Raw genomic sequence first — 72089 nt, 5'->3', positions numbered from 1 at the left:
TATGCCCAAAATGCATGGGGCCTCTGGGCCAGTCACAATGGGGTGTTTCTTCCACTCATTCCCAGTCAGGCTCACATCCCCACTTTCTCTTGCCCCACGTTGGGCGCCAAAAAAACTGTATTTGTCTTAGTTTAGGGCAAATTAGGAAGGAAAACTCCAAATGGGGATTTCCCCAGGGAAATGCCCCTCCCCACTAACTGGTCCGGGAAAAGAAAAAAAATTCCTTAGAGAGAAGTGGAAAAAGCTGTTTATTTAACAGAAATTGAGTAATATTAAATAATAAAACCTCTTGCTGTTCGATGGGATGGCAAGTCTAGGAAGAAAAGTCCTTTTCATGTGGTGTAGCTCGGCTCGCTCAGGTTCTTATCAGTCCCTCCGGCGCTGGAAAGTGCCGAGGCCCAGGCCCCGGTGGGCCACAGGCGTGAGCTCCCAGGGTTTGGCTGGGTGTTCAGTCCAGAGCAGGTTTGAACAGATCCAAGAAAATTGGGAAAAAAACAAACAAAGGTCTAGGGAACTCCTCTGCCTCAGCTAGCTAAAACTAACTAAAATCCAGAGAGAAGCTCTGTCCCGCTGTCTGTCCGTGCTGCAGACACCACAGTCCAGGAGCGGGATGTGTGGGAGTGATGTTTTTCCTTAACACAAACTGCGCGTTTCTTCTTCCCCCTCTCTTGCTCTCAAAGCCAGTCTTAAAGGTGCAGAACTTAATATATAACATAAACCAGACGATTGGGGATACCAGTATCATAAAGTCACCCCAGGACACCTAGCCAGGGTCAGACCCAGTTTAGTGACCCACATAGGGAATGGAGATCTGCTAGAGTTTTAGGATTGCTAATAATATCCAATATTTGTGGAACAACAGTCCGTGCAGTAATTTCCAGGCCCAGGTATTTCCAAGGTGGCATCATTTGAGCCTTGTCTTCCTGCAATTGGAATCCAGCAGAGGTTAAAACATTAACCACTAGGCCAAGGGTGTCTTGCAGCATGTTGTTATTGGGACAGCACACTAAGACGTCATCCATATAATGCAAAATGATGGCATCTCTTTTTTCTGCACGCACTGAGGACAGCAAAGACCCCACATACCACTGGCAGATGAAGGGGCTCACTTTCATCCCCTGAGGTAATACTGTCCAGTGGTACCGTTTCATTGAAGCTTCTCGGTTAATTGTGGGAATGGAAAAGGCAAACCTTGGTGCCTCAGCTGGGTGCAGGGGAATTTAGGAAAAACAGTCTTTAATACCCAGCACTGCTAATAGCCAATTTTGTGGTAACATAGTTGGGGATGGCATACCTGGTTGAAGAGACCCCATGTCCTCTATTTTTTTGTTTATTTCTCTCAAATCCTGAAGGAGATGCCACTTATCCTTCCCTGTTTTTTTTATTACAAATACCAGGGAATTCCAAGGGCTGGTTGTTTCTACTATGTGTCCCTTGGCCAATTCTTCTTCTACCAATTTTTCTAGCGCCCCGAGTTTCTGTTTGCTGAGAGGCCACTGGTTCACCCAAATTAGATTATTATCTAACCAAGATAGCTTTTGGACAGGACGCTCTACAGTGGCCTCCATCAAAAATCCTGAGGTGTCTCAGGAATTGTTAATTTTACTCCCCACTGGGACATGGTGTCTCTTCCCCACAGGGGCCACTTGTAGTCAATAACAAAAGGTCAGACACTAGCTATCCTACCTTCCGGACCTTCAATCTGAACGATATCTTTAGTGATTTTTGCCAGTTTCATCCTTGCAATACCCTGTATTTTTCCTGCCACGGGTTGCAGTTCCCAATGTGAGGGCCACACCTTTTCAGGTATGATAGTCACATCTGCCCCAGTATCAATTAACCCTTCTACATGGACATGTTCTGATTTATGTGTTAAGTTACACCCCATAATGGGTTTGTCTTCACCCACCACTTCTGCTCAGTAGACTCCTGGTGCTTTGTCATCTACTGGGACCTCTGATGAAACAGGGATCACCTGGGCTATTATCTGCCCTTTGTCTACATAGAAGGGTGGTTGAGGACATCTTGTCAAGAGAGTGAGGTGTGTTAGGTCTCCCTTAATTGCCATGGGAGCCACCTCAATCTCTATTGGTGTGTGTGCTGTGTCTCCAATAACAAAATACCTACTATCCAGTCCAGCCAGGTCTTGTGAATTATCCTGCAAGTCCACTCCAACGACAGTCCAACGATCAGATCTGAAACAAAAAGCTTTAGCAGTTACAAGTCTGAATCACTTTTGCGGTTGCCAGACCTTATTAGGCAAACGTTCCTCACAATTATATTTCTGCAGTCTCCCACCCTGCTCCCTTTCCTCCCCTTTTCCCATTAAAACAGCGTCTTTTTCCTGTTTCAGGTCTGTCATTTTTATGTCTCTGCACTTGACAGAAAAGCGCTTTGACTTCAGTTTTTTTTTATTTGCCACAGCTTCTTTCTGGTGCTTCCCTTGTTGCTGGGTTTGAGGACAGTTCCTTGCAAAATGTCCTGGCCTCTTGCACTGGAAACAGATGATGTGCTGCAGCTGTTCAGGTGACATCTGTGGCTTGTTCATTCCTGGTGTCAACACTGCCACTGTCCTTGCGTTGCCTGATTTCTTGTCGTGTACACTGTACAAATCTGCTTTCTGGGCACACGCTTCAGTCATATCTGCTATGGTGGGTGGAGGGTTAATAGGTAGACTCAGAATTACTCTACGACAAGCCTCGTTGGCATTCCTTTGGGCCATTTCTTTAAGCAGTTCCGTCTGGGCCACTGGTTCCTTAACTTGTCTCTATCTGTAGCCTAAGACGATCTACATAATGTAAGAAACTCTCAGATGGGAGCTGGTTATTATTTACATAACTGACTTGAATATCAACTGTTGGTAATTGGTTAAAAATGTTTTCAGCCACATCACAAACTTTATCTACAATAAACTTTGTTAATACTCTCACTTGATCAGCAGGATTAATCCACTTTCCCTCCCCACATAAATGTTCTAAAGTGATTTCATTGTTCTCTGTATCATGTGCATTTTGATTACTTTGAGTTCAGCTAGGAACTTTGTTAAAGATTTCTTCCATAATCTTTCCCAAAGATCATATTCAGAGGGAGTTAGCAGACACCAAAATAATCTTTAATATCTGCAGGAATTAAATCCTGTGATTTCAATGTAGTTCTTATTATTCCCCTCAAGACCTCGCTATCACGACCAAAATCATTCTTAATTTTACAAATATCCTTGATTACTTGATAATTGAAAGGTTGACGTTGTACTCGCATTGCTCCTCTGCTGCTATTCTATATTACAGGAGCTGCTGTTAGCATAACTTCATCTTCTCCAGGGCTGGTATTCCTTGGGTTTCTCTGCCTGCCCCCCCCCACGCTGGGCTCTGGGGGCCCTATTCCCTCCCCAGACCTGGGGAGAGGCACAGCTCCTCCCCTGCAGGAGCTGGGTGAGGGCCTGCACTCCCCAACGCCAAGCCCCCAGGGGGCTCTGTTCCCTCACCGTGCCTGTGGAGAGACTCAGCCCCACCCCCGCAGGAGCCGGGAGAGGGCCCGCACCCCCCCATGCCTGGCCCCGGGGGGCTGCTCCCCCCTACGCCGGGCCCTGGAGGCTCGCACCTCCCCCCCCCCCCCTCCGGGGGGCAGGGCCCGGACACCCCTCCCCCTGCCCCTCTGCAGGAGCAAGGGGTGTAACTCTCTCTCTCCCTGCCCCTCCTCCCTGGGGGACAGGGGGTGGAGGGATAGGGGATAGGGTTACAGCCTTGGGGGGCAGGGTCATAGGGTGGGGCCAAGCAGGGCTGGGGGGTAGTGCAGGGAATGTCAGGGGGAACAAAGGGATTTTGATAAGGGTTATTTGTGGGAGCCAGTGGGTGGAAGGGATTATGGGTAGGAGAAAGGGGATACACAGGGGAATTCACCATGTGGCCAGGTAACACGTGGCCAGTGCCATTTTGGCTCTCAGCCATGTGGGGCTAGCAAGGTACATTTTCTTTAACACTGGGAAAAGAAGGGTATAGAGAGGGAGCCTTGATAGCTTATAAAGCAGAACTGGGTGGCTGAGAGAGACACACGGGACTAGTACTTGTATTGTTTGTCCCGGGTATTTCTTCCAGTGGAGGAGCAGAGGTTTTGGGAGAAAAGTTAGGAGAATTAGGTGGGTACTGCCGTGCCTGTTTGTCTTTCGTTTTTATTTCTCTGTTAACCAATTCTTTTCTAATTAAAAGAAAAACCGGGGGGAATTTCAGAGCCAATTTGTCTCCTCCTTCTATTTTTAAGGTTAATAAATTTCCAATTTCATCCCAGGCAGTTACTGAGTCTAATTTCAACAATTCGATCTGTTCACTTTGCTGAGTCAAATATGATACAAACTGTTTTAACTTATTTTTTGAAATTTTTACATTTGTGGTTTTTAAGAAATCCTGTATTTTTTGTGTATGACTCCTTTCTTGTGTGGAGAGCTGGGATCCCATTGTGGAGGTCACTGCAGCTGTGCACCCAATCTGTCTATTTTCCTTACCGCAGAAAACAAACTGGCACCCCAAGGGTTACAATTAAACTCACACTGGTACAGGCAGCAGGGAGACCAGTGCTAGCATATCATCTGCTTCCAGTGCAACAGGCCAGGACACTTCACCAGAGACTGTCCTCAAAGCCGACACCAAAAGAAACACCAAAAAGAAGCAGTAGTCAACCAACAAAAAAACTGGGAATAGAATGCAGCTCCGCCCAGCGCAAGGATATAAATGCAGCGGGCTCTAGAATGAAAAAAGGTTCTATTTTAATTGAAAAGGGGGAGAAAGGGAAGCGGGGTGTGGGACTGTGGAAAAATAATTGTGGGGAACACGTGTCTAACAAAGTTTGGCAGCCTCAAAAGTGATCCAGACTTGTAACTGCTGAAGCTTTTCTTTTCAGATCTACTCATTGGAAAGTCATTGGAGTGGACCTGCAGGACAATTCAGAAGATATGGCAGGACTAGATAGTAGGTATTTTGTTATTTGGGACACAGCACACACACCCATGGAGATTGAGGTGGCTCCCATGACAATTAAGGGAAACCTAACACACCTCACTCTCTTGGCACGTTGTTCTCAGCCTCCCTTCTATTTGACCAAGGGGCAAATCATAGCCGAGGTGATCCCTGTTTCATCAGAGGTCCCATAGATGACAAAACACCAGGAGTCTCCTGGGCAGAAGTGGTTGGCGAGGATAAACCCATCATGGGAAGCAACCTAACCCACGGATCAGATCATCTCCATGTGGAAGGGTTGATTGACATGGGGGCAGATGTGACTATCGTACCTAAAAGGGTGTGGTCTTCACATTGGGACTTGCAACCCGTGGCGGGCAAAATAGAAGGTGTTGGAGGGGTAAAACTGGAAAAAGTCTCTAAGAGCATTGTTCAGATCGAGGGCCCGGATGGAAGACTGGTTAGTGTCCATCCATTTCTCACTGACTACAAGTGCCCCCTGTGTGGGAGAGACACCATGTCCCAGTGGGGAGTCAAACTAACCATCCCTGAGACCGCCCAGGATTTTTAGAAGCAGCCACTGTTAAGTGTCCTACCCAAAAGTTAATCTGGCTGGATGATAATCCAGTCTGGGTAAATCAGTGGCCACTCAATAAAGAAAAGCTCAGGGCGCTCAAAGAGCTTGTGGAGGAACAGTTAGCCAAAGGCCACATAGAGGAAACAACCAGCCCTTGGAATTCCCTGGTCTTTGTAATAAAGAAGCCAGGACAGTATAAGTGGTACCTCCTTCAGGATTTGAGAGAAATAAACAAAGCAATTGAGGACATGGGGTCACTCCAACCAGGGATGCCGTCTCCAACAATGCTCCCACAAAATTGGCAATTGGCGGTCCTAGACATCAAAGACTTTTTCTTCCAAATTCTCCTACACCCAGCAGATGCACCACGGTTTGCTTTCTTGGTCCCCACGGTCAACCGTGAAGCCCCAATGAAATAGTACCACTAGAAAGTTTTGCCTCAGAGGATAAAATGCAGCCCTTCTATCTGCCAGTGGTATGTAGCTTCATTGTTGTCCCCTGTATGTGCTGAAAAAAGAGAAGCCATCATCTTACACTACATGGATGATGTGCCAGTGTGCTGCCCCAATGACACTATACTGCAACACATGTAACTTTTCTCTAAAAAATTCTTTTTCTCTGATTCTGCTGCACTACTTCTGTATTTTTCTTTTTCTTCCTGGATTTCTCAGTCTCCTTTGGGCTGAATTCTTTTGGGATCCTCCCTCATGGGGAGCCCTGATTATCTCAGTTATTTAGGTTTGAAGAAAACTCCCAAGCTCATTAGAATCTTGTTTCTCGTGTTTATTAGAAGGTCATTACAAAACTTGGAAGGTCTCTCCAGACTAGCTGCACAAGCTTAATTCTTTGCAATCTGGCACATTTCTTTCTTCTGATGGTACAACAAAGCCTTGTGGCTCACTTTGTGTCTGAAAGAACAAAATGGCCTTGAACAAAACCATTCTTTTATCATTATACTTACTCTTACCCAATTAACAATAGACACGTATATTATTTTTCTTAATGACCCAGTGACCCATCATCTGTATGCTGCACTGCAGCATTTTCTAACCAATCACTTACTATTACCCAAAAACCTCTAGAAGAATATGAAGAAGAAAGAAGGACAAGAGACAACACCCTAAATCCTCCATCTTTTCTTCTGCTTTCTAAACTAACTTTTTCACCCAGTGACTTAAGAAAACGCTCTAATCTGCACACTTACACTTTTAGCTTTTTCTAACTTTAACTGTTGTTTTCATGTATCACCATGAAAACATGCTCATGAATTTCATGTTATATGAAATTCAATGTTTTTCTGGATCTTAGAGTTAAGTATCAGAAACAAGGGCACACACTCTGTATCCCAGACTCCAACAACACACACTTGACCTAGTGGTTAAAGTTTTAACCTCTGCTGGATTCCAACTGCTAGAGGACGAAGTTCATAAGATGCCATCTTGGAAATACCTGGGCCTGAAGATCACCACGCGAACTGTTTTCCTGCAGAAATTGGAATTCATTAGTAATCTCAAGACCCTAGTGGATCTCCATTCCCTGTGCGGGTCTTTGAACTGGGTCAGACCTTGCCTAGGTCTCAGCAATGAGGACCTAGGCCCCCTGCTGAATTTATTGAAAGGGGAGAGAGAACTGCTTTCTCCCAGGGAACTGACTCCAGAGGCAAAAATCACAATTGAAAAAGCACAGAGGGCTTTAACAGAAAGACTGGAGCACCACTATAAGCCTGAGCTGCCTTTCAAATTCATCATCCTGGAGAAACTACCACACTTACATGGGTTGATATTCCAATGGGCTGAAGGGCAGAGAGATTCACTCTTAATCATAGAGTGGGTCTTCCTCTCCCACCAACGACCCAAAACCATCACCAAGCCACAAGAGCTGATGGCTCAGCTGATCCAAAAGGCCAGGGTAAGGCTGAGGGAACCAGCTGGTTCTGACTGTGTGTATTCACCTCTCAGTCAAACTTACTGAGGAGGGAAAGCACTCTCCTGAGAACCTGACCAAGGAGATGTTTGAGCACCTGCTGCAGAGTAATGCTAACCTCCAGTTAGCTCTGGTCAGCTACAGTGGACAAATATCAGTCCATGCACCATTGCACAAATTGTTTCAAGAGGAATTCTACCTCATTCCTAGCAAGAAAAAGAGCTGTAGGCCGCTCAAAGCTCTTAGAGTGTTCACTGATGAATCCGGGGCATCCCTCAAGTCGGTGATTGTGGCCCTGAAAACTCAGCTTCTGAGTTTGCTAACATAGTTTTCTAAAGACTTTCCCAGGACAGTAACTGTAAACATAGATATGTGTACATTCTTTCTGTTACACGTCTTGTAATGGGCACCTCTCATGGCCAGTGCAGTGAGAAAGTGTTATCCTGACCATCCAATCCCTGGCCATGGTAGGAAGCCTATAAATCCTGGGAGGAAAAATAAACTGCTCTTTTCTGCACCACACCTCAACCTGTGTCCACATGATCTATTGATCTTCAGCGGTAACATCTGGTGACCTCGCCATGTCTTGCACGTGTGTTACAGAGTACTGTCTAGCCTGTGGCTATGGATGGTTTTGGGCTTTCTCTTACGGAGGGCCTGGTTTTGGAGATATGGCATGCGGTGTCTGATCAAAGGGGGATTGATGTTTCGTATGCTGACTTTCAGCGATTGTGTGAGTATGGCAGAATAGAGGGGTTTTTCCCTGTGGTTGAAGCGATTTTTTCGCAGTCAGCTTGGGATGCTTTAGGTGATTCCCTGATCGAGTCTCTCCTGGTCGCTTATGAGCCCCGGTTGCTCCGGCTGCTGGGGATCTGGCAAAGGTGCGGCTTTCTGAGGTCGGGTCCCGAGGTCAGCTCCCCCGGGATTGCCGGGGCCCCCAGCAGGTTGAACGGGGGCTCAGCGGACCTGGGGGGTGTAACGCCGCCTCGGCCCGCGCCCCGGCGGTGGAAGCCCGGGGCGGGGTCGCCTCTTTCGTGTGCCCTCCCGGCACAGACCCATCGGGGGGTGCTTGAATGGGGGGCCGCGCCGGCCCTGGGGGATGCCTCAGGGCCTGTCCCGTGTCCCTGCTGCGGCTGGGCCGTGCCTTGCCCCGCGGTGGGGGACGGGCCGGGCCCGGGCCCCACGTCGGCAGCCACGCACGCTGTTCCCCTGCAGGAGCAGCCGGCACCGCTTCTTGGACCTTTCGCCCCTGAAGAAACGCTGTTAGGGGCGGTTCTCAGCGCTGCCCCCCCCACTACGGATTCGTGGGGCATGGGGGCGGGTTCTGCGAGTGCTGCAGACGCCGGGCCGGGTTCTGCCGACCCCACGCTGCCGGTTTTTCCCCCTGCGAGCCCGGGCTGTTCCCTGGCAGCGGAGGAGGACAATGCCGTGGCTTCGCAGGCTGTGCCTGTACCGGCGCCTCGGTCCTTCCCGGCGCTGGAGGCGGGCTGTGCCGAACTGCTTCCAAACCCCCCGCCTCGGGTTCCCAGGCATCAGCCGAGCCTGCAGCTGGAGCCGGCCCTCCCCCGTCGCCTCCTGTGGCTGTGGCAGACCAAGGTCCTGAGGTGTTTACCACTGGCTCGGGTGGTGCTACCGCGGGGGAGAAGCCGGTGGCCTTGACGGGCCAGGGGTCCCAGGCTGCTGGAGCCTCTTCGGCTGGCTTCTGGACCTTGTCCTCTTGTCAGATGACTGTGCAGCTGAGTGTATCAGGCATTCCATGTGCTTCCGAATGCTTTGATCCGGTGGGTGAGGGCTTGAGAGCTTTTCTTGTGGCGTGGTTGAATGTCACTGCCCAAGGCACCATTGTTCACCTAGGAGACGTTGATTCGGATTTCCTGGGGTGCATTTCTGCATTGGGTTCCACACTCCTGCCTCCTGTTCCTATCCTTGTGGGATCTGGATTTGCTCACCTTGTGCCTTTTGAGTTTTATGTTTGCAGAGCTGAGACCCAGCTGCGGGGAGATGGTGGCTTCGGGTTGCCTGGACCTCCCTGGGTTCACGGACTGCTGTTCTGACAGCCAGGGATCATCCTGAACGGGTCTGCACCCAGTCCATCCTTGGTGAGATGCTGTCAGAGATTGGCTTCTGTGGGTTTTGACACTGGCGTGGACATCACGATTGTCAGATTTGCTGATGGGCCTTGGACTCAATGCTGACACATTCAACACAAAGAAGAACTTGAGACTGACTCTTTGTTCAGTGTTTTCTGTTGTCTTCTCTCATGATAGACTAGACACCCTCCGTGACTTGATGCAAGAACAGTTGGATCACAGTGATCTGGAGTTTCAACCAGTCCCTGGGACATTCCTATTTTCTGTATCAAGATGAAGTCTGGGAAATGGAGGTTATTGCAAGACCTCCAGAAAGTTACTGCTATGATGGAAAGCATGGGGATGTTGCAGGCTAGCATGCCTTCACCTGCCATGCTTAATGCTGATTGGCCAGTCCTCATTGTGGATCTGAAGGACTGTTTTTTTACGATTCCTTTGCATCCCGATGACAGACCGAAATTTGTCTTTCTGGTGCCAGCTATCATTAATGCTGAGCCCACATAGAGATATCAATGGAGATTTTGCCATAAGGCTTGTGAAAATTTGCTGGCATTTGCCGATGATATGGAGTTTGGAAGCAGTTTCCTGCTGCTCGTCTCTACAACCTCCCTGAAATTATTTGAGGGTCAAAATGATTTTGGGACAAACAGTCCTGCATTTGGAGGTGCAATTATTTTTTTGCATTCAGTGCAGACACTGCATGAATGGTGTCCAGATATTAATGGACTTTCACATGGTTGTGTCCTTATATGGGACTGACCACGACAGAACTGTCTCCCTTGTTTGGTCGATTAAAGGGGGACTCTGATTTTAAAGTCACCTCTGACACTGACCCCAGAGGCACAGTAGATGCTGGAGGAGGTTCTGCGAGCAGTTTCTGCTCATCAAGTTTATTACATTAATCTTTCCATTGATGTCGCTGTTTTGTTTTTTGGTTTTTTTTTTAGAGAGTCATGAGGCTGGATCAGCCCAATTGATAGAATTACAGACTGCTGTCATAGCATTTCATAGGTTTTCCCAGGCACCTTGCAATTTAGCCATGGATTCTGCCTCTGTGACCAAATTGAGAGCCATCCACAAGCAGGTGTTGATGTTGGACATTAGTTTCATTTATTTTTGGGGGGGTTTTTGTTGTTTTCTGGGTTTTTTTGTTTGTTTGGTTGTTTTTTTTTGTAATAACGAAAGGGTGAGATATCACCCTGAAATTACAGCCTTCTGATTGTATGGAGTATTGTATTTTCCTGTTATTTATATTTTTGGTTGTTTATAATGTTGTTAGTTTCTTTGTTCATTTTTCTTTTTCTTTTCTTTTTGTTAAACCAAAAAGGGTGAGATGTCGCCCTGAAAACTCAGCTTCTGAGTTTGCTAACTGTCTTAGTTTAGGGCAAATTAGGAAGGAAAACTCCAAACAGAACTTAATATATAACATAAACCAGACGATTGGGGATACCAGTATCATAAAGTCACCCCAGGACACTAACATAGTTTTCTAAAGACTTTCCCAGGACAGTAACTGTAAACATAGATATGTGTACATTCTTTCTGTTACACGTCTTGTAATGGGCATCTCTCATGGCCAGTGCAGTGAGAAAGTGTTATCCTGACCATCCAATCCCTGGCCATGGTAGGAAGCCTATAAATCCTGGGAGGAAAAATAAACTCTGCTCTTTTCTGCACCACACCTCAACCTGTGTCCGCGTGATCAGTTGATCTTCAGCGGTAACAGGTGATGACTTGGAGAGATTCCCAGACTCAGCATTGGGAAGCTGATGTTGAATTAGTGGAGGGGTCACCCCAGGTAGCCGAAATGACTGCGGCTGTGTTAGCCTTTGAGTAGTTTTCAGAGCCAATCAATTTGGTTACCGACAGCCTACGTAGCAGGGGTGGCGTCCAGAGCAGAGCAGGCAGTTCTCAAGGACATTGAGAACGAGCATTGTAAGAGATACTTCGGGGTGTGGACGGTCCAGGACATGGCAGAGACCTCTATAGTCGAGTTCGATGTTAGTAGTTTATTTCAGGGCGTGGGAGAGAGAGCCTTGCTAGGAGCCAGCAGATGAAGCTCAAAGCAGGCTCAGAGAGAACAATACAAAAGGGGGTAGAAGATGAATGCATGATTTCAAGACTTAAGATTGCTAATAAAGAGTAACAGAACAGAAGTGAGAGAGCCGGAAAAAGAGGATAAAGAAGAGCAGAAAGAGCAGGAAAAAGAGAAGGAAGAATAGAAGCAAGAGGAAGCAAGAGAATGAGCTCTCCTTTACAATTACTTATATAACCTATACATTTGAATATTCTATTCCTTTACTAACCAATCTTTGTAAGTATACTAATACAGTAACATTTGTGTGCGACCTATAGAAATCGCTGCTTTTGCATATTTTTACTTATCTCAGGGGTACTTCGGACTTTTCCTTATAAGGCTGGGAAGAAGGGTCTCAGCTAAGTTTTATCGGGGGAAAGAATGTGTTCTGGCATACCAGACCGGTTTCTTTGAATTATTCTAACCTTGCTTTCATTTGTATTTCTTCCTTAGCCTTTCTGGCTAAGGAGTCATATTTATAATTCCTTTCTAATTCTACCTTCCCAACAGAGCATCTCTTTAGGATGCTCTCAAAACTTATTTATTTAGTTTCAGCTCAAGAACATCCTTTCTATGTGATGCATGTGAGGTCACATACTGAGTTGCCAGGCGAAATCACAGAATGGAACATCAAAGCTGATTTCCTTGCCATCCCAGCCAAAAAGGTACGTCTTCCAGATGTATTCCAGCAGGCTAAGCTGAGCCACCAGCAATACCATCAAAATGTGCCAGGACTGATCTGTCAGTTCCAGCTGACACAGGGTCAGGCTAAGGCCATTGTGGCCACCTGTCCCAGTTGCCAGCTCCAGGTTGTGCCATCGCTGGGTATCAGGGTCAACCCCCAAGGCCTTGAGAGCTGCGAAGTGTGGCAGACAGACATCACTCAGTCCCAGTTTTGGTTGCCTTAAGTATGTACGTGTGAGCATTGACACATACTCAGGGGCAGTGTATGCCTCTGCTCATGCAGGAGAAAAAGCTATACATGCCAAACAACACTTGGTACAAGCCTTTTCAGTGCTGGGGATCCCTAGGGAAATTAAAACTGATAATGGCCCAGCATATAAATCCAAGAAGTTCCTAGAATTTGTTCAGCATTGATGGGTGGAACACAAAACTGGCATCCCCTACTCCCCCACAAGTCAATGTGTGATTGAAGGCACCCACCAGACGCTCAAACAAGTCCTAGCCAGGCAGGGCAGTGGGACAGTGTGGATTTCACCACAGCTAAAGCTTTGCAAAGCCATGTTTACCATCAATTATCTGAATTGTTCTTTTGAAAACAAGTCCCCAGGAGGCGCAGCATTTTAACAGTGGCGATCAATTTAAGTTGTCACAGCGCCTACCAGTCTTAATCAGGGACCCAGTAACCTGGCAGACCAAAGGCCCCTATGAACTTGTCACCGGGAGGCGTGGCTATGTGTGTGTGTCCACCCCTACAGGCCCCCAATGGATACCTCAGAAGCAGGTAAAGCCTTTTGTTCCCAAAAAGCCAGCCCCAGCAGAAGGAGATGGAAAACAAGTGTCAGTTCCTTCCAAAAGAAGACGCCACTGGAAAGAGCAAGAGGAAACCTTCCTAGCCTGTTGATAATATTTTATATATTAGTAAAGGCCTGTCTGCACAAACCAGCCTTTGGAATAAGTCGTGATATTGAAGGCTAAAGTCCTTGAAACCTTCCTGCAGAAGAGAGAGTAAAGCAAAACAATATCCTTGTGTATAGGCGAAAAAATGTAAACCTGTGTGTGTTAGCCAATAGTAACCTGCTTAGCCCGCGGACACTGTTGAACCCTATAAAAGGTGTGCTAAAGATAGAAATAAACGGCATTCACCTTTACTTCTGTGAAGAGTTGTGAATAGCTGGCGGTCTCTCAATATCTGGAGCTTCGAACGGAACCCTGCGGGCAGGGGTGCTTCAACGGGTCCACACACGGTAGGACGAGGCCTTGGACCGAGGTTGGTGGAGCAGATCTGAGCGCAGATAGACACTACCGGATAGGCGACCTGAGCCCGGTGGGATGTGGAAAAAGGAGTCAGGTCGCTGGGGGAGTATTGAGAGACCGCCAGCTTATTCACCAGTCTTCACAGAAGTAAATGTGAACACCATTTATTTCTATCTTTAGCACACCTTTTATAGGGTTCAACAGGGTCCGTGGGCTAAGCAAATTATCATTGGCTAATACACACAGGTTTACATTTTTTCTCCTGTACACAAGGATATTGTTTTACTTTACTCTCTCTTCTGCAGGAAGGTTTCAAGGACTTTAGCCTTCAATATCACGACTTATTCCAAAGGCTGGTTTGTGCAGACAGGCCTTTACTAATAAGCAAACCCACGTGGCCTTTTTTTCTCCCACCCCCCCAACCGGTTCGGGAAGAGATTTCTCTGAGAGAAGTGGAAAAAAACCTGTTTATTTAACAGGCACAGCACTACCCAGCACAAAAATGAACGATATCAAATTACAAAACCTCTCGCCCTTCAGAAGAGATGACAAACTTCAGAGGGTCTCTTTCCTGTGGGTGTTCGCTCTGTTATCAGTCCCTCTGGTGCTGGAAAATGCCGCTGCCCAGGCTGGGCTCCCGGTAGTCCACGGGTGCAAGCTCCCGGTGCTCTCCCGAGTCCCCAGTCCAGATCAGGTTTGATTCGTTTCAGAAAAAGGGAAAGAAAACAGTCCAGGAAGACCTCTCTGCTTCGGCTAGTTGGAAAGCCAAGGCGATCTGTGTCTTGTTGTCTGTCTGTGCTGTAGTCAAAACTCCCGATGCGGGGGGAGCAAGTACAGTCTCTGATAACAGACTCGGTGCTTCTTTTCCACTCACTTTTACCCTTAGATGAAATTTTAAGAATACAAAACCTGTGTCTGGGTTAGGTGGACGAATGGGTATACAATTTAACATCATAATCAACCCAGGACAATTTGTTAGTTAACTTTGTGAGGTTTTTTTTTCTTTCACTCCGTTTCTCCTCTCTGCGAGAGTATGTGGAGGATGTGAAGAAAGATAAGAGCAGCAGAGAGCAGCAGCAGAGAGCAGCAGCAGAGCAGGCAGTCCAGCCCCCCCGCTCCCTCTCTAAGAAAAAACACTGGGATAGTTTGTTAAAAAGTCATGATTCACTGGTTTTTTAAAATGTTTTTATCTACCCTTTCAGAGTTAATTTTGTGTTTTAAGTAATTATGCGTTTATGCAGTTGCAATTTTTAGAATTTTACTAGAGAAATTATTGTGATTCTTTGAAAGATTAAAAAAAAAGGGGGTGTTTAAGGTGAATATTAACAGAAGTTGCCTTGCAATAATTAGTTTTAGAACCCAAGGTTAAAATATTGTGTGATTTACAGCTTCTAAGAAAACCTTCCAATTAATGTTATCTACAGAAGAGATTTGTGGTTTAAAAAATAATTTGTTAAGAAAACTTGACTGTACAAGACAAAGTCAAGTTAGAGCATATATTACCTATTTGATTGTTTTCTCCACAATTTTAATAAGGTAATTTCAGTGTGAGTTCTTTTGTTATATAAAACACATATAACTGCATATATACCAATTTGGATTTTAGATTTTAGTTTAAAAATTGGACTTGATGTTCCTGAAAAGTGCTACAAAAGCTGAATGGCAACTTGCCAAATCCTGTGTTGTTGTGGTTTTTCTCTAGAAAAACTGCACTTTAAAATCCTAACCAATTTGAGCATATACTAGGCAAATTTCTGTTATGAATAAGTATTTTTAGTAACATTTGCAGTTATTGTGAGTTATTCTCAAAGCTAGATGACATAGAATTGTGATGTATTTGTTACATTTTTATAATATTTTTAGTGAATCCATGTTATTTTTATATTGTGTTTAAAAGGTATATATCAAACTTTTAGTTGCTTTTTGTAGTAACAGAATAAGATTAAGTTATGTTTTTATTTAATATAGATTAAGTGTTAATAGAATTAAGAAAAGTCAAGTTTTATTATGTTTAAGCTTGAATGTTTTGAAGTTTTATAACTTGGATATTCTTTTAAAGTTTTGTTATTTCCTTTTGTTATAATTAATTTTTACCAGGTTTAAGTATTGTTTAATTTAAATGGTTTCATGTTTTATTGGAGACACTTGTTTAAACTGCAAAGTATAGTTATTTTCCTAGAGAGATAAAGATGACAACAACTGACACAGCTGTGACAGAATGCTGATGAACACCTGCTTCTGGATAGAAGTGAATGCAGTCTGTGACACCCTTGGTTTCATCAAGAGTTCTATTGTTTGTTGCAATCTCTGCAGTTTTTGTTTTTTATTGCTTTATTATTTTTCAGTGTTTCCAGAATTTCAAGGAAATGTACCATTGCTGAGGATCAGCTGCCATGGGAGAGGCTTCAGATTAAACCAACTGCTGAATGGTTTATTTGGACTGGTACCTAACGCTTCTGATCACTTGCTTTGTACAAATGCATTTTAACAGTTTGCTGTGCTGTAAGCATCTCATAGCTGCTATTATTAAGAACCTTGTTGTAGAAATATGTTAAGAGGCATCTTTCCAGTTTAAAGCCTAAGGCCGTGGCCAAGCCTTGACTTTACCTGGACGGAATGTTTGCCAAGAGATCCAGATGTTTTCTGTACCAAATCAGTATTTGAGGCACTTTTTGACTTTGCAGTTTGACCCTATTAATATGACAGCTGGATCAATTTTGAAGTGGGCTTGGCAAATCATTTCCGGAGGTGGTTATCCAATCCTTCACTGATTTTTTTTGTTTCTGTTTGTTTGCAAACTATGGGATGCTAGTGCAGTGTTTTAGTAATTAATAGCAGCTTTATATTACAAATGTTATTAATAATGTTTATGATTTAATTGATTTTAACTGGTATAGGTTCTTATTAATTGTGTATATGGTTTTGTGTTAATGTTGATGTGTATAACAGAAGTACATCTCATTTTTATTTTTTTTAAGAAAACGGGGGAAATTGATGCCTTAAAAGCATTTAATTAGTGTAATTCATTAACTTCAAGGAGAGAAGTCTCTGTGTTTTGTTGGCAGGTTCAAAAAGGTCACCTGTTCATCTGACCAGACTGTCTGCCTCTGAACACATGAGATCCAGTGAACAGAGAAGTCATCACACAGCCTTGGTATGCCAGACATGGATCAGAAGTGGACCTGTCAGGACACAGTTGTGACTGAACACTACACAGAGAGTTCCCAACAGAAATTTTATGTTGTTATTATGATGTTGTGTCTCTACCAATTTTTTTCAGTTATCTTCTGTTTTAAGATTTAAAAAGATGTGAAGAACAACCTGAACATCGATGCCCTCAGTCACCGATCAGCTGCCAGCTGACATCACGGGAGCAGTGAACGTTCCAAGACTGAATCGTGTTAAATCATAGTCTGTTTGTGAGAGAAATTCTGTAGAAGATCTAAGAAAAGTGTAGAGACTCCATCTAATTGTATATAAAGCAAATTGTAGTTGTGTGTTTACCCTTTCAGCAAATTGCTTTCACGCTTAGACTACATATATACCAGAGCATGTGTGTTAAAAGTAGTTAGATAATAGTTTAAGATAAAGAGTTTAGCCTGTGTAGTAATTGTTATATTAGTATAAAGTATAAGCATTCCCCCCCTTCAAGAGCTAGTGTAAGCATCTTTCAAAGTTCATTTAACATTAAATTTTTAGCTGTGAGTTTGCAAGTATGGTGTCATTTACATGGAACCAACTGCTTATAGTAATTGTGCTGTGTATAGTCCCAGTCAACTGTATGCTAACATCCAAAAGCGACAGAACATATGGGTCACTCTATCACACTTGACAGGCCTAAAATCAATTTGCCTGAGCTTAGCCACACCTGGAGATCCTTTTCGCACTTGTCTCATGAGAGTCCCTGAATGGGATCCTCAAGCATTTAAAGGTTTAGTTAGTAATGAGACTCGACTGAATCGATTGGCAATGTTGCAAGAGTGCAGTTGCACTGTTAGATTCACATTAAGACAACTTGAAGCCTGCTGGCAAGCGAAAATTATCCAAGTTCTTAGTGTTACTCTAGGGCCCCCAGAAGAATTGGACTTGTTAGGCTCCACCAATACCTCAGGTGGATGGATAATGTTTGAACCCCCAACAAAAAGTCATTCCAAAGAAGTAATGCAGCACTAGGCTGCAGTCAACCCTATAGTTGATCTCGTTAGTCACACTGAATGTAAAGCTTTTTATTCACAGTGCAATCTCACAGGACAATTACCAAAGCGATTACCTAGTTCCATATTCCTAATCTGTGGAGATAGAGCATGGAATGGGATTCCTGCTAGTCCACATAGAAGACCCTGTTATCTTGGGAAGCTTACTTTGTTTCCATCCAAGCTTACACCAATTGCTGAATATAACTGATAAAATAAAAAATATCAAACAGTCAAAGTGAAGCCTGAATGAATTAAAGCTTAGCAACTCTAAAAAGGCTCGCTTGTTAGACTAAGAAAGAATTGAACTTAACATCCACGATGTTAAGTGAACTTTCAGCCGATGTGAGTAGTGTACGTCTTGCATTATTACAAAATCAAGCTGCAATTGACTTTCTGCTCTTATCACAAGGACATGGTTGTGAGGAGTTTGAAAGCATGTGCTGCTTGAATCTTACTGATCATTCAGTTTCCATACATGGGCAACTACAGCAGCTACAGGATGGGTTACATGCCCTGAAAGAAGATAGTGACCCCATTGGAAGTTAGTTCACCAGCTGAGGTATCACTGGATGGTTGAGGTCTCTTGTGTTAGAAGGGGGACGGACTTTACTTATAGTGTTAATTGGGATGGCAGTTTTAAGTTGTATGTTATTTTGTCTTTATAAAAGTTTAGAATGAGTCGCATCCAAAGCCTGGTTTGTGCAAAAAGAGAAAGGGGGAATTGTTGATATATTTTATATATTAGTAAAGGCCTGTCTGCACAAACCAGCCTTTGGAATAAGTCGTGATATTGAAGTCTAAAGTCCTTGAAACCTTCCTGCAGAAGAGAGAGTAAAGTAAAACAATATCCTTGTGTATAGGAGAAAAAATGTAAACCTGTGTGTGTTAGCCAATAGTAACTTGCTTAGCCCGCGGACCCTGTAGAACCCTATAAAAGGTGTGCTAAAGATAGAAATAAACGGCGTTCACGTTTCCTTCTGTGAAGACTGGTGAATAGCTGGTGGACTCTCAATACTAGCCTCTGGTTACTCTGTGACCCACACACCCTGACTGTGAACATGCTTTGAAAATGTTTTTTTCTTTTCTTTTAGAGAAAACCTACCTCCCACTCAAACCCATGATAAGCCCTACCCCAGCTGTCATCCTGATCGCACTGAGCAGTCTGACAGCAGCCTGGGTCATCCCTCAGCCACGCCAGAATATCTGGGTGACCCTGGCCCAGACACTCCAGCAAGACAATGTCTGCTTGTCCACTGCAGAGCAAAAGACCCTATGTCCACCTGCCTGGTAGGGATCCCACTGCAGGCTAGAGACTTTCCAGCCAGCTTTGACACTCCCAAGCCTAACACAGTTCTCAAATCACACAGCGTCCGGCCACGTGAAAGCCATAGGTGGTGGGCTGTAGTGGCTAAGAGCCCTGTGGAAGTGTTTACCATAACTGCCCAAAGCAGATAAGGAACCCCAAGAATTAGAGTTATTGGGTTCTTCCCCAGCAGGTTATTGTGTCCACTTCACTTACAACTCGCTGTCAGATACTAAACTCTATAACCACATATTACCATATCAAGAAGAATTCACAGCCAAAAAATGGTGTGGTATTCTAAGTCAGGTTACAGCAGACGATCCTCTCTGCTCACATCCAAGAAGCCTGTCTAGAAGTTTATTTCTGATTTGCGGGGATAGAGCACGGGCAGGGATCCCAGCTCAGCTTTGAGGAGGGCCGTGTACCATAGGGCCATTGTCCCTGTGTCATGGTTTTAAAGCATTAGCTAAAAAAACACTAGAAAACATACTCATTTCTTGCTGTAAGATATGGATTAGAACAAGAGCAAAACAGGTTTAAAACTTAAAAGGAATAAAGAAAGTTTATTAACAAAACTACAAGAATAAGAAACCAGAATAAAACTTCCAGAAACCTTTTTTTCCATTACTCAACCATTCTCTTTGTTCACATGAAAACATAGAGACAAAAAAACCTGGTGTTTAAAACAGTCTCAACTTTGCTGTAGTCTTTTCATCAGTCTTTGTAGAGAAAAAGAATTCTCTTCTGTCAATCTATGGAGTTTATCACAAGAAAACCATTTTCTCATGGCTTTCTATTTCTCTGATGCCAGCCGCCCGGAAAACTGTCATCGGTCTTTTCCTCCCATTTTACACCACTCTGAGGTGTGTTTTTAGGTCATGATTCAAGGGGTGTCATTTTAAGGATGAGTTATTCAAAGGCAAAAAGTTCTCTTCATCTGTCTTTGTGATCATCTCTGGAAACAGAAGTTTCCTCTTTGCCTCTTAAGGGCCACAAATCTTCAACAACTATCACTTCTCTTTTTCTGTTCCAGCATCTCATAGTATCACAACTACTTCACTATTTGTTTACATTCACACTTTGAAATACTCCATTCCCCCCAAAATACTCTATCATGAATTAAAGGATTTTTTTTCAGAACACTACTGTCCATCTCCATAGTTTTAACAAAAGAATATTTCAGCTTATTAAAGCATCTCCTTATTTCTCTCCCCCATCTGAAGCTTAATTCCTTTCTTCACTGGCTTTGATAGTTTATGTTGTCTCTTTACATTTTGATCACTCTCGCTCTTCCCCTATCTCTGGAAAAAAGGATTAATTTGCAAGTCTCATATGGGTAGTGAAAGGGTTAAAATTTTGCCCAGACCTTGTGGATGGTCCTGTGATCTCTGCCAGGGCAGAGGCTGGAACTGTCTGCCATGGAAGATTTTTCATGGCTGCTCTGGGGGAGTGTGGCTACTGTCTCAGCATGCTGCAGGTTAATGGCTTTCCCTCCCCTTACTCAGCAGTCTCTGGTGAAACTCAGCAGCGGCAGAAACTGCAGCCAAGCCAGGGACCAGTCTGGCCCGGCAGGCCCACTGTAAAAGGCCCAGTGAGCCCTCCGAGAAGGGGCTCCTCACACTTTACAGTCTCTCTCCTCCTTGGGACCTGCAGAGCCCCAGCCAGCCCCACTCCCCCCCACGGCCTAGTCCGGCCTGGAGGTGAGGAGGCTGAACCAGAGCCCTGTTACCTCTTCAAAAGCTGGAAACCAAAGAGAGCAAGAAATTCCCGGGCTTAGGTCTTAAGGTTCTGTTCACAGGTTGATGTCACTTTTCAATGGTCAAAACTACTGTCAATTCTCAGAAATGGCCAGTTATTGACCAGGAGAAAAACTCCCATCAGCTTCCAGCAGCCTTAACTTCTTTAGGTGTTTCCCTTTGTTTCTTAAATGCCAATCCATCACACCCTGTTAGCACCCAACCAAACCCAAATTACTAAATGGATTTGGAAAGACAATTTGACCCACAAAGTCCACAAAAAAAGTGCTGATATTTTGGACCCAAACTGTGATTCTTAAATTTTTCATTGGGCAAAATCATAAAAAATTGCTGCAGCCGTATTTTTTCCATGGGTTGCAGCTGCCAAAGCACTAGGTGAGTTAGGACACCAAGAGTGCTGGGTGGTCAAACATCCATCTCCCTCCTAGAAGACGAGATCACCAGGCAGGCTACGCTCCAGAACCGGGCAGCCATAGATTTCCTTCTGCTGCTGCGTGGGCATGAATGCCAGGAATTTGGAGGCCTTTGTTGCCTAAACCTGACCTCGAAAGCTCCCAGCGTTCACGTAGCCCTCCAAGAGATGAAGAACTTGATTGGACAAGTGAAGCAAAAATCTGAAGACTGGTTTAGTGAACTGTTCAAAGGCTGGGGACTCACAGGGTGGTGGACTTCGATAGTTAAAAGAATCCTGTTGTTTTTTGTTGTTTTGTTCCTGATAGTTCTAGCATTCGGAATTATTTGTTGCTTGATTTTAAAAGCCCTCAGCAGTTTAATCCCCACTACCTCAGAAGTCAACCACATAGAACTAGTGGACCGAAAACAACCTAACCGGCCTGCCAATCACGAGTGGTGGACAAACTCGTGTTCTGTATCAAAATAAGCCCAAAGCTCTTCTTTTAATTTTATATAATTAAAAAGGGTGAAGTGTTGCATTGTATTTTCCTGGGGCTCCCCCTCTGATCTGTAAGATGTTAGTTCCTTCCTGGTCACCCCTCATCTTTGATTCTTCCTTATTGGCTGTAACCTGTTCTTCCCTCCCCCTCTCCCTCAGTTTAAAAAGCAGCACAGGATATGATTTTCTTTCCTGCCCTGGACAACTTCTGATTAAAAGCAGGGACTCTGTCCCACCAGGAGAGAGCCTCCTTGTCTGTATCTCTAGTCCTTGCTATAAACTCCCCCCCCTCTGGGCTGCATCTGGGCAGATGCAGTCTCAGGCGGGCTGAGGGATTGTAAAATAGCAGATGAAGGACAGGCTTTGCTTCACAAACCCCCTTGGGCAGTCAGTCCTGGTGCCCCTGCAGGACTCAGCAGAACAGATAGCTGGAACAGCAGGAATGAGTAGGAATCCTAGGCTGGTGGATGAGAAGAGAGATGTATCAGCAGCTCCACGGTGGTGGCTGTCACTGCCGCACGTCCCAGTAGGATAGGAGTTGCAAGGCCCACAAATGAAGAAGAAAGAAGAAGCAGCAGCAGCTCATTCTAGGTGATGGCAAATTCCCTTCTCCCAGCCTCAACAGCTCCCAGCAAAAGTTCTGCTCTAAAGCTGAAGAGACCAGCCAGCTCCCAGCTGCTCCCGCTCTCCCTTTTTCCTGCCCCTCTTCCCCCCTGGGCCCAGCCAAACTCTTTGTGTTTCTCAAGTACCCACTAAGTACCAGCAGTCAGATTTTCTCTGCCATTAAAGGGTAAAAATTCCATAGGTGAGACAGAACAAAAGGAAGGACACCTAACTCCCAACACTAGGAAACAAATGTTATGATTAGTGCTATTTTTAGCTACATCTGAAAAGGTATATATACTGAGCCCTTGTAATCAATAAACTACTTCTTTCATGGAAGCAAGTAAGTCCCATCTCTTCAGTCGCCATCAAGAAGACATGCTAACAAAATGAAGTCATTGGGAAAATTCCACTTTTGAAATTAAAAATTAACTTACACTTAATACAAATTATGTACAAGATTAGAAAAACACTGACAGGATGGCCAGGGTATCAGACCTAGCCAGCATGGGTTTAGGAGGGGTAAGTCATGTTTGATCAACCTGATCTCCTTTTATGAGCAGGTGACCAGCCTGGTGGATGCAAGTAAGGCTATGGATGTTGTCTATTTGCACTTCAGCATGGCCTTTGACACTGTCTCCCACAGCAGACTCCTGGTAAAACTGGCAGCCCATGGCTTGGACAGGAGCACTCTTTGCTGGGTTAAGAACTGGCTGGATGGCCTGGCCCAGAGAGTGATGGTGAACAGTACTGCATCCAGCTGGTGGCCCGTGACTAGTGGTCTTCCTCAGGGGTCTGTGCTGGGGCCATGTCGCTCTATTAGGAACGGTGAGATTGAACGACACAGACTCTCCAGGAGTCAATCAGGAGAATTTCTCTTAGTTTATTACTTCAGGTCTCTTTATAGACCGATACATGGAAAGTACAGAAAGGAAACTCTTATTGGTTAGCAAACTACTACATCACCATCATTGGTCAGTGGGGCACACACCCCTCGACCTTCTCCTGCAAAGAAAACAAGGGACAGAAAAACAACACCTGCAAGGCTGTTTTCTGTCTCTGAGGATTGTTTTGAATCCTCCCCATGAATTTCCCAGGCCACCTTCTCAGGCAAGACTGAGAGGCTATGTGGCCTGCAGTTTCACAAGCTCTCTGTTTCAGAGTTAGCATCCACAGGGCCAGTCCTGTTTAATATCTTCACTGATGATCCAGATGAGGGGATTGAGTTTGTCATTAGCAAATTTGCAGATGGCACTAAGCTGGGAGCATGTGTCGATCTGTTGGAAGGTAGGAGGGCTTTGCAGAGAGACTTGGAATGGTTGGATAGATGGGCCGAATCCAATAACATGAAGTTTAACAAGTCCAAGTACCGAGTCCTGCACTTTGGCCACAGTAACCCCCTGCAACATTATAGACTGGGAATGGTGTGGCTGGACAGTACCCAGGCAGAAATGGATCTGGGGGTACTGGTTGACAACTGACTGGACATAAGCCAGCAGTGTGCTCTGGTGGCCAAGAAGGCCAATGGCATCCTGGCCTGTATCAGGAATACTGTGGCCAGCAGGACCAGGGAGGTCATTCTTCCCCTGTACTTGGCACTGGTGAGGTCGCACCTTGACTACTGTGTCTAGTTCTGGGCCCCTCAGTTTAGGAAGGCTGTTCAGATGCTTGAATGTATCCAGAGGAAAGCAACAAGGATGGTGGAAGGGCCTGGAATACAAGCTGTATGAGGAATGACTGAGGGAGCTGTGGTTGTTTAGCCTGGAGAAAAAGGAGACTCAAGGGTGACCTTATCACTCTCTACAACTACCTGGAAAGTGGTTGTAGTGAGATGGGAATTGGTCTCTTTTTCCAGGCAGCAACTGACAGAACAAGAGGACATAGTCTTAAGCTGCACCAAGGGAAATTTAGGCTGGATATTAGGAAATTTTTTTTATGGAAAGGGTGATAAAGTGCTGGAATGGTCTGTCTGGGGAGGTGGTGGAGTCACCATGCCTGGATGTGTTTAAAAAAAGTTTGGATGTGGCACTCAGTGCCATGGATTAGTTGGGGTGTTAGGGCATGGGTTGGATTAGATGACTTTAAAGGTCTTTTCCAACCTTGTGATTCTATAATCCTGTGATTCTGTGAACAGATCCTGAAACATTTTCAGATGTATTATGACTGAGCAAGGAAGTGGGGGAGTAACCCAGTGTCCTGGGGTGAGTGTGATGTTAAATTGTATCCCCATTCATCCACCTAGCCCAGAAATAGGTTTTGTATTCTTAAAATTCCATCTAAGAGTAAAAGTGAGTGGAAAAGAAGCACCGAGTCTGTTATCAGAGACTACTTGCTCCCCCCGCATCCCCGGATGGGATTTTGACTACAGCACAGACAGACAACAAGGGACAGATTGCCTTGGCTTTCCAGCTAGCCCGAGCAGAGAGGTCTTCCTGGACTGTTTTCTTTCCCTTTTTTATGGAACTAATCGAACCTGCTCTGGACTGGGGACTTGGGGAAGCACCGGGAGCTTACACCCGTGGACTACTGGCAGCCCAGCCTGGGCAGCGGCATTTTCCAGCGCCAGAGAGATTGAAAACAGAGCGAACACCCACAGGAAAGAGACCCTCTGAAGTTTGTCATCTCTTCAGAGCGGCGAGAGGTTTTGTAATTTGATATTGTTCATTCTTGTGCTGGGTAGTGCTGTGCCTGTTAAATAAACAGGTTTTTTTCCACTTCTCTCAGAGAAATCTCTTCCTGAACCGGTTGGGGGGTGGGAGAAAGGGGCCATGTGGGTTTGCTTCCCTGGGGGGAGGGCCCCATTGGAAGTTTTCTCCCAAATTTGCCCTAAATCAGGACACCCAGTAACAACCCTTCAAAAACACTAACGCATGCCTGTGATATGGACAATATGCACATGATATCAGTATGCATAGCAACATAATGCTGTAGATAACATTAATTGGAAGGTTTTCCTAGAAGCTGTAAATCACACCATGTTTTAACCTTAAGTTCTAAAACCAATTATTGCAAGGCAACTTCTGTTAAACACTTTTAACACTTTTTCTCTCGCTTCTTTTTTTTTTTTTTGACTTTCAAAGAACTACAATAATTTCTCCAGTAAAACTCTAAAAACTGCAATTGCATAAACTCATAATTACTTAAAACACAAACTTAACTCTAAAAGGGTATATAAAAATATTTTGAAAACCCAATAAATCATGACTTTTTAACAAACTGGGTATTATCCCGGTGCTTTTTCTTAGCGAGGGAGCAGGGGGGTGGACTGCCCGCTCTGCTGCTGCTGCAGCTGCTGTTATCTTTCTTCGTCATCCCCCACATACTCTAGCAGAGAGGAAAAGCGGAGAGAAAGAAAAAAAAACCTCACAAAGTTAACTTTAACAAACGCAGTTTTTTCTCTCAATCTCTCTTGTTGTTCGCCGATATAGGAAAAAAGGGCACGATTTTACAAAAGCAGGCGATGTTACACGAAAAGTCTCTCACGGCCAGGTGCTAACAGAGGCGATCATTGCAGCTTATCAGTGTGGCTTTGGAACTTTTGCACTGCTTCTACTCCGGGGTGCCTTTGTTCTCTGCGCCCACCTCAGTGCTTTCCCATGTCCCCCTGGTTCGGGTGGAAACTAGTCTAAATTTGGCTTCTTTTCTTCCAGGGTAGTAAAGATGGAACTTAAATAAGATTGTAATGTTAAAAGTGACTCCAAAAATGAAGCAAATATTTCTGGATGTATCACATCCTGCCATAACTGAACAGATTCTGTTCGTTGTTTCAGCGTTCGCTGTGGAACTTTTTTTTCATTATTTTCTTCTCTCTGATTCTCCCTCCCTCTCTCCATGGGCAGCATAGATAGGAGATAGCTTGCCCAGCAGTGGGAGGTAAAGGCATCTGCCGCTGTGACGCAGGTAGAATTACAGGGCTCACAGCCTCAGCATATCTCGCTTTTCTGTTTTTTAAGGTATTAATTACAATCTGTCAAGTTCGACTGAGAGACACAGTGTCCTTACTCTTTTTCGTGATTGCCGTTTCCCATATCAGAGCCCTAAAAACCGTCCGTTCCTTCACTGCAAAGAGCAGTGGTGGCACTGAGGGGTTTACGAGGGACGATGTCTGCGGGACTTGGGAATTGCAGTCCCATGGTGGAATCAAATCGTCATAGGGTCCCTTACGCACTGGAGCAGCAACCATATGAGGGACAGGAATATTTTCGTTGCTCTGATCACAGTCATTTTCACTCCCTGGCTGCTTGTTACTCGACTTTTCAGCTGCTTTTCCTTCCGCGGCAGCGTAAATTCTCTTCACAGCTGCTTTGATCTCAGCCTCTGCACTCAACTGCTCTATCATTAATCTAACTTGACGATACATTTGCACTAGAGCTTTAGCTTCTTTTGAGCCAGACTGTACAGCTAGCCACAAGTCTTCTCCCACCCTTTTCCAGGCGGCATTAGTAAAAACATCGGCAGGCTCAGTGATTAATTTCTGCCGCTTTGCCCAAAATAATAAATCTGTCAGAAGCTTATGATCTAATGGAGTCCCTGCTTTCTGACTCATCCGGAGCAAGGCTTCTATTGTAGCTTTCTCTACGGCTGATACAGCATTGCCCATGCCACCAATTTCCAGCTCAAAGGCTGCCGACTCACCGGTTTTGTGGCCACACGCGTCTCTCTCGGACGCCCGGTCGCAACCGCCGTGGGATTCTTCTTCTTTTCAGCCTTAGATTATGCCAGACTCTTCACGCCCGGGACCAAAGCTCATCACGTCAGGGTCACCAGATGTTAAGTCTAATCTTAAGGCAGGAATCAGACAGCACACCAATGTGATGTGGAACTGAGACCTTTATTTTTTGTTCTTGCAATACTTATATAGTTTTTGCCAAGCATCTAAAAATAGAATACAAACTTATAGCTCTAGTTTATAACACTGTTTTCATTCTTCTCTAAACACGTTACTATCTTTATCTTAAAGCAAATTACTAGATGCTTGCAGAACTTTGTTTGATCCTTGCTCTTGCTCAACGAGCAGGAATACTTATCACCTTGTTTTCTTTGGCAGTCTACTGTTAGGGTCAGCATGCTCTGTAAAGAGGCTGTAAGTTAAGCACACCTGCAAAAGCCTCAACATTATGCTGCTCCTTTTCAGGTGCAAGGATCAGTTGTGTGCTGTATTGCATTTAGAAACTTAGTGTATTCCTGGGACTTGCCCTCTGATCTGTAGTGTGTTAGCTCCTTCCCCCCCACTCCTCCACTTTAGTTGTTTCCGATTGGTTGTAACCTGTTTTCCCTTCCCCCTCTCCCTCTGTTCAAAAGACAGCGCGGGATCAGATTCTCTCTCTTTTCTGTCCTGGACGACTTCTGATTAAAAGCTGGGACCCAGTCCCGGCAGGAGAGAGCCTCCTTGTCTGTATCTCTAATCCTCGCTATAACCCCCCCCCCTTGGACTGCGGCAAGGAGGACTGCCTCCCGGGGGTGCAAGGGGGATTTAAATAGCAATTGGTGTCCATTGTATGGGCTTTCCGGAGCCCATACGTGCGGCTGGAGATCCACAGGTCGATCTCGCTAGCCTTGGACCTATCAATTACCTTGGAGCTGTGAGCTGCTTTTTGCACAGTTTAAAGCTCACAAGGGAAAGACCGCAGCTTTCTAAGCCCTGAGAAAGTCGGTCTCAGGACATAGAGGACTTCTTACACCGCCCGAGGCACCCGGGGACACAAGAAGCGGTGAGTGCCCCGACTGGCGGGATCTGGGGCGAGCGCGCGGGCAGCGCCGCATTGGCGGACAGCGGCTAGGCCGGGGCCAAAGCGGCAGAGCGGCAAGGAGTGCGCGGGCAACGCTGCGCGGCACAGGCTGGCGGCAGCCGCGGGGCAAGCAGCCGGAGTGGCGGGCATGCGCCCGGGGCAGCCCAGCGGAGCGGCGGCCCGAGGCACGGGCGCCCCTTGAAGAGTTAACCATAGCAGCAGGGGGACAAGTCTTTCCCCTGCTTCCCCCTTCACCACCTAATTCACCTCTGCATGACTGTGGCGGGTATTCAAATGTAGATTGCGGGTATTAACATACAGAAAGTTTGCGCTGCTTTGAAGAAGAAGAGAGTAGGCAGCAGCAGAGAGAATTAGCTGAGCTCAGAGCTTTGATAGATCAATAAATGAGGGAAAGAGAAAAAAACAGCTTGCTGGTGATAGCGGAAAGGAAAAAGAATGAGGGATCAGAATGAGGTCAGATTATCACAGTAGCGATTCTCAGGACCGTAAGGGCTGTGAGGAACACAGATCCCAGTTTTCCGAAGGTGATAGCCCCAATAAGAGGTCTGTCTGCCCTGTAAGTCTGGAGGATGAAGCAGTTTGGCAGGCAGAGAGGAGAAAACAGAGAGAGTGAGAAGCTAAAAGGGAGAAAGTGTGGCAGGACCTAGATTAGGATTGGTATCGTGGTATGCGAAGAATGTCCGATCCCTCGACTCGACCATCAGAAGCGTATGCATCAGCGGAAGGAGGAGAGAACCCTGGGGAAGTTTCCGCAGGTGGTCTGCGTCCGATGATTGGTGGTGGCAGGGAATTATACAGGAAGCCCTGATTGAGGATGAGTTTATTCCACAAGCGTTGCCAGTAATCTCTGTCCCCGGTAACCCGAACCAACAGCAGTGGGTAGGACTGGATTGGAAGCTCATCAGAGAGGGGCGAAAAGCTGTAATGCAATATCAGCTAACTAATCCTTATGTACAGACCTTGCTGGACCACATTTTTACTAGAGGTTTATTGGCTCCATTTTATTGTAAAAAGTTGGCAGACACCTTTTTAAAACCCACACAGAGACTGCTGTGGCAAGCAGACTGGGAAAGATGGGTAGACGCTGCCGTGGTTGAAAACCTCGGGCTCCCTCAAGGGGATCTGCAGTAGCTTGCCACCCCTGACATGCTATTGGGGAGAGGGCCTTTTGCAGATCCACAAACTCAAGCATGGTTACATGCAGCAATTTTGCAGCAGTCACAGAAGCTAGCACAGGAAGCATTCCACTCTGTTCCAGATATGGGACTTCCGTCACAATCCTATAAAACTATTAAGCAAGAAGCAAAGGAGACTTTCATGAGTTTTCTAGATCATCTTAGAGGTGCAATTGATTGAGTTCCGGGAAAGTCCCCAGAGGTAAAAACCACATTAGTTATGCAGCTGTCATTAGAGAATACAAATCCCACCTGTAAGAGAACCTTGCATACTTGCCACATACTACCACTTTAGTAGATATGATAGAAGTTTTTCCAGGGTTGGAACTCCCAAAGAAAAAGCCATTAACCTAGCGGAAGTGATGGCAGGTGCCCTTAAACCACTGGTTCAACAAGGAAAATGTAGTTCTGGTCCAAAGTATTTTAACCGCAGTAAAACTGGACACTTTAAAGCTCAGTGCTGAGTTAAAGCCACAAAGCCAACAGCGACATCTACTGGTTTCTTAGGAAACTGCAGCAGATGTGACAAGTTTGGGCACCGGGCCAGCAAGTGCAGGTTGAGACACAAAAAAGATGGAACACCGTTGAGAAACGAGAAAGGCCAAAAGGGGGACAAGCCATGACACAAATGTTCCCTCACAACCAGGTAGCTGTCTGGACATCCTCAACTCAGCAACAGCAGGCAGCACAGAAGTAGACCTGGAAATCGGAATAGAAATAACCCTGAAGAACACCGATGTACAGGTCATTCCATCAACAGCACACAGACCCTTGGGGCATGGGCTTAGTGCCCTACTGATAGGGAAATCATCCACATCAAAGCAAGGCATTTTTGTTTTGCCCGGATTGATTGATGCAGATTATTTAGGCAGTATTGGGATAATGGTGCAAACATTGAGATCACCCATCCACATTCCAAAAGGCACCCAAATAGAACAGCTGATACCCTTTAAAGCCAGGGTTCCTAGACAAGGGATCATGCATAGAGGAGATGGTGGTTTTGGGTCAATGGGAACCCCTCAGCTGATGTTTATGTTGCCATTATCAGGAGCAAAACCAACTAAACCTATTACTTTTCAGCACCCCGATGGAGGAACCCTAACAACAAAAGCTGCCTTGCTGGATATGGGTTGAGATGTCACCATTGTTCCCTCGTTTGCATGGCCTGTTACATGGCCTCTGAATACACTGGGAACACCTGTTATGGGGGTGGGAGGCATGCAATTGATTTGAGTTAGTAAAACACTTTTGACAGCATGGGTTAATGAGGAAGCACATGTTTGTGCCCAGGTGAAACTTTATGTGATAAATACCACAATTTGGCTACTAGGGCGACATAAACTGGGCCAGATGGGTTTTCTGCCTCACCAATGAGGGGTTTTAGCGGCAGTCATTGAGGAGCGGCCAATTCTAAAATTAAAATGGTTAACAGAAACCAATATAGGTTGATCAATGTGATGGATTGGCATTTAAGAAAAAAAAAAAGTAAGAGACACGGAAGTTAAGGCTGCTAGAGGCTGATGGGAGTTCTTTCTCCTGGCCAATAACTGGCCATTTCTGAGAACTGACTGTTACCGCTGAAGATGAATAGATCACACGGATACAGGTTGAGGTGTGGTGAAAGAAAAAGCGCAGAGTTTATTTTTCCTCCCAGGATTTATAGGCTTCCGACCACGGCCAGGGATTGGATGGTCAGGATAACACTTTCTCACTGCACTGGCCATGAGAGATGCCCAGCACAAGACATGTAACAGAAAGAATGTACACATATCTATGTTTACAGTCACTGTCCTGGGAAAGTCCTTAGAAAACTGTTAGCAAGCTCAGAAGCTGAGTTTTCAGGGCGACATCTCACCCTTTTTGGTTTAACAAAAATAAAAGAAAAAAGAAAAATTAACAAAGAAGCTAGCAACATTATAAACAATCATAAGGATAAATAATAGGAAAATACAATACTCCATACAATCAGAAGGCTATAATTTCAGGCTGATATCTAACCCTTTCGTTATTACAAAAAAAACCCAAAAAAAATCAGAAAAACAACAAAACTCAAAAATAAATGACACAGTTGTCCAGCATCAACACCTGCTTGTGGATGGGCCATCGGGGTGAGCACGCACATCATCTACATCTGAGTCCTCATCTGTTGGCCCACCCATCCGATCACTTCCAATTTGGTCACGGCCTCCAGCCCGCTCGCCGGTCGAATACTGCCTCTGCGGTTGTAGGTCAGGACGAACCCACTTCACAGGTACCCAGCGTACCCCAGTATCTGTGGATACACAAGCATACCCTCGCCCCGAAGCAATGAGGTCATAGGGACCCTCCCACTGTTTTGTGACCAGATTCCTCACTCTAACCTTTGCCTGAGGCTGAGGCGTCTCATCCGAAGCCCGCAAAGAAAGGTGATGGTTCTCAATTTGGTCAAGCAGGCAGAATCCATGGCCAGATTGAAAGGTGCCTGGGAAAACTTATGAAATGCTATGACAGCAGTCTGTAATTCTATCAATTGGGCTGATCCAGCCTCATGACTCTCTAAAAAAAAAACCAAAAAACAAAACAGCGACATCAATGGAAAGATTAATGTAATAAACTTGATGAGCAGAAACTGCTCGCAGAACCTCCTCCAGCATCTACTATGCCTGTGGGGGCAGTGTCAGAGGTGACTTTAAATCAGAGTCCCCCTTTAATAGAACAAACAAGGGAGACAGTTGTGTCGTGGTCAGTCCCATATAGGGGCACAACCATGTAAAAGTCCATTAATATTTGGACATCATTCATGCAGTGTCTGCACTGAATGCAAAAAAAATAATTGCACCTCCAAATGCAGGACTGTCCCAAAATTATTTGACCCTCAAATAATTTCAAGGAGGTTGTTTCTGGAGTCACTTGCAGCTCCATATCATAGGCAAATGCCAGCAAATTTTCACAAGCCTTATGGCAAAATCTCCATTGATATTTCTGTGTGGGCTCAGTATTAATGATAGCTGGCACCAGAAAGGCAAATTTCGGTCTGTCATCGGGATGCAAAGGAATTGTAAAAAACAATCCTTCAGATCCACAATGAGGACTAGCTAATCAGCATTAAGCATGGCAGGTGAAGGCATGCTAGCCTGCAACATCCCCATGCTTCCCATCATAGCATGAACTTTCTGGAGGTATTATAGCAACCCCCATTTCCCAGACTTCTTCTTGATACAGAAAACAGGAATGTCCCAGGGACTGGTTGAAACTTCAGATCACTGTTATCCAACTGTTCTTGCATCAAGTCATGGAGGGAGACTAGTCTATCATGAGAGAAGACAACAGAATCTGCTGAACAAAGAGTCAGTCTCAAGTTCTTCTTTGCATAGAATGTGTCAGCATTGGGTCCAACGGTCACTCCGGGGCCCATCAGCAAACCTGACAATTGTGATGTCCACGCCAGTGTCAAGAACCCGCGGAAGCTAATCTCTGACAGCATCTCACCAAGGATAGACAGGGTGCAGACCTGTTCAGGATGATCCCTGGCTGTCAGAACAGCAGTCCAGTGACCCAGAGAGGTCCAGGCAACCCGAAGCCACCATCTCCCCGCAGCTGGGTCTCAGCTCTGCAAACATAAAACTCAAAAGGTACAAGGTGAGCAAATCCAGATCCCGCAGGGATAGGAACAGGAGGGGTGAGTGTGGAACCCATGGCAGAAATGCACCCCAGGAATTCCAAATCAACATCCCCAAGGTGAACAATGATGCCTTGGGCAGTGATATTCAACCACGCCACAAGAAGAGCACTTATGCCCTCACCAAAGCTTTCGGAAGCACATGGAATGCCTGATACGCTCAGCTGCACAGTCATTTGACAAGAGGACAAGGTCCACAAGCCAGCCGAAGAGGCTCCAGCAGCCTGGGACCCTTTGTCCGTCAAGGCCACCGGCTTCTGTCCCGCGGCAGCACCACCGGAGCCAGTGGTAACCAGCTCAGGACCTTGGTCTGCCGCGGACGCAGGAGGCGACAGGGGAGGGCCGGCTTCAGCTGCAGGCTCGGGTGATGCCCGGGAACCTGAGGGGGGGGGGGTTGGAGGCAGCCCGGGACGGCCCGCCTCCAGCGCCGGGAAGGACCGAGGTGCCGGTAGAAGCACAGCCTACGAAGCCGTGGCACCGTCCTGCTCTGCTGCCAGGGAACAACCCGGGCTTGCAGGAGGGGAATCCCGCAGCATGGGGCCAGCAGAACCCGGCCCGGCGTCCGCAGCACCCGCCCCCACGCCCCACGAATCCGTAGCGGGGGGGCAGCACTCAGAACTGCCCGTAACAGTGGTCCTTCAGGGGCGAAAGGTCCAAGAAGCGGTGGTGGCCGCTCCTCCAGTGGAACAGCGTGCGCGGCCGCCGGCGGGGGGCCTGGGCCCGGCCCGTCCCCCACCGCAGGGTACGGCACGGCCCAGCCGCAGCAGGGACACGGGACAGACCCTGAGGCATCCCCCAGGGTCAGCGCCGCCCCCCGTTCAGGCAGCGCCTCATCGGTCTGTGCCGGGAGGGCACACAAAGGAGGCAACCCCGCCCCGGGCTTCTACCGCCGGGGCGCCGGCCTAGGCGGGGTCACTCCCACCGGTCCCACGGCGACCCCATTCAACCCGCCAGGGGCCCCGGCGATCCCAGGGGAGCTGACCTCGGGACCCGACCTCAGAACACTGCCGCACCTTCGCCAGATCCCCAGCAGCCGGAGCAGCTGGGACTCATAACCGACCAGCAGAGACTCGATCAGGGAATCACCTAAAGTGTCCCAAGCTGACTGCGAAAAAATCGCTTCAACCACAGGGAAAAACCCCTCAATTCTGCCATACTCACACAATTGCTGAAAGTCAGCATACGAAACATCAATCCCTCTCTGATCCAACACCGCATACCATATTTCCATAACCAGGCCCTCTGTAGGAGAGAGCACAAAAACAGCCATAGCCACAGGGTAGATAGTACCCTGTAACCGTCACGTGCAAGACACGTCGGGGTTCACCAGATGTTACCGCTGAAGATGAGTAGATCACACGGACACAGGTTGAGGTGTGGTGAAAGAAAAAGAGCAGAGTTTATTTTTAGGCTTCCGACCACGGCCAGGGATTGGATGGTCAGGATAACACTTTCTCACTGCACTGGCCATGAGAGATGCCCATCACAAGACGTGTAACAGAAAGAATGTACACATATCTATATTTACAGTCACTGTCCTGGGAAAGTCCTTAGAAAACTATGTTAGCAAGCTCAGAAGCTGAGTTTTCAGGGTTACAACTGACAGTAGTTTTGACCATTGAAAAGTGAGATCAACCTGCAAACACTACCCATTTAAAACCTAAGCCCGGGAATTTCTGCCTTCTTTTCGTTTCGGGCTTTGAAAAGTAACAGAACTCCAGCTGGCTCCCGTCCCACCCCCCCCACACCCCCTCCCAGGCCATGCGACCCAGGCAGGGGCTGGGCTGGGCCTGCCGCGGTTCCTGGGAGGGAGATGGAGCCTGCAGGACTTCTCCTGGCCCTAAGCCAGGGCCGGGCTCTGCTGCAGCCTCCTGAGAAGCCTCCAGAGTAGCTGAAGCTTTTCCCAGGAGGGCCCTGGTCTGGGTGCTGCTGAGCTGAAATCTGGGACCATGAATACCTGTTACAGTTTGAGCCAGATTTTAACCCTTTCACCTCCCAAATAAGACCTGCAGATTTAATTATTTTTCCAGAAAGAAGAAAGCGAAAGTGATCAACATGTAAAAAGACAACATAAACTATTAAAGCCAGTGAAGGAAGAAATTAAGCCTCTGATAGGGAGAGAAGAGATGCTTTAATAAGCTGAAATATTCCATTGTTAAAGCTATAGAGATGGACAATAATGTTCTGAAAAAACTTTTTTAATTTATGAAAAAGTATTTTGGGGGGAAATGAAATATTTCAAAGTGTAGACCTGAGCAAAAGTAATCCATTGATGAAGCTGAGCAGATAGTGAAGTAATCTCATAAAATGCTGCAACGGAGAAAGGGAAGTGGGAGTTTGTTGCAGTCCGCAACCTCAGGATCATGTCCAGGGAAGCTATAGTTACTGGGATCCAGCTTAGGATAGGAACAAGATGAGCCTCTGTTCATTAAACCATTTATTCAGCCTGGGAACAAACTGATTCAGGGACAGAGAGCACCAAACAAAGGCAAGGTGAGGGGTTTTGAGGGACAGAACTAAGGTGGAGTTCAGGGTCAGGGACCACTAGGAACACGGCAAGAGAGAAACCCCCAGGGACTCAAACCCAATCAGAACTCCTGGGCCACCCCTCACAAGGGGTCTGGGGTGGGACAGCTTCATCCAGGGCTCACACTGCCTATCCCCCAAAGCAGGAGGTCAAAATTCACAGTACCTGAGCTTACAGCTATGCCTCTCACTTTAACAATGCTTATCTGAAACTAAATCTTTGCCTCCCTGAGGCACCTCACAACAAGAGTTGATATAAATACTTGGCCCCCAAGAAGAAAAGAAAAAACTTCTGTTCCCAGAAATAATCACAGAAACAGGTGAAGAGAACTTTTGCCTTTGAATAACTCATCCTTAAAATGACACCTCTTAACTTTATGGCCCATAAACACACCTCAGAGTGATGTGAAATGAGAAGAGAGGACTGACAGCAGAGTTTCCGGGTGGCTGACATCAGAAGAATAGAAAGCCATGAGAAAACAGGTTTTTTGTGAAAAACTCTCAGTAGAATGACAAAAGAAAACTTCTTTTTCTCTACAAAGACTGATAAAAAAGCTACTATATAGTTGAGACTGCTTTAACCACCAAGTTTTTTTCTCTATGTTGTCAATTAAACAAGAGAATGGTTGGGTGGTGGGGAAAAAGGTTTCTGGAAGTTTTATTCTAGTTTCTTATTCTTGTAATTTTGTTAATAAACTTTCTTTATTCCTTTTAAGTTTTAAGCTTGTTTCGCCCTTCTCCTAATCCATATCTCACAGCAAGAAATGAGTAAGTTTTCTAGTGATTTTTTAAGCTAGTGCTTTAAACCCACAACATTATTTGGTGCATTAGCTGAAAAATTAAATTGGCAAATCTAAACTACTTCAATCAATGGCCGCTGTCTGAAGAAAAACTTACCCATGTTAATGAATTGGTTGAAGAGCAATTGAAAAAGGAACATAGAATACCCTCTGCGAGCCTATGGAACAAACCTATTTTTACAGTCCTCAAAAAATCAGGAAAATGGAGATTATTAAACAAACTTGGAGCCATTAATTCTGTAATGCAGGATATGGGACTCCTGCAAGCCGGCTTACCTTCACCATCCATGTTACCTGTTAATTGGCAACTGTTAATTATTGACCTAAAAGATTGCTTTTTCATGATCCCTCTGCATGAGGATGACAGTGAAGTTTGCCTTCTCAGTGCGGTCCATTAACCAGGCAGAGCCAGCAAAAAGGTATCAATGGGTTATATTACCACAAGGAGTGTGAAATTCTCTCACAGTGTGCCAGCTGTATGTTGCCTGGGCTCTAGTCCCGATGAGAAAACAATACCCACAGCATCTTATCTATCATTACATGGATGATATTCTGATAGCAGAACACATAGATGCGGCACACCTGCTACCTGCCTTGCAGCAAGAGTTGCAAACGGCAGGCCTTCAAATTGCCCCTGAAAAAGTTCAACAGGCCTCATTCAAATATTTGGGAATGCTTATCACTGAAGCCCAAATTCTGCCCCAAAAATTGACTATTTGTATGGAAATTCAGACTTTGACTGATGCTCAAAAGTTAATTGGGGACATACATTATTGAAAGGGGGAAATCAAGCCAATTTTGTGCACAAAATGACTGAAAAACAACAGAAGCTCTGACTCAAATTGCCACTAAATTAGGGAATTCCTTTGCAGATCGCTGGCCTCCTGCTTTGCCATTGTCTATAGCTGTGCTGAATAAGGAAGCACACGTAATGGCTATACTAATGCAGTGGGATAGCCAGGCTAAACAATCACTAAAAATCTTGGAGTGGGTGTTCTTACCATTTAATTTGAACAAATCCTTAACTACGCTAATGTAGGCTATAGCAAAAATTGTGATCAAAGCATGAAAACGGACATTGGAAATAGCAGGAATGGAACCCCAAAGTATTTGGCTCCCATTAACAAAAGATTACTTGCAATGGTCATTGCGGCATTCAGACACCTTACAATGGGCATTGTTGAACTTTGCAGGTCTCATTATCACTCATTTCCCTCCTCATAAGCTTTTTTCTCTGCATCAACAGTGGAAGAATTACCTTGATTATCAAGGCAACCTGTAGAAGGCCTCATGGTTTTTACTGATGCCAGTCGGAAAAATTCTAGAGCAGGCCTTATTTGGCAGGACAAAGGCAAATGACTCAGAGAAATCCTTGAGGTGCTAGGAGATTCTTTACAGGTTCTTGAGTGCTGTTATCAGTGTTTGAAAAATGTCCAAATGATCCCGTTAACACTGTCTCTGATTCTCTCTATGTAGTAGGTGTTGTCGAGCGCATGGAGAGAGCATTGCTGAAGGAGTTCCAAAACCGGTGGTTGTGGCAACTCTTTTTGCAGCTATGGCAGTTAATTCTCACAAACAGGATTATTTTATTACCCATATACTGAGTCATTCTGGACTCACGGAAGGTCTGCCCTTCAGAAATGAAAAGGCTGACCAACTGGTGGCACCACTTTGGGCCTCAGCTTCACCCACCATTGATAAGTCTGGGCAAGCCAGAAGGGCTCATGAGTTTTTCAGCAAAGTACAAAAGTTTTACACAAACAATTTGGAATTTCATTGCAGGATGCTCAAGGAATTGTCACTACTTGTCCACAATGCCAGGGCATGATTGACGGATTAGGTCCTGGAGTTAACCCTCATGGTCAGGGACCCTTGCAATTATGGCAAACTGATGTGACTATTTATGCCTCTTTTGGTTGCTTTAAATGCATTCATGTAACCATAGATACTTTTTCTGCCATGGTTTGGTCCACTCCAATGACAAGTGAAGGGTCTTGCTTTGTAATTCAACACTTGCAAGGCTGTTTTGCCGTAATGGGTTTGCCTCAGGAAATCAAAACAGATAATGGGCCAGAATACATAGCCCGACAGGCACAGGATTTCTTAGCTTGTTGGGGAGTGAAGCATAGCACAGGTATTCCAGGTAACTCCACAGGACAAGCTACTATTGAAAGGACACATCAGGTACTGAAAGGACTACTTGATAAAAAAAAAATGGGGGAGGATGGGCTAAGCCCACAGGATAGAGTGCTGAAACCAATTTATGTTATGAATCATCTACGGTTAGTAGGTAATCGTAGTGAACCACCAGCAATTACACATTACTCAGGCTTGCAGCAAGATTCTGAATTGGTACAGCACCGACCAAAAGTTCGCTTTAAAAATCCTATGACTGGGTTATGGGACGGACCTGCAGATTTATTAATGTGGGGGAGGGGTTTTGTTTCTATTATTACAGACAAAGGACCCTGATGGTTACCAGTGAAATGGGTGTGTCCCTGGCTTGAGAAGGATACTCTGATCCCTGATATTACCAATGAACCAACAATCAGCGCTACCTGAAAGCATCTGTTGCCCTCAGAACTGTGAACGCTTTTGCTATCCTTGGGTGAGATTAGAATGTGTGGAGTGTGGATCAGATAGGTGGTGTGAGTTTAGAGGAAGAAGTTTTCTAAGGTGTATAGAGTGCAGACATCGGCACACCCAAGAGTTTAATACCTGGGTGGTGTTTTCCCAAGTGACAGGCATAACAGTTAATTCCCCTGAAACCTGTCAAGAAGGTGTAATATATGTTGGTGTAATTCGTGTTTTATTGTACACATATAAAATAAAGTATAAAAGCATGTTTTATGTAAAAAAAATCACAAGCAGTTTGAAATTGCAAAAGCAGCTGCTGGAAAACCAGGAATTTGCAGAAGAAGGACCGAGCTATTAAGATAACACAGAGAAGAGGCGGGTCCACCCAAGCAAGATAAGCGCTCTAATGACCCAGTGATTAACACATGATACCGACCTGATCTGATTCTCCAGGACCATGCATCTCAGTGTCGGTTTCCCGAAAAAATTACTCAGACTTGCTCTCCTTCTGAAAAAACTCACCACAATTCTGCATCTCAAAGCCTGCTTCCAGAAAAAAACTCAAACTTCATCTCCTCAAAAAACTCATCAGCAGTAATTGCATAGCCTCAAGCTGAAGAAAATCTATAAAACTCAGCTCTCCAAAAGACAGTTTCTGAACTTGGGGGAATCAGTGCAACAGAGGCTGATTCAGAGTTCACCCAGTGTCAATCCCGGGCTCGACGCTGACAGTGATTGTGGTTGTTTCCAAAATTCGATTTTGCAAATTTTTCAATAAAATTTATTATTGATAAATTTGGCTGTATTTCATTTATAACAAAGGGATGAGTTTGAGAATTAAGAGCAATTGAGACAGACTATTCACTGGTATCATAACGGACTTCGGAAGCTCAAGCAAAAAGAGAGCGAGAATAAGATCAAGGATATTGAATATGGGAAAGGAACATTTATCCCAGTGTGATAAATGTAACCTTGGATAAAAAATTCGTGAAAGAATAAATAAGTATATAACTGTATTTGTAACAATGTAAAAATTATATAAAATATAGTGTGGCCTAAGGATTTCTCCCCAGACCCAGCAGTAACTACCCATTCAGGCGGTAACGACCCTAGGCGACGTTTATCAGCCTGAAAGAAAGAGCAGGACATGGACAATCAGGTTAAACAATGAGAGGAGCCAGCCTGAGATGCCCATCGGCTCCACACCGCACCTGGACACTCCACCCTGCAAGCCCCAACTGAAGATGCAATCAGGCCAAACAATGAGAGGAGCCCAGCCGAGATACCCATCAGCTCCGCACCGGACCTGGACACTCCACCCTGAGAGTCCAACCGAAGATACAATCGGGAAGCACTCAGAACCTTTCACATGCGAAAGGACTCTGCCCAGTCGTCTATTGATTCAGTTCCACGGTTCCAGGAAATTCATTCAACCAACCATCTAGACTCTTTGTTGAACAGTAACTGCTCAGAGTTTTGGCCTCAGGACACAAAATCCCTATAAAAACCCCGGACAGTCTACCCTCCTTCGTGGATTTGGGAACACCTATACCTTTGGGTATAGACCCCTGTCCACCCAGCGCTGCGCTGTTTATTTTATTGTGGTTTTTCTTCGTTGTTCATTTTTATTATAAAAATTGTTTTATAATAAACTGTTCTTTTATTTAACCTAAATTTGCCTTTGCATTTATAACAGATTGGTGCTGTGACTCGGATCGGAGAAACTGCGGGGAATCTCACTGCCCAGGACGGGTACCCCCGCTGATTTTGGAGGCCTGGTGAGTTGAGAACCCCTGTAGCAACTTTTATTACTCACCTCATGACTCCTCATGATGTTAAATGTTTGGCAAATCTATTGCTCGCACTGACACAATATGCAATATTTATGGTGCAATGGAAAAAAAGACTGGAGAATTTAATTGTGACATATGCAGGGCATGCAAACCAATCCCTGGCTGCCTTAACTATTGACCACCTAGCGGGGGAAGGGCTGCATACCAATCCTAATGTGCAAGCTGCTTTACTGAGAGAAGCCCTACAGGGTGTGAAAAACAAGGTTCACTCTCCTGGTAAAATTTAAAACGTTTAATAAAAACAATAAGAGAAACAGAAAATAAAACAAAGAGTAATGGCCAGGTGCCTTGGTGCTCTGCCAAAAGCACATTTGGTGTCTTGGGAACACCCTTTTTATACCGTTTCTACTGCATAGACTTTATGCATATTCAAACTTTTCCAGGAACTTTTTTGCATGGCCACTCCTTGGGTCTGCCTTTTTAGAGCATGCGTATTTCTTGGCTTTGCGGTTTTAATTCCTTTCTTATCATCCTTTGATTTGGGCTTTGGCTCCTTTTTCCACAGGTGGTGAGTGTTGATAGCAGCCTGGGCCCCATCATCTGTTGGCTGGAGGTTATCCTACCCGCTCAGGCAGTTAAAACACACTATATCGACCTACACCTCAATTCTTGCTAATAGCAGGAGAAAAAAAAAAAACTATATTCACACATCAAAGTTATTTTAACATTATACATTTAACATTCATCTTAATACTTGCGAAAAGCCAACATCACAATATGCATTTATAACAATTGGATCACAGAGGCAGCTCGTTTAGCACTTCATAAGGTTTCTGATGCCAGGACTCCGCACAACAGTCCTTCATAAATATCAAACAGGCCCCCTAGGAGCCCTATATGCAATTTGTCGACAAATTAAAACAAACATTGGAGAGACAAATAGATAATGTACAGGCGAGAGAGGTTGTACTCCTCAAATTTGCTATAGAAAATGCTAATGAGGATTGTAAGTGCCTATTGAAATCTCTGCCCCCCGAACCTGAGCCCACTTTGCTTCAAATGATAGAAGCCTGCAATCACTTGGGAACATTGCAACATACTGCAGCAGTTGCCTATCAAGCTGTGGGGCAAGGTATTGCTGAGGCTTTTGCTGCCCTGAAATTAATTCCTGGAAAGCAGTTGATTTGTTTTGGCTGTGGGGAACCTGGACACATCAAGAGACTGCCAAAAGGTGCAAATACAAAAGCCCAAAGCCCTGGGTATATGCTCTTGCTGCCAGAAGGGCTCTCACTTCCCTAATCTATGTGGCTCCAAGTTCCATCAGAATGGCCAACCTTTACAGGGAAACTCATCTCGGAGCTTGGGACGGCGACGCGTGCAGACACAAATCTCTCAGCAGACACAGCAACCAGGAGCAACTGTCAGCTTCCAACCAGCCCAACCCGCCCACACCAGGCCATCTCTGATCTATGCCCAGCTACCCCAGGGAGAGCCGGACTGCACATATCAACCAGTAACACAGTAACATTAACTGATTGCTCGGTATTTTGTCTCCCTACAGGAATTTCTGGACACTTGAAACCTGGTTACCACGCTTTGCTTATAGGTAGATCATCCACCTCAATAACAGGGTTATTTGTGCTGCCAGGAGTCATTGACTCTGACTCAGTTGGGGAAATAAAGATCATGGCTGGGACCCCCAGCCACCTTGTGTGGTCCTGGCTGGCAGTAATATAGCCCAACTCATACTTTTTCCAGCAGCACCCCTATCTGCATCCCCGATAGCTGAGCAGAGGGGAGGGGGGTTTAGTTCTACAGGGGTTCCACAGATTTTTTGGACACAGCATATTACAACTCAACACCTCACATGCCAATGCAAAGTGACTCTAGAAGGCAGGACCATAGTTCTAACAGGTCTCATTGATACTGGAGCCGATGTGACTGTTATCTCAAAAAGCCAAGGGCCCAGGGACTGGCCATTAATGATTGCTCCTCAGATGCTCTCAGGTGTGGGTGGGAATAGCCAAAGCCTGCAAAGCCAACACTTGGTACAAATTACAGGACCTGAGGGGCAGGTAGCCACAGTTAAACCTTTTGTGTTGTCTGTCCCCCTGGTTTTGTGGGGGAGGAATGTGCTGACACAGTGGGAAATTTTCATGCATTCTAATTTTGTATAGGGGTCATTGGGACATGCAACACCCCCAAATTGACTTGGAAAACCTCAGACGCTGTGTGGGTAAACCAATGGCCCCTGTCATTAGATAAACTGCACGTGTTACAAGAATTTGTACAGGAACAGCTGAAAAAAGGACATAGATGGATGCTAACTATGAAGCAGAGAGCACAGTGCCTGTAGAAAATTGCAGGCCGCATAACTTTCTCAGTTTTGCCTGAGAAAGTGGCCTGGGAAATCATAAGGAGGAATTAAAACAATCCTCAGAGATAGAAAACAGCCTTGCAGGTGCTGTTTGTCTGTTCCTTGTTTTCTTGCAAGAGAAGGTTGAGGGGTGGTGTACCCCACTGACCAATGATGGTGATGTGTTAGTTTACTAACCAATAAGAGATTTACTTTTCTGTACTTTCACGTATTGGTCTATAAAAAAGATTGGAGGTAATAAACCGGAGAGAAATTCTCCTGTTTGACTCCCAAGAGAGTCTGTGTCGTTCTTCTCGCTGTTCCCAATAGAGCGACAGACATATAGTCCTGGCTTATAGCCCTTGGAATTCCCCTGTGTTTGTAATCAGAAAACAATCTGGGGGGTGGAGGTTGTTACATGATTTGCGCAAGATAAATGAAGTAATGGAAGAAATGGGAACCCTCCAATAAAGGCTCCCTTCCCCTTCCATGATCCCCAGAAATTGGCATATGACAGTGATTGATTTAAAAGATTGTTTCTTTGATATCCCACTGCATCCAGATGATGCACCAAAATTCAGTTTTTCTGTGCCAAGCATTAATATGCAGACACCATTAATTTGATATCATTGGGTAGTATCATGTCGCACTATATTAGGAACGGCAAAGACAGTATGACACTGACTACCTTGGCTGCATTGTTCAAGAGAGCAAAGTTTATTACTCTTAATCTTCTTTTATACAAGTGTTCGAAAAAGTCCGAGAGGTAAAACTCTCATTGGTCATTAAAGCAACACACCAGCATCATTGGTTAAATGGAACACTACCCCTTGACTGTTTCCTAAACAACACCAGCTAAGATTGTTGTCCTTTACCAAGGACTGTTTGGATTCTTTTGGATTCTTTCTTATGCTTTCTCAGGCCAGACTGAGAAGGCTGTGTGACTTAGTTTCACACAGGCTCTGTTCCCTGCTTGGTTTTTGCATTTAGCATCCACAGTATTACCCCAAGGAATGCTCAACAGCCCTTCCATCTGCCACTGGCATGTCGCAAAAACCCTGATCCTGATTCGGGAATGTATGCCTGATGTTCTGTTGTACCACTACATGGATGATATTCTTATCTCTGCAGAAACAGTGGTTTGAATGGATGCAGCAGTGCTGGCTGTAAGCCAGGCTGTTACATCAGCAGGTCTAACCATTGCTTCTGAAAAAGTTCAGAGAACATCCACATGGAAATATCTGGACTGGCGCAGAGGAATGCACTCTATTTCAGCACAACCTTTGCAAATTTTAACTGAAATCAAAAATCTGCATGATGCTTAAAAATTGCTGGGAGCAATCAACTGGGTTCACCCTGTCCTGGATTAGGGCAAAATTTGGGAGAAAACCTCCAGCGGGGCTCCCCCCGGGAAGCAAACCCACGTGGCCCTTTTTTTCTCACCCCCCCACCGGTTCGGGAAGAGATTTCTCTGAGAGAAGTGGAAAAAACCTGTTTATTTCACAGGCACAGCACTACCCAGCACAAGAATGAATGATATCACATTACAAAACCTCTCGCCCTTCAGAAGAGATGACAAACTTCAGAGGGTCTCTTTCCTGTGGGTGTTCGCTCTGTTATCAGTCCTTCTGGCGCTGGAAAATGCCGCTGCCCAGGCTGGGCTCCCGGTAGTCCACGGGTGCAAGCTCCCGGTGCTCCCTCGAGTCCCTAGTCCAGAGCAGGTTCGATTCGTTTCAAAAAAGGGAAAGAAAACAGTCCAGGAAGACTTCTCTGCTCCGGCTAGTTGGAAAGCCAAGGCGATCTGTGTCTTGTTGTCTGTCTGTGCTGTAGTCAAAACTCCCGATGAGGGGGGAGCAAGTACAGTCTCTGATAACAGACTCGGTGCTTCTTTTCCACTCACTTTTACTCTGAGATGGAATTTTAAGAATACAAAACCTGTGTCTGGGTTAGGTGGACAAATGGGGATACAATTTAACATCATAATCAACCCAGGACATTCCACCCCTTATCCCCATATCCTCGACTTACTGCCAAAACTAACATTCCAACTCTGCACACATTTACATACATAGAAACTTCCCCTCCGTTCCACCCAAAAAATACAAGCACACATTTCCTTCTATTTCATGTCTGAGTGGTTTAATGTACAGACAATGGCAGTAACCTTTTACCCAATGATCAGGTCTCTCTGAGGTACACATCATGTTGTTCCATCTCTCTGCATTATCCACCGTGTACAACCTGGTCCTTGAGCAAAGGCAACCCCACAAATGGGTTTGTCTGTGCTCGAGGTAGAATTGACCCAAACTGTCTTTCCTAGCAGACCTCTGACATGTACCACTGGGACTTTGTTTCCGTCTACTACATGTAAAGACTCAGACTGGGCAGGACCTGCTCGGTTGGTAGAACCTCTGGTGTTGACTAACCAGGTAGCCTTTGCTAGATGTTGTTCCCAGTTTTTAAAAGATCCTCCACCCAGTGCCTTTAAGGTAGTTTTTAACAGTCCATTGTACCTCTCCACTTTCCCGGCTGCTGGTGCATGGTAGGGGATATGGTACACCCACTCAATGCCATGTTCTCTAGCCCAGCTGTTTATAAGGTTATTCTTGAAATGAGTCCTATTGTCTGACTCAATCTTCTCAGGGGTGCCATGCCTCTAAAGGACCTGCTTTTCAAGTCCCAGGATGGTGTTCCGGGCAGTGGCATGAGGCACAGGGTAGGTTTCTAACCATCCTGTGGTGGCTTTTACCATTGTGAGCACGTAGTGCTTGCCTTGGCGGGTTTGGGGCAGTGTGATGTAGTCGATCTGCTAGGTCTCCCCATACTTGTATCTGGACCACTGCCCACCGTACCAGAGGGGCTTCAACCGCTTGGCCTGTTTGATCACAGCACATGTCTCACAGTCATGGATAACCTGAGAAATGCTGTCCATGGTTAAATCCACCCCTCGGTCTCGTGCCCACTTATAGGTGGCATCTCTACCCTGATGACCTGAGGCGTCATGAGCCCATCGGGCTAGGAACAACTCTCCCTTATGTTCCCAATCCAAATCTATTTTTGACACTTGTATCTTTGCAGCCTGATCTACCTGCTTATTATTTTGGTGTTCCTCATTAGCTCTACTCTTGGGGACATGGGCATCTACGTGGCGGACTTTCACTGGTAGTCTCCCTACCCTGGTAGCAATATCTTTCCACTCTTTAGCAGCCCAAATTGGTTTTCCTCTACGCTGCCAATTAGCCTCTTTCCACCTCTCCAACCATCCCCACAGAGCATTGGCCACCATCCATGAATCCGTGTAGAGGTAGAGCTTTGGCCACCTCTCTCTTTCCGCAATGTCCAGGGCCAGCTGAACAGCTTTGAGTTCAGCAAGTTGACTTGATTCACCTTCTCCTTCAGTGGCCTCTGCGACCTGTCGTGTGGGGCTCCATACGGCTGCTTTCCATTTCCGGTTCATCCCTACAATGCGACAGGAACCATCAGTGAAAAGAGCGTAGCATGTTTCTTCTGCGGGCAGCTGGTTATATGGTGGAGCTTTTTCAGCCCTTGTCACTTCCTCTTGTTCGTCATCTGTGAGACCAAAATTTTCACCTTCAGGCCAGTTTGTAATTATCTCCAAAATCCCAGGGTGATTCAGTTTACCAATACGGGCGCGCTGCGTGATGAGGGCAATCCACTTGCTCCATGTGGCACTGGTTGCATGATGGGTGGAAGGAACCTTTCCCTTGAACATCCACCCTAGCACTGGCAGTCGGGGTGCTAGGAGGAATTGTGCTTCAGTGCCAATCACTTCAGAGGCAGCTTGGACTCTTTCATAGGCTGCTAAAATTTCTTTTTCTGTTGGGGTGTAGTGGGCTTCGGACCCTCTGTAGCTTCTACTCCAAAATCCTAATGGTCGGCCTCGAGTCTCCCCAGGCACTTTCTGCCAGAGGCTCCAGGACAAGCCATTGTTCTCGGCTGCAGAGTAGAGCACGTTCTTCACATCTGGTCCTGTTCTGACTGGGCCAAGGGCTACTGCATGGGCGATCTCCTGTTTGATCTGAGCAAAGGCTTGCTGCTGCTCAGGGCCCCAGTGGAAATTATTCTTCTTCCGAGTGACTAGGTAAAGAGGGCTCACAATCTGACTGTATTCAGGAATATGCATTCTCCAAAACCCTATGGCACCTAAGAAAGCTTGCGTTTCCTTCTTATTGGTTGGTGGAGACATTGCAGAGATTTTGTTGATGACATCAGTAGGAATCTGACGCTGTCCATCTTGCCACTTTACCCCCAGGAACTGGATCTCACGAGCTGGTCCCTTAACTTTGCTCTTCTTGATGGCAAAACCAGCTTCCAGAAGGATCTGGATGATTTCCTTTCCTTTCTCAAACACTTCTGCTGCTGTGTTCCCCCACACAATGATGTCATCTATGTACTGTAGATGTTCTGGAGCCTCACCCTTTTCCAGGGCAGCCTGGATCAGTCCATGGCAAATGGTGGGGCTGTGCTTCCACCCCTGGGGCAGTCGGTTCCAGGTGTACTGCACTCCCCTCCAGGTGAAGGCAAACTGAGGCCTGCATTCTGCTGCCAGGGGAATGGAGAAAAATGCATTAGCAATGTCAATAGTGGCATACCACTTCGCTGCCTTGGACTCTAGCTCGTACTGGAGCTCCAGCATGTCTGGCACGGCAGCGCTCAGCGGTGGAGTCACTTCATTCAATGCACGATAGTCCACAGTCAATCTCCATTCTCCTTCAGATTTACGCACAGGCCAGATGGGGCTGTTGAAGGGTGAGTGGGTTTTGCTGACCACCCCTTGGCTCTCCAGCTCTCTGATAATCTTGTGGATGGGGATCACAGCATCTCGAGTTGTTCTATATTGTCGGCAGTGCACCGTCGAGGTGGCAATTGGTACTTGTTGTTCTTTCACCTTCAGAAGTCCTACTGTAGATGGATTCTCAGACAGTCCAGGCAAGGTGTTCAGTTGCTGTACACCCTCTGTCTCCACAGCTGCTATCCCAAATGACCACCTGAATCCTTTTGGGTCTTTGAAATACCCACTTCGGAGGTAATCTATGCCCAAAATGCATGGGGCCTCTGGGCCTGTCACAATGGGGTGTTTCTTCTACTCATTTCCCGTCAGGCTCACGTCTGCTTCCACCAAGGTAAAATCCTGTGATCCCCCTGTCACACCAGCAATAGAAACAGATTCTGCCCCTACATGTCTTGATGGGATTAGCGTGCACTGTGCACCAGTGTCAACCAAGGCCTCATATCTTTGTGGTTCTGATGTGCCAGGCCAACAAATCCACACAGTCCAAAAAACACGATTTTCCCTAGCTTCTACCTGGCTAGAGGCAGGGCCCCTCTAAGCCTGGTTATCCTTCTTTCCTTTGGTATATGTCTTGGATGTTCCTTCAAGGGGATCGGACATGTCATCATCATCATACCTGGCAGTCTGGCTACGGGCAACTGGAGTTGCTTCTCTTTTGGTGGAACTCCCTTTGTGACTCTTCTCCTCCTTCAATTCACGCACCCGTTGTGCCAGAGCTACAGTAGATTTCCCATCCCATCTCCTCATGTTCTCTCTGCAATCACGCAGGAAGAACCACAGCTCAGCTCGTGGGGTATACCTCCTCTCCCGATCGGGGGAACGTCTGCGTTGAGTGCCAGGACCTCTGATCTGTACTGTTGAGATTTGGAGAAGGTCCTCTTTAATCTCATCTCTAAGTTTCTTGTGATTCTCCTCTATCTTATCCTCTAATTTCTGCAGACGTGTTTCTACAGCTGCAATTCTTGCATGTGTGGGGCCATGCACGGCATCTGCATATGCTCGAAGCTTCTTCGCCATATCCAGCACGGTCTCCTCCCTTTCATCTCGTTTCATCATTGCTAAAGCAGATGCATATTCTTGTGGCCCATGTCGTACCAATTTTCGCCACATCACGGAGGTACATGGCACCAAGTCTGGATTCTTAGTTGGTATGTCATCTGAAAAAACACTCTCTGCCACTGCCATTTCTCTCAGGCGTTGGATCCCTTGTTCGATGGTTTTCCACTGCGTTTGCTGCATGTAGAGATCATCTACACACAGATATCTTTGGGCTACACTTTCAAGGACCCGTGCCCAGAGACTGCGAGGGTTAGCCCCCCTCATCATCCCCTGGTCGATAACCGGATCATGTGACAGGGATCCCAGATGCCTCGCTTCAGTGCCATCTAGAACTGTTGCTTCACCTGCGGCATCCCACAGATGGACTAACCAACTAATTATAGATTCATCAGGTCGTCGAGTGTAGTCCTTCCTCAGGCCACGAAGATCTTTCAGAGAAAAAGACTCAATATTAGCTTCTGATCTTGTTCCAGTTGCTTTGACTCTTGGTTTTGTGTCAGGAGGCGTTGAGGGTCCTTCTCCTGCATCATCATCATCATCATCATCATCCACTGGTCGATCGGTTTTATCTGTGCACTTTCCACTTCTTGTGCTAGTAGCAACAGCCATTGGTTGAGGCTTGCTGTCCGGTTTAGCTACCAGCTTTGTAACTGGGAGGTTGGCTGCAGCCTGAGTAATTGGGGTAGCTGTTGATTTACCTCCCTGTCCCCTTCCTTCTGTTTGCTGCCCTACAGTATCTAGCAATGTACGGTACGCATATGCCAGGGCCCAGCTTACTGCAATGATCTTTTTTTCTTTGGAATTATCCTGACACTTCTCTTTCAGATATTTCCCCACCTCAGCTGGATTCAGAATTTGTTCATGTGGGAAATCCTAAACTACAGGGTCAGAAAATTCCTTCAGGATTTGGCCCATATCCTCCCATTCTCCACCCCACTCAGGACTTTCCATGCTTGATTCAGGGGTTTCATCAGTCCCTCTAGAAATCTCAGCCCTCATTCTAGAGAGGCTGGAGACTGTATAGAGGAAACTTACCAGATTAAATGCCAGAAAGATGGTCTCTTTAATATTCAGGGGAAACTGAACACTCGCCAATAGTGATGTAACCGATTCAGAGGAGAAGAAGGAAAGGAAAGGTTGAAAAGCCTCATTCCTTGCTCCTCCTCTAACAAACTGGGTGCATAACCATACCCATGAATCCTTTATATTTGGAACAGACTGCAGCACCTGAATAAACTTCTTGGAAATCATAATCACTAGGCCCAGCCCAATAGCTATTCTAATCCGTGCCCCTCTACTGTAAAAGCTATGTGTTAGGGACAATACCGGGGCTAGTTGTGGATAAGAAAATAAACCAAGGGACCATAAAGGTATTAAAATCTCAAAAAAGCCTAGCGACCAGAAACACATGAAGGCCTGCACCCCAAAAGACATTATTAATTCAAGCAGCATGGCTGGATGGCTAGGGACTGCTTTATCTTATCCCAATACAAAGTAATTGCCACTTCAGTACAATCAGTACAGGGTTTTACAACTCTCTTGTGCCCCACGTTGGGCGCCAATGAATGTATTTGTCCTGGTTTAGGGCAAAATTTGGGAGAAAACCTCCAGCGGGGCTCCCCCCGGGAAGCAAACCCACGTGGCCCTTTTTTTCTCACCCCCCAACCGGTTTGGGAAGAGATTTCTCTGAGAGAAGTGGAAAAAACCTGTTTATTTCACAGGCACAGCACTACCCAGCACAAAAATGAATGATATCACATTACAAAACCTCTCGCCCTTCAGAAGAGATGACAAACTTCAGAGGGTCTCTTTCCTGTGGGTGTTCGCTCTGTTATCAGTCCTTCTGGCGCTGGAAAATGCCGCTGCCCAGGCTGGGCTCCCGGTAGTCCACGGGTGCAAGCTCCCGGTGCTCCCTCGAGTCCCCAGTCCAGAGCAGGTTCAATTCGTTTCAAAAAAGGGAAAGAAAACAGTCCAGGAAGACTTCTCTGCTCCGGCTAGTTGGAAAGCCAAGGTGATCTGTGTCTTGTTGTCTGTCTGTGCTGTAGTCAAAACTCCCGATGAGGGGGGAGCAAGTACAGTCTCTGATAACAGACTCGGTGCTTCTTTTCCACTCACTTTTACTCTGAGATGGAATTTTAAGAATACAAAACCTGTGTCTGGGTTAGGTGGACAAATGGGGATACAATTTAACATCATAATCAACCCAGGACAGCCCTTTGCTTGTGTCATGATCCGCAAGGTGGGATTTGTGATGTGGTTCTTTTAGTCAGTCTTAGAGTACAAAAGATTATCAGCAAACCAAGGACTTAAAGAGCAAAACACACTTTATTGAGTGCTCATCAGCACTAATATGTGATAGAGAGAAAAGAGGAGAAAGCAAAGCATAAGGAAAAGAGAGTAAGGGGATTATAGCTACCAACATCGAAGTCCACTCAGCCGTCCAACGACGCAGAGTCTTCTGTCCGTTGGGGAGATCCCAAAGGAAGGTAAGTTTGGGGTATAATTTTATAGTCTTTTGCAAAGCGAGGGGCGCAGGGCCAAAACCAGATGAGATTGATGATCATTGTGATGAATTCCATTGCGCAGGGGCAGGTGTAGGGTACAGAGCGATCCATGTCTTGCAAGTCTTTGCTCACCAGCAGGAACGAGGGCAATGTGTCGGGGAAAACCCATTGCACAGGGTACCACGCACAAACCTCTGCTCACCAGCAGGAACGAGGGCAGTGTACTGTGCAACCACCTGCAAACAATCACTTAGCAAACATCCATCTCAGCTAGGCCCAAATCCCCAAACCAAGTCCCTTGTGATATTCAGGGTCTCAGTCTCTGTCCTTGAGACAGTTGTGAGACAGATGAGGGAATCTTCGGACTGTCTCTTACAGCTTGGGATTTCAAATGCAGACTTAGAACCATTGTTTGCCTTATTAATGGGAGAGCCTGATCTCTCATCACCTAGCCATTTAAACACAAAGGCACAAGCTGCAATGCAAAGAGGCAGTCAGCTCGCTGGGCTCCAAAGTTACCTCTATTGTTAATAATTTTAAACCCTGGTAAACAGCCACATGCCTTGATATTTCAGTGGAACTCAGAAAAACCAGACCCTGTGTTAATTATTGAATGGCTCTTTTGTAGATGTTGGGGTTAGGTGTCCTTTTTTTAGTTCTGGCTTGCCCGTGGAATTTTTACCCATTAGTTGCGGGGACAACCTAACTGTGGGTACTTGGTGTGTGCTTGACAAAAGACAAAGAGTTCGGCCGGGGCCGGGGGGGGGGGGGGAACGACAGTTTGGCGGGCTTTTCTTCAGCTTCGGAGAAGGACACTTTGGGCGCGGAGCTGTTGCGAAGGGGAGAAGGGAATTTCACCATCACTCGGACAGAGCTGCTGCTTCTTCTCCTTCTTCCCTCTTCGTTAGTGGCCTCGCACACCCTATCCTGCCGGGACATGTGGCAGCGCCAGCCACTGCTGTGCAGCTGCTGATACACCTCAGCCACCAGCCCGGGATCTCAGCTCATCCCTGCTGTTCCAGCCGACTGTTCCTCAGAGGCCTGCAGGAGCACCGGGACTGACTGCCCGAAGGGGTTTGTGAAACAAAGCCTCTTCTCCATCTCTTCCCATCTCAACTGAGAAAGCTGTCACGGGGTCCCTGGTTCTGTTTTCTTGCTAATGCTGTACTTATTGTTGTTTGTTTGCCTGGTTATACTAGTAAAGAACTGTTATTCCTATCCCCAGATCTCTGCCTAAAAAGCCCCTTGATTTCAAAATTATAATAATTTGGAGGGAGGAGGTCTACATTTTTTCATTCCAAGGGAGGCTTCTTCCCTCCCTAGCAGACACCTGTCTTCTAAAACCAAGAGCTGTAGATAATATTTTAACAGAAGGTGGACTTGATATATTAGTAAAGGCCTGTCTGCACAAACCAGCCTCTGGAATAAGTTGTGATATTAAAGACTAAAGTCCTTGGAACTTTCCTGCAGGAGAGAGAATAAGGCAAAACAATATCCCTGTGTACAAGAGAAAAAATGTAAACTTGTGTGTATTAACCAATCCTAACTTGCTTAGCCTGCGGACCCTGGCAAAACATATAAAAGGTGTGTTAACGATAGAAATAAACGGCGTTCACTTTACTTCTGTGAAGGGTCATGAATAAGCTGGCCGTCTCTCAATATCTGGTGCTCTGAACAGGAACCTCTCGCAGGCTGAGGGTATTAGATGGCGGAGCCGGCGCAGCGGATCTGGACGCGGGAAGCTGTGGACGTGGATCAGTACCGGATAGGCAACCTGAGTGCGGTGAGACGCGGTGTGGTTAGACATGGAATTAGATTTCAGGTTGCTGGGGGAGACCGAGTGTGGAGGAGTAAGTGAGGGGTCGCAACCCTCCCACTGCCATGCACCGCCAGCATGAAGGTTGAATTTGCAGCGGTGAAAAAACTGCTTCTGAGTATTCTCATTAAACGAGGTGAAGCAGTCAGGGAAAACAACCTGGAAAAGCTCGTTGTCTGGGCTAAAAACCATGGGCATTTAGCAGTGCCCCCACTGCTTTTTCCAGTTGAGGAATGGACGGATACAGGGAATCTGATGTGGGAAACAGCAATCATGGGAAACAGTAAAGACGTAGTAGTGCTCGGTTCGATATGGAAAATTGTGTTAAATACCTTAAGAGATATGAAGGCAGAGTCCTCGGTTGTAGCCGCTGCTTTAGAAGCCATGGCTCAGCCCGAAACGGACGTGCCACCACAGTCACCTCCTGCCACATCCATTAGCCGTCTGGGTGCATTTTTCGGGGTTGGACATGTTTGGCCAGTGAAGGGGCTCACAGGGAGGCAGTGTAGCACCGTGTCGGAACTTTTAAAATCTCAGGGGTGCTCCAACACGTCTGCATCCGAGTCAGCGGAGCCTTCTCAGGCTCTCAGGGAAGTTACCCTGCTGAATGCGGATGTAAAAATGACGGCTCCCCCGGAAAAAGTGGGCGCCAGCTCCAGCCAGGCGGACCCTGACACGTCAGCGGAAATGAGAGCCACAGAGTGCAAACCAAAGCTCTATCCTTTGCTGCCATCTACTGTTCATTGGGGAAGACCGCAGGACGTTCCACTCCCTCCAGACGATGACATCTCTATGCACTCCGATGATGGACGGCCTCAGGCAGGAGCAGAGCCACTTAATGGCAACGATACATCAAAGAAAGAGCTACTGGAATGTCAACAAGAAATAGAACAGCTCATGCAACAGCTGCAAGCTCAGATTGAGCAGACCCTACGTGCAAACAGAGCACAGCCTTAGCAAGAGAAAACAGCTCTGCAGCAAACACCCAAGCAGCAAGCAAAGTCAGTTCAACAACTGCAGGATATGCTGCGTCCTGAACCATCTGCTCCACCTCTGGAAACACTGTTAACACCACAACCTTGTTGTAGCTCTACCACCCTGTAGGAAGAGATCAGAAAACACAGAGCACAGCAAAGGTGGTCTGGCATCATTCAAGATGCAGTCCTTGAAGGAGAATGGCAGGCAGCAGGCTCAATTGCTTGTCCCATTTTATATGATCAGCAAAATCCACACTATGAACAACACGACTGGAAGATCTTGCAGCAAGCCAAAAAGACAGTTACTGAGAATGGCATTAAATCTGAAGCTGCAAACACTGCATTGGATTGGCTGTTCACCTCTGATGTCAATAGTCCCACAGACAGCCAAAATCTCGCACGTCTGCTTTTAACTCCATCACAGCTTATGGTGTGGGAAAAGGAATGGAAAAGGTTAGCAGTTTTAGAAGCCAATCGACCTCGAGATCAAAATGATGTACTGTATGGACTTAATCCTGACATGCTCACTGGTTCAGGAGTCTACAATCATATGACTGTACAGTTAAACTACCCCCTTGCAATGCATCATTTGTCTGCACAGCTCGCTCGTCAAGCCTTCAATGCTGTGCCTGATTTGAAACCCCATCCTTCCTTCACAACAGTATGGCAAGGCCTCACGGAACCGTATCCTCATTTCATTGACCGTCTGTCAGCAGCCCTAAAAGCTCAGAATGACATGACTGAGGAGGCAAAACAGAACATGTTGTTGTGAGAAATGAACTTGTAAAAATTCGTAAAAATCTAAATAAATGTATATAACAATACTATAAAATATAAAGTACAGTATGACACACAAGCCCTTCCCAGATCTAGCCACGAATTCCCACTCAAAGGATAACGATCCTAGCCGGCGCCCATCAACAAAAGAATAGACAGGACGCGGCCCATCAAGCTGACAGGAAAAAAAACTCCTCAAACTGACAAGGACAGGCTCGGTGACCATCAACGGGGAAGAATAGGCAGGACACGAAACATCAAGCCAAAACGGAGAAGCACCGACGAGATATTCATCACCGGACCCGAACACCTCGCCTTGCGGGCTACCGTTGGGGAAAGCCATCAAGTAAACAAAAGGGACAACCCAGCCGAAATACCCATCGGCTCCAACCCGGATCCAGCCATCCCATCCGGATGGCCTGAACCACAAGAGCCACTCAGAATTTCTTTACATATGAGGAGACTCGGTCCGGACGTCCATTCGACTCTATTCTCCAATGCCAGGAAATCAATTCATACGACAATCAAGGACTGTTGATGAATGGTGCCTGCCTGGAATTTGGCCTCAAGGCTAAAAATCCCTATAAAAACCCCGGACAGTTTACCCTCCTTCGTGGATTTGGGAACACCTATACCTTTGGGTATAGACCCCTGTCCACCCAGCGCTGCGCTGTTTGTTTTATTGTGGTTTTCCCTCATTGTTTATTTTTTTATAGAAATTGTTTTATAATAAATTGTTTTTATTTAACCCAAATCTGCCTTTGCATTTATAACAGATTGGTGCCGTGACTCGGATCGGAGAAACTGCGGGGAATCTCGCTGCCCGGGACGGGTACCCCCGCTGAATTTGGCGGCCTGGTGAGTGAAGAACCCCCGTAGTTCGTTCCGATATCCGAACCAAATTTAGGCGGAGGTAAAAACCACAATAAAAAGGATAAATCCGGATCGGAGAGCTCGGAAGGCACGGAGCCTTCGGGAGCCGCGGCTTACTTTGCTCGTAAAACGTCTAGTGCGCACAAGGGACACCCACGCAGGAAAATAGCTGTAAGTACTGCTGGTTGAGCGGGCGATCGGGCGAGTGTGTGAGACGTGATCTGATCACGAAGCGAGTGCGGACTTCAAGGTCGCGTTTCCATCCTCCCGCGAGGGAATTGGCCGGCCGCGAAGGAAGCGATACAGAGTGAAAGTTTTTTTTCCCTCGACACACACTCGTAAAACCTGAGACCAAAGGGTGTCTCGGGAACTGATCGCAAGGTACTAAGAGGGGAAGGGACGTCTTGTCGAGCTCGAGGCTGGTAAACCCTCTTAGTAACGGACCCAGGGAGAGGTCCAGGGAAGAATCAAAAGTTCCGATTACAAGAGACCTCAGCTCAGCTCGCTGAAAGGTGAGTATCGGCAAATTTTGATTCCTAAGTACACAACGCAGAAACTGATATCGACTCACGGAGAAGTCGAAGAAAGGTAAGAATATATTTGCGAAGTATGGGGCAGAAAAAGAGTAAGCTTCAAGGAAGAAGCACAGGAAAAGATTCCTCCGATCAGGGGGAGGAATCACCAGACATCCCACTGGAAAGTCCCTTGGGGTGGATGCTAAAACACTGGGAAGATTGTCCCCAAAGGAAGGGGAAATCAAAGGAGAAATTAATACATTACTGTATGGAGGTTTGGGGAGGACAGGAGTTGAGAAGTCACCTCACTTGGCCAGTGTTAGGCACATTTGAAAAATGGACGTGTAACAAGTTGTTCTCCTATGTGGAGGACAAAGTCCCCTCAGATCCTGAGGAGAAGGAATACGCTAAGCTCTGGGTAAATGCCAGAGTAGGGCTATTTCCAATAAAGCAAAAAGAAAAACGTGAGTCGAAAACTGAGTCCTGGGAACCCCTCGATCACTTACCACCCCCGTATCGAGGACCAGCGGGACCTTCCTCTGCCGATCAGGTGGTGCCTTCAGCACCCTTGGGCCCCCGAGACCAACCCACTGAGATACGTGTGTCTCAAGCGGGAGAGTCGGGGCCAGCAGCAATGCCGGCAGCCCTTCCCCTTTCCCCGCCTGTAAACACCGTAACCACAGCAACCTCCTTGGAGGTTTTTTCTGCGCAAGGCTGGGGAACACCCTATCCGCCCCTGCCGATCCAGCCGCCACAACCGGGACCCTCCCATACAACGGAGGGGGCTCCTCCCTTCAATCGGGTGGCGGCAGAAATTCCACAATTAATAACAGGGAGGCAATACACAATCACCAATTCCCCTCCCGCAAGTAGAACCCGTTTAAAAGCAAGAATGATAGATAATGAATGGGGAGAGAGTGAAGAGGGGCACCGGTTGCTCCCTCTTAGGGAAGTACCGACGGCCCCGGGAGTGATCGGTTTTGTGAATGTCCCCCTTAACTCTGGAGATGTAAGAGCATTTAAAAAAGAGATGGGGCGGTTGTTAGATGACCCTCTCGGAGTGGCTGAGAGGTTAGATGAATTTTTAGGGAGTAGCATTTATACCTTTGACGATCTTATGGCAATCCTGAGATCACTGTTTAATCCGGAGGAAAGGGAAATGATTAAACAAGCCGGGATCAGAGACTGGGACAGACGCAACCCACAGGGGACGCCAGGTAACCAGAAATGGCCTAGCGCAAGCCCGAGCTGGAATGCACAGACGGAGGAAGGCAGAAGGAACATGATGGATTTAAGGAGCATGATTATACAAGGTATAAGAGAGAAGCGGTCCCTAGAGGCCAGAACATTAGCAAAGTTTTCAAAGAGTGTCAAGGAAAGGAGGAACCACCCACTGAGTGGATCGAGAGGTTACGGCGAAGTTTACAGATTTATTCTGGGACTGACCCGAACTCTCCTATGGGGGAGGTTCTGTTAAAAACACAATTTGTTGCTAAATCTTGGGAAGATATTAGGAGGAAATTAGAAAAGATTGAGGGGTGGCAAGATAAAAGTCTTCAAGAGCTCCTAAGGGAAGCTCAAAAAGTGTACATGAGAAGAGAAGATGAGAAGCAGAAATCGCAAGCTAGAATTTTAGTAACAGCGGTAAAAGAAGTCCAGAAACAAGAACAGATGCAGGGTAAGTTTAAATCAATACCCGGGAAAGGTCGAGATTCCCACCGGGCAGCCCCGGCCCCATGGAAAGAACCCCCTGAATGCTACTACTGTAAAAAGGTAGGACACATTCAGCGAAAATGTAAACAAAAATTAAAAGATGAGAAAATTTTTCAGGAAGACTAGGGGTGTCAGGGGCTCTTTAATTTGGGGACCAGAACATCCAAGGAGCCCTTGATAAAGTTAAAAGTGGGACCCCAACGACAAGTGGTAAGTTTTCTTGTAGATACTGGGGCAGAAAGAAGTACTCTGCAAAAATTACCATACGGATGTGTGGCAAGCAGAGAAAAAGTTTTTGTAATCGGTGCAAAGGGAGACCCCTTTGAAGTACCTATAATAAAAGATGTGGAAATAGAATCTGAAAATAAAATTTGCTTAGGGAATTTGCTATTAGTAGAGGAAGCAGATTACAATTTACTGGGTAGGGACATGATTGTTGCTTTAAGAATAAATATCTTGATTAAAAACTCTGAATTGGTGGTAAAAATATTTAGGTTGACTCCTAAAGATGAAGAGAGAATTAACCCTAAAGTATGGCATTCAAAAGGAGAGGTAGGTAAGCTAGATATCAAACCTATCAAAATAAAAATCGAGAACTCCGAGGACCCTATAAGAATCAAACAATATCCCATCCCGATGGAAGGGAGAAGGGGGTTAAAACAAATAATTGATGACCTCATAAAAGGAGGAACTTTGGAGCCTTGCATGTCCCAACACAACACCCCCATACTGGCTGTAAGGAAAACGGATGGTAGCTTCCGACTGGTCCAGGACCTACGAGCGGTAAACGCTAGGACCCGGACTAGATTCCCGGTGGTGGCCAACCCCTATACTTTACTAAATAGACTCTCACCAGAAGATGTGTGGTATAGTGTGATTGATTTAAAAGATGCCTTCTGGACTTGCCCTCTGGATGAGAGGAGCAGAGATTATTTTGCATTTCAGTGGGAGGACCCAGAAACAAACCGCAAACAACAGTTAAGGTGGACGGTCCTCCCCCAGGGGTTTGTGGAGTCCCCGAACCTGTTTGGACAAGCTTTAGAACAAATATTAACCCAATTTACTTTAGAGGGCGATACAAAGCTTTTGCAATATGTAGATGATTTGCTAATAGCTGGACCAACTGAAGAAAGCGTTAGAAAAAAACACGATTGCCTTGTTAAACTTCCTAGGAAAGAAAGGTTTGAAAGTATCAAAATCCAAGCTGCAATTCACAGAGCCTGAAATAAAATATCTCGGACATTGGATATCCCAAGGGAAGAAAAAATTAGACCCGGAGAGGGTAGCAGGCATCCTCGCATTGCCTGCACCAAAAACAAAAAGGCAAATTAGACAAATCCTGGGGCTCCTGGGATACTGCAGGCAGTGGATTGAGGGTTACAGTGAAAAGGTGAAGTTTTTATATGAAAGATTAAACACTGATAGACTAAAGTGGACTGAACAGGACGATTCCAATTTTCAGAAATTAAAAATTGTCCTTATGACTGCCCCGGTACTAACCCTACCAGATACAAATAAAGAATTCCAGTTGTTTGTGGATGTGAGTGGACAAACAGCGCAGGGAGTCCTGACTCAGGAATGGGCAGACAAAAAGAAGCCTATAGGGTTTCTTTCAAAGATCTTAGATCCGGTTAGTCGAGGTTGGCCTACGTGTTTACAAGCAATTGTAGCAGTAGCTCTGTTAGTAGGAGAAGCAAAGAAAATAACTTTTGGGGCTCCTCTGGTAGTCTACACTCCCCATGATGTGAGAAACATATTGCAGCAAAAAGCAGAAAAGTGGCTGACTGATTCCAGGCTCCTGAAATATGAAGCCATCTTAATCAGTTCACCCGGTTTAGAATTAAAAACTACCTCTGCACAAAATCCTGCTCAGTTTTTATTCGGTGAACCTTTAGAGAAATTAGTTCATAACTGTTCAGAAATCGTGGAGCTGCAGAACAGAATAAGACCGGACTTAGAAGATCAGGAGTTAGAAGGGGGAGAAAGGTGGTTTGTAGATGGATCCTCGAGAATTATTGAGGGAAAAAGAAAATCAGGATATGCGATAATAAATGGTGCATCTGGGGAAGTTGTGGAATCTGGACCTTTGAAAGCAAGTTGGTCTGCACAAGCTTGCGAGCTCTATGCTCTCCTAAGAGCCCTCCGGAGGTTGAAAGGAAGGAGAGGGACCATATACACAGACTCACGGTATGCTTTCGGTGTGGTACATACTTTTGGAAAAATTTGGGAAGAGAGGGGTCTAATAAATACCAAAGGAAAAGATCTAATTCATGGGGAAATAATCAGACAGATTCTAGAGGCGGTCCGGGGGCCAAGAGAAATATCAATTGTCCATGTAAAAGGACACCAGACGGGGTTGCAGTTTCAAACCCGAGGTAACAACTTAGCCGATAAAGAGGCAAAACGAGCAGCCCTGCTTACCGTAAGTATTCCCGAGGTGACTCCGGAGGAATCCCCTGAAATCCCCATGCTCCCTTCAGAGAAAGAGATTGAAGAATTCAAAAAAATAGGAGGAGTCATGAAACAGGGAAAATGGTGGTTACCTGATGGGAGGGAACTGATCCCGAGGGGAGTGGCAAGGAGAGTGTTACAAAGGCTACACAAACAGACCCATTGGGGAACTCGGGCGCTGGCAGATCAGTTCCTGAAATTTTTTGGATGCAAGGGGATTTTTGAAATTGCCAAACAAGAGGTACAGGGGTGTGTGGTTTGCCAAAAAGTAAATAAATCCAACTCCAAACAAACCGTTTGGGGAGGGCGGCCTCTCTCATACCGACCATTTGAGAGAATCCAGGTGGACTTCACCGAATTGCCAAAAATCGGGAGATATAAATTCTTATTAGTAATAGTTGATAAACTTACGCACTGGGTAGAAGCCTTCCCTAGGGCAAGGGCTACGGCCCAAACAGTATCAAAAATTTTACTGGAAGAAATCATCCCTAGGTATGGGATAGTGGACTGTATTGATTCGGATCAAGGAACTCATTTCACTTCAAAAATTATAAAACAAACTTCAGAAGCTCTGGGTATCAGATGGCAGTACCACACTCCCTGGCATCCTCAGAGTTCAGGACAGGTGGAAAGAATGAATCAGACACTTAAATCCCAACTGTCTAAACTCATGATAGAGACAAAAATGTCATGGATTAAGTGCCTCCCTCTTGCTTTACTAAATATAAGAACAATGCCTCATTCTGAAACGGGTCTGTCCCCTTTTGAAATGTTATACGGAATGCCATACAAACATGGAATGCCGGTGGGACACCCCCAAGTGGAGGATGTACAAATACAACCATATCTCATTGCTATCAACAAAAATTTACAGGAACTACGAAAAAAAGGACTGATTCCCCAAAGCACCTCACTGGGATTTGCAATACACCAGATACAGCCTGGGGATAAAGTCCTCGTCAAAGCGTGGAAGGAGCTTCCCCTCAGCCCCCATTGGGAAGGACCTTTCCTGGTTCTCCTGACCACCGACACAGCTGTCCGGACCGCAGAAAAAGGTTGGACCCACTCGTCTCGGGTAAAGAAAGTGAAGGAATACGACACCTCCAAGTGGAAAGTCACCACCCCTCCGGGAGAACTAAAGATCAGAATACAGCGTAACCACAAATGAACAGTAACGATCAGATAAGTTGTATACACCCTGAATGTAATTGTTTTCCGTTTATCCATTTCAAGTGCGCCTATTGTGATCAGATTTGGGTAACCCACTGTTTGGGAGGGTACAAACCTAAAGGATTGTGCACAAAGTGTCTAGAAAAAGAACAGGATTTGACTAGCCGTCTCTTAATACTTGCCACCAGGGCGGGATTGTTGGAACTCGACTCTCCTGAGTGGTTCCTACTTTTTCAAAAGGGGATAAGAGGGAAATTAGACTCCAAGGCAGAGGCTTTGGAAATTGAGTGCCGAAAGACAGTAAAAGTACCGTGCAGGACAGACACGATTAAGTCGTCTCGGTGGGCTACCTTTAAAAGGAGATACGCCATAAGAACTACAAGGGCCCCTGAAGAATATCCCTGCTGCCGGGAAGATGGTAATCCCGGCCGTATATTTTTATACGGGCGAAGGGCAAGGCAGAGGGATACACCGGTGGGGAATCCTGATGTTCCTGAATCTAGCCATGTGCTTGACCAAGGGAATGAGCCCCGAGGTGCCTCTGGGGGATCCTCCCCTAGAGAAGTGTAAACGGTCCCAGACCAACACAGATGCCGGACGAATAATCGATTGTCCTCCAGAACAACAAAGGGGGTTTTGTATTTCCAATGGCACTCAGTATAATCTATGTGAACTAAAAGGGGAGGTCTGGTGTTATCACCCAGCGGCAAGTCTTAAGGACGGGCAGTCTAAAACTCCTATAAAAAGAAAGACTGAAACTTCCCATTTCAGGTATAGGAGAGAAGTGGGAGTGATTTCCCCAATTCCAATTTGCAGTCAATGTAACAAAACGGTCTGGATAGGGGGGAAAAGACAATCCACCTTTTTGGCATATTATACGGTTAACCCTTTATGTTACAATAAAGCGAATTTGAAAATGTGTACCATGGGAGGGAAGGTATATTGGGAAGGAAGAAACTTAAAACATGAAGAAAAAGCTTTTTTTAATAATGAACCGATAATCCTTGATTTGTTAAAAAATAATGATGACCGGGTATGTTTGCAATTCGACCCAGTATTCTGCTTCTCCCGGGATGAGGAAGGGGTGGACCCTGAAAACAAAATAAAACAATTAACCCTAGAGTTAAGGAGGCGAGAAGCGGAGGCTCGGAAAAAGAGGCTAGAACAGGAAAGGCTTAACTCTCTTAGTGAACATTATGAGCAATTAGAGAAACAATACAGCAATTGGGGGTTGCCAAACCCCAACCAGAATCTTTTTATAGATCTAATGCAAGAAATAGCCACAGAATTAGGTCTATCTAACTGTTGGATCTGTGGCGGGTTAAAATCAGCTGAAAGATGGCCTTGGAAGGGAGAGGGACTTACCCCAGAGCAACTCCTAAAATGGGAAGGCTCTAAAATATCAAAAACAAAACAAAGACCAGAAGGATGGGTTATAGACCAAAGAATAATCGGTACTGTCTGCATTAGCAGAGAGGGGAAAGAATACACTGATTTAGTAGGCTATACCCCGTGTGTAAGCACACTCACGGTGAATTCGGAAAGCAAGACTAAAACCTGGCAACCTGAACCACCCACGGGCTATTGGAGTCGCTCCAGGGGGAATAACTGTGAATGGATGGAAATAATTGGACTTTGCTGGTACAAAAACTCTGGGGCCAATCCCTTCCATGAGCTAATAGGATTAAAGGAATATTGGGATGATCCGGCAAAGTTGAACAAGGGTTGGGAAACTCCTGATGGTATATATTGGATATGTGGGAAAAAAGCTTATAGCGAGCTACCCAGAAAATGGAAAGGATCCTGCACACTTGGAATAATTCGGCCCTTTTTCTTTACTCTACCTAAAACAGAGAGTAAATCATTGGGAGCCCCTCTCTTTGAGACATTAAACAGACAAAGGAGGGAATTAAAACGAGAACTACCAATAGCGGGAGGCAACCAAAAGTGGAAAGAGGAAGAATGGCCTGCCGAAAGGATCATTCAATATTACGGGCCCGCTACTTGGGCAAACGATGGCAGCTGGGGGTACAGAACCCCCATTTATCTCCTCAACAGACTTATCAGATTACAAGCGGTGGTAGAGATAGTTTCTAACCACACTTCAGAAGCCCTAGAACTCCTAGCCAAACAACATTCACAAATGAGAGCTTTTGTGTACCAAAACAGACTAGCTCTCGATTATTTGCTAGCCGAGGAGGGAGGAGTGTGTGGCAGATACAACGAATCCGAGTGTTGTATGGAAATAGACGATTACGGAGAAACAATAAAAGGATTGGCTGCTGAAATTAAAAAGGTAGCTCATGTGCCAGTCCAAAAAATGGAATTCAATCCTACAAGCCTCCTGGTGGGACCAGATATTCGGGCAAGGGGCTTGGTGGAAGAAGCTAGTATTTTTCATCACTTGTTCAGTTGCCGGAATCATTTTCCTTCCCTGCTTAATTCCTTGCTTCATCAGACTAATTCACTCTGTTGTGCAAGGAATGCAGATTGCCACACTTCCAATTGATCCTGAGAAAGCGCAAGGGAGACCTACTCCTCTCTCTAAACTAATGAAATTAGAGGAGGAAAAAGAAAACGAAAATGTGATTAAAGCCTTAAAGAAGTTTGAAAATAAATATAACCTGGCACAAGCATATAGTGAGAATTCGTTAACAGACTGGGAAGAAGATGAATGTGAGTAAAAAAATTATAGTCCTCCCCTGCAGAATTGGATGAAATAACACGAATTTTTAATGTAATGAATTATTAGGCGGGGGACTGTGAGAAATGAACTTGTAAAAATTCGTAAAAATCTAAATAAATGTATATAACAATACTATAAAATATAAAGTACAGTATGACACACAAGCCCTTCCCAGATCTAGCCACGAATTCCCACTCAAAGGATAACGATCCTAGCCGGCGCCCATCAACAAAAGAATAGACAGGACGCGGCCCATCAAGCTGACAGGAAAAAAAACTCCTCAAACTGACAAGGACAGGCTCGGTGACCATCAACGGGGAAGAATAGGCAGGACACGAAACATCAAGCCAAAACGGAGAAGCACCGACGAGATATTCATCACCGGACCCGAACACCTCGCCTTGCGGGCTACCGTTGGGGAAAGCCATCAAGTAAACAAAAGGAAAAATCCAGCCGAAATATCCATCGGCTCCAACCCGGATCCAGCCATCCCATCCGGATGGCCTGAACCACAAGAGCCACTCAGAATTTCTTTACATATGAGGAGACTCGGTCCGGACGTCCATTCGACTCTATTCTCCAATGCCAGGAAATCAATTCATACGACAATCAAGGACTGTTGATGAATGGTGCCTGCCTGGAATTTGGCCTCAAGGCTAAAAATCCCTATAAAAACCCCGGACAGTTTACCCTCCTTCGTGGATTTGGGAACACCTATACCTTTGGGTATAGACCCCTGTCCACCCAGCGCTGCGCTGTTTGTTTTATTGTGGTTTTCCCTCATTGTTTATTTTTTTATAGAAATTGTTTTATAATAAATTGTTTTTATTTAACCCAAATCTGCCTTTGCATTTATAACATTGTCTTGGTTCTAGAAGACAGGTGTCTGCTAGGGAGAGCAGGAGCCTCCCTCGGGATGAAAGAATGTAGACCCCCTCCCTCCGAATTATTATAAATTTGAAATCAAGGGGCTTTCAGGCAGAGATCTGGGGATAGGAATAACAGTTCTTTACTAGTATAACCAGGCAAACAAACAAACAATAACTACAGCAATAACAAGAACACAGAACCAGGGACCCCGGGACAGCTCTCTCAGCTGAGATGGGATGGAGGAGAGGTTTTGTTTTTCACAAACCCCTCGGGCAGTCAGTCCCGGTGCTCCTGCAGGGCTCCGAGGAACAGTCGGCTGGAAACAGCAGGGATGAGCTGAGATCCTGGGTCGGTGGCTGAGGTGTATCAGCAGCTCCGCGGCGGTGCCTGGCACTGCCACACGTCCCGGCAGGGCAGGGGGTGCGAGGCCACCAGCCAAGAGGGGAGAAGGAGAAGAAGCAACTGCTCCGTCTGGGTGATGGCGAAAATCCCTTCTCTCCACCGCAGCAGCTCTGCGCCCCAGCCCACGAACGTCCTTCCCCGAAGCCGAAGAAAAGCCAGCTAAAAACTGTCCCCACCCTCCTTTTCTGCCCCCTTCCCCCCCCCCCGGGCCCGGCTACTCTTTGTCCGTTGTCAATCACCCCTAAGTACCGGTAGTTAGGTTGCCCCAGCACATAATGGGTAAAAATTCCCCGGGCAGGCCAGAACGACAAAACAAACAAAAACAAAAAAAAAAGGACACCTAACCCTCAACACTATCCACCCCGAATTTTTTCCCATACCAAAATGTTACATTAAATATTAAACCTTTAAATTATACACAAACACACACTACTTTAACTATATACATATGTACATGCAGATAGAGATACAAGCACAGTGTCATGGGTAGTTCACCCTAAAACCAGGTCCCCTTGGGGTATGCACCGGGTCTCTCCATCTTTTTGCATCACCCACCAAGTGCAACCCGGTCCCTGAGCAAAGACAACCCCACGGATTGGACTGTCTTTGCTGGAGGCAGAATTAACCCAAACAGTTTTTCCCAGCATACCCCTCATATGTACCACTGGAACCTTATCTCCATCTGTCGTTCTAAAGGGCTCAGATTGGGCAGGGCCTGCTCGGTTAGTGGAACCTCGGGTGTTCACCAACCATGTGGCTTTTGCTAAATTAATCTCCCAGTTCTTGAAAGTTCCCCCACCCAGTGCCTTCAAGCTGGTTTTAAGCAAGCCATCACACCGTTCAACTTTCCCTGCAGCAGGTGCATGGTAGGGGATATGGTACACCCACTCAATGCCATGTTCCCTAGCCCAGCTGTTTATAAGGTTATTCTTGAAATGAGTCCCATTGTCTGACTCAATCCTCTCAGGGGTACCATGCCTCCAAAGGACCTGCTTTTCAAGTCCCAGGATGGTGTTCCGGGCAGTGGCATGAGGCACAGGGTAGGTTTCCAACCATCCAGTGGTGGCTTCTACCATTGTGAGCACGTACCGCTTGCCTTGGCGGGTTTGGGGCAGTGTGATGTAGTCAATCTGCCAGGCTTCCCCATATCTATATTTGGACCACCGCCCACCGTACCATAGCGGCTTCAACCGCTTGGCCTGCTTGATCGTGGCACACGTCTCACAGTCATGGATAACCTGAGAAATAGTGTCCATGGTTAAATCCACCCCTCGGTCTCGTGCCCACTTATAGGTGGCATCTCTACCCTGATGGCCTGAGGCATCATGAGCCCATCGAGCTAGGAACAACTCTCCCTTGTGTTGCCAATCTAAGTCTGTCTTTGACACCTCTATCTTTGCAGCCTGATCCACCTGCTCATTGTTTCGGTGCTCTTCATTAGCCCTACTCTTGGGGACATGGGCATCTACATGACGGACCCTCACAGACAGTTTCTCTACCCTGGTGGCGATGTCCTTCCACTCATCAGCAGCCCAGATTGGCTTTCCTCTGCGTTGCCAGTTGGCCCTTTTCCACCTTTCCAGCCATCCCCACAGAGCATTGGCCACCATCCATGAATCAGTGTAGAGGTAGAGCTTTGGCCACTTCTCTCTTTCAGCAATGTCCAGGGCCAGTTGAACAGCTTTGAGTTCAGCAAGTTGGCTTGATCCACCTTCTCCTTCAGTGGCCTCTGCGACCTGTCGTGTGGGGCTCCATATGGCTGCTTTCCACTTCCGGTTCATCCCTACGATGCGACAGGAACCATCAGTGAACAGAGTGTAGCGTGTTTCTCCTGCTGGCAGTTGGTTGTACGGTGGAGCTTCTTCAGCCCGTGTCACTTGTTCCTGCTCCTCTTCATCAGTGAGACCAAAGTTTTCACCTTCTGGCCAGTTTGTAATTACCTCCAAAATCCCAGGGCGATTTGGGTTTCCAATACGGGCGCGCTGCGTGATGAGGGCGATCCACTTGCTCCACGTAGCATCGGTGGCGTGGTGGGTAGCAGGAACCTTTCCTTTAAACATCCACCCCAGCACTGGTAGTCGGGGTGCCAGGAGGAGTTGTGCTTCAGTGCCAATCACTTCTGAGGCGGCTTGAACTCCTTCATAGGCAGCTAAGATTTCCTTCTCTGTGGGAGTGTAGTTGGCTTCGGACCCTCTGTAGCTTCGGCTCCAGAATCCCAGCGGTCGGCCTCGAGTCTCCCCAGGCACTTTCTGCCAAAGGCTCCAGGACAAGCCATTGTTCCCAGCTGCAGAGTAGAGCACGTTCTTCACGTCTGGTCCTGTTCTGACTGGGCCAAGAGCTACTGCATGAGCGATCTCCTGTTTGATCTGAGCAAAGGCTTGTTGTTGTTCAGGGCCCCAGTGGAAATCATTCTTTTTTCGGGTAACCAGGTAGAGAGGGCTCACGATCTGGCTGTACTCAGGAATGTGCATCCTCCAAAAACCTATGGCACCTAGGAAAGCTTGCGTTTCCTTCTTGCTGGTGGGTGGAGACATTGCAGTGATCTTATTGACGACCTCAGCGGGAATCTGACGCCGTCCATCTTGCCACTTTACTCCCAGGAAACTGGATCTCTCGAGCAGGTCCTTTGACTTTGTTCTTCTTGATGGCAAAGCCGGCTTCTAGCAGAATCTGGATGATCTTTTCCCCTTTCTCAAATACTTCCACTGCTGTGTTCCCCCACACAATGATGTCATCAATGTACTGCAGATGTTCTGGAGCCTCACCCTTTTCCAGGGCAGCCTGGATCAGTCCATGGCAGATGGTGGGGCTGTGCTTCCACCCCTGGGGCAGTCGGTTCCAGGTGTACTGCACTCCCCTCCACGTGAAGGCAAACTGAGGCCTGCATTCTGCTGCCAGGGGAATGGAGAAAAATGCATTAGCAATGTCAATAGTGGCATACCACTTCGCTGCCTTGGACTCCAGCTCGTACTGGAGCTCCAGCATGTCCGGCACGGCAGCGCTCAGAGGTGGAGTCACTTCATTCAATGCACGATAGTCCACAGTCAATCTCCATTCTCTGTCAGACTTGCGCACAGGCCAGATGGGGCTGTTGAAGGGTGAGTGGGTTTTGCTGACCACCCCTTGGCTCTCCAGCTCTCGGATCATCTTGTGGATGGGGATCACAGCATCTCGATTTGTCCTATACTGCCGGCGGTGCACTGTCGAGGTGGCAATTGGTACTCGCTGTTCTTCCACTTTCAGGAGTCCTACTGCAGATGGGTTCTCTGATAGTCCAGGCAAGGTGTTCAGTTGCTTAATGTCCTCTGCCTCCACAGCAGCTATTCCAAAAGCCCACCTGAGTCCCTTTGGGTCTTTGTAATAGCCATTTCGAAGGAAGTCCATGCCCAGAATACACGGGGCCTCTGGGCCAGTCACAATGGGATGTTTCTGCCACTCCTTCCCAGTCAGGCTCACCTCGGCTTCCAACAGAGTCAACTGCTGCGATCCCCCTGTCACCCCAGCAATGGAAACAGGTTCTGCCCCCACATGTCCTGATGGCATTAGGGTACACTGTGCACCAGTATCAACTAAAGCTTCGTATTTTTGTGGCTCTGATGTGCCAGGCCATCGGATCCACACCGTCCAAAAGACCCGGTTTTCCCGTGCCTCTTCCTGGCTAGAGGCAGGGCCCCTCTAGCACTGGTCATCCTCTCCTCCCTGGGCATACATGCTAGAGGTTCCTTCAAGGGGATCATCCTCTTTCCTGTAATATCTGGCAGTTTGGTCACGGGAGGTTGAGGCTACCTTCACTTTAGTGGAACCTTTCTGGTTACTGGTTCCCTGCCTGAGTTGACGCACTCGTGCTGCCAGGGCAGAAGTGGGTTTCCCATCCCACTTTCCCATGTCTTCCCCATGGTCACGTAGAAAGAACCACAGCTCAGTTCGTGAGGTGTACCCTCTCTCTCTAGCTGGGGGACGCTGGGCTTGGAGTTTTGGGCTTGTGACCCGCACTGGTGCCATATGGGAACTGCTCTTCCTCATCTCTTCCCTCATTTCCCTCATCTCCTCTTTGAGTTCCTTAATCACAGCGGAAATCTTAGCCTGCTGCGGGCCATGGACCATACTGTCGTAATTTCTAAGCCTGGTGGCAACAGAACCCACCGTCTCTCGGCTGTTATCAGCGTTAATCAGTGCAATATAGGTGGTGTAGTCATGTGGCCCTAGATTTGCCAGACTCCACAACATCTGCCCAGTGCACCTGACTTTGTCGGGGTCATTATCATGCTGTCCACCCCTCCCAAAAAGGACCTCTAATATCGCCACTTCTCTCAGTTGTTGGATCCCTTCCTCAATGGTTTTCCATTCCCTTCTATGATAGTGCTCTTCCATTCTCTCTCTGTGGACAAACCTCTCTCTTACACTCGTCAAAAGCCGCTCCCAGAGGGAAAGGGGCCCTTGCTCCCTGACGAATACCTGATTCACACCTGAGTCCTGGGTCAAGGGTCCCACATTCCTTGCCTCACCACCATCCAGCTGCACGCCTGTACCCATAAGGTCCCAGACCCGAAGTAACCAGGTTGTATAAGGCTCACGCCCCCGCCTCACAATGTCTTTTTGTAACTTACGGAGACTGTCATATGTCAGAGACTCAGTGATGATTTCAACTTCTGGCTCCCCTGTGGGTTGTGAGGGCCCTCCTTTCTTATCCTTATCAACAGGGTGCTGTGATTTCATCTTAGACTTCCTGGTTTCCACAGGGGCAACAGCTGCTGGCTGTGACTGCCCTTGTGGTTCAGGTGGAACCCGGACAGTTGTAACGTCTGTGGGTTCCACTGCTGCACCATCAGACTCTCCCTCTTCGAGGCAGGGGGAGGGTTTCTCAGCAGCTGAGGAAATGCACTCCTTTAGCATCTCACGCATCTCCTTCACCAGAACCCCCACCCACTCTGGGTGGTTCATTTCTGAGGTGGGCTGTGGGGCAGGGGCAGGCTCTAGAGCAGCACCCTCTGTCTCTGGGGCTGTGCCAGGCTCTAGAGCAGCACCCCCGGTCTCCTGGGCTGTGCCAGGCTCTGGGGCAGCACCCCCTGTCTCTGGGGCTGTGCCAGGCTCTAGAGCAGCACCCCCTGTCTCTGGGGCTGTGCCAGGCTCTGGGGCACCACTCCCTGTCTCTTTCCCTTTGTCTCTGAAGGCTAAGTAGAACAGGCCTATCAGTACCACCAGCCACTGTAAGATGTCATTAGCATTCAGAGAAGATTTTAACCCTTCGAAAACTGGCGGGGTAGGCCCAAGGAACTGGGTGAAAGGTTGGGAGAAAATTTCCCCAGCTGTCTTTTTCTCCCAGTAGGTACCATTATTATAGTAACCCAAAAACCATCCAGTTAGTGTGTGACAGCTCTGAATCCATGAGCCCGCCGTCCAGAGGACGTTAAACATCCATGAATTCCTCACCTTATCAACCCACAAAACAAGCTGGATAATAGCCACAGTAGCCTTAGTTATAGGACCCATATTTAAGTAAGGTACAGCAAATGGGAGAAATATAGCTGTGACCACATGCCCCGCGAACCTGGGTAAGCTCAACAACATGGTTCTACCTAACAAGGTTTCTAAATCCAGCACACAAAAGTTAGGTTATTGAAGAACTGTTATTCCTTTTTTGCCCTTTTCCTCTCGAGCCCCACGTTGGGCGCCAAAATCTGTCTTGGTTCTAGAAGACAGGTGTCTGCTAGGGAGAGCAGGAGCCTCCCTTGGGATGAAAGAATGTAGACCCCCCTCCGTCCGAATTATTATAAGTTTGAAATCAAGGGGCTTTCAGGCAGAGATCTGGGGATAGGAATAACAGTTCTTTACTAGTATAATCAGGCAAACAAACAAACAATAACTACAGCAATAACAAGAACACAGAACCAGGGACCCCGGGACAGCTTTCTCAGCTGAGATGGGATGGAGGAGAGGTTTTGTTTTTCACAAACCCCTCGGGCAGTCAGTCCCGGTGCTCCTGCAGGGCTCCGAGGAACAGTCGGCTGGAAACAGCAGGGATGAGCTGAGATCCTGGGTCGGTGGCTGAGGTGTATCAGCAGCTCCGCGGCGGTGCCTGGCACTGCCACACGTCCCGGCAGGGCAGGGGGTGCGAGGCCACCAGCCAAGAGGGGAGAAGGAGAAGAAGCAACTGCTCCGTCTGGGTGATGGCGAAAATCCCTTCTCTCCACTGCAGCAGCTCTGCGCCCCAGCCCACGAACGTCCTTCCCCGAAGCCGAAGAAAAGCCAGCTAAAAACTGTCCCCACCCTCCTTTTCTGCCCCCTTCCCCCCCCCCTGGGCCCGGCTACTCTTTGTCCGTTGTCAATCACCCCTAAGTACCGGTAGTTAGGTTGCCCCAGCACATAATGGGTAAAAATTCCCCGGGCAGGCCAGAACGACAAAACAAACAAAAACAAAAAAAAAAGGACACCTAACCCTCAACACATGTTTAAACTGTTAGCTTTTGAGAATGCAAACTCAAAAATAAAGCCTATCCTTGTTACACTCCCAAAGCAAGCAGAT

General features: G+C 46.4%; 1 protein-coding gene and 1 pseudogene across 1 annotated transcript; both read right to left on the bottom strand.

Annotated features, from left to right (window-relative positions):
* The window catches only part of LOC148183386 (uncharacterized), a 30040-nt pseudogene extending 1856 nt beyond the window's left edge, over positions 1-28184 (bottom strand).
* A 4945-nt stretch (positions 28185-33129) lies between these two features.
* LOC148183385 (uncharacterized) lies at positions 33130-50264 on the bottom strand. The gene is given in 4 exon segments (XM_088061461.1): positions 33130-33726; positions 33811-33993; positions 34109-34130; positions 48370-50264. Coding segments are annotated over 4 exon segments (2697 nt in total).
* Between the last annotated feature and the right edge of the window lie 21825 nt (positions 50265-72089).

Source organism: Pseudopodoces humilis, chromosome 12, assembly GCF_049639895.1.
Source record: "Pseudopodoces humilis isolate 2021_Gansu_Grassland_sample_001 chromosome 12, ASM4963989v1, whole genome shotgun sequence".
Lineage (NCBI taxonomy): Eukaryota > Metazoa > Chordata > Aves > Passeriformes > Paridae > Pseudopodoces > Pseudopodoces humilis.
The sequence above is the reverse complement of the archived record's forward strand: the minus strand, read 5'-3'. Positions and strand labels throughout refer to the sequence as shown.